Genomic DNA, 72,089 nt, shown 5'->3' on the forward strand with positions numbered 1-72,089 from the left:
GTCAGATCTCTGGGAAAGGAAAGATTTTAAAACCAAGCAAGAGTTGGGAAAAATCACAAAATGTAAAATAAATAATTTTGACTACATTAAACTAAAAAGTTTTTGTACAGACAAATCCAATGCTACCAAAATTAGAAGAGAAGCAACAAATTGGGAAAAAAATTTTTATAACAAAAACTCAAAGATCTAATTACTCAAATATATAAGGATCTAAATCAATTGTACAAAAAAATCAAGACATCTCCCAATCGATAAATGGGCAAGGGACATGAATAGGCAATTTTCAGATAAAGAAATCAAAATGATCAATAAGCACATGAGAAAGTGTTCTAAATCTCTAATAATTAGAGAAATGCAAATCAAAACAATTCTGAGATATTACCTCACAACTAGCAGATTGGCTAAAATGACAACAAGGGAGAGTAATGAATGTTGGAGGGAATGTGGCAAAATTGGGACATTAATTCATTGCTGGTGGAGTTGTGAACTAATCCAACCATTCTGAATGGCAATTTGGAACTATGCTCAAAGGGCTTTAAAAGACCATCTGCATTTTGATCCAGCCAGAGCACTGCTTGTGTTATACCCCGAAGAGATAATAAAGAAAAAGACTTGTACACAAATATGTATTGCCTTGCTCTTTATAGTGGCAAAAAAATTGGAAAATGAGATAATGTCCTTCTTTTGGGGAATGGCTGAACCAATTGTGTTATCTGTTGGTGTTGGAATACTATTGTGCTCAAAGAAATAAAGAACTGGAGGAATTCTATGTGAACTGGGATGACCTCCAGGAACTGATGCAGAGTGAAAGGAGCAGATCCAGGAGAACATTGTACACAGAGAAAGATATACTGTGGTACAATTGAACCTAATGGAACTTCTCTACTGGCAGCAATGCAAGGATCCAGACCAAGGCTGAGGGACTTATGAGAAAGAAAACTAGCCACATTCAGAGGAAGAACTGTGGGAGGAGAAACACAGAAGAAAAACAACTGCTTGAACACATGGGCTGATGGGGATATCATTGGGGATGTAGATATTAAATGATAACTCTAGTCCAACTATCAATAATAAGAAATTAGGTCTTGATCAATGATACATGTGAATCCCAGTGGAATTGTGCTTCAGCTAAGGGGGGTATTGGAGGATTTGGGGGAGAGGGAAAGAACATGAAATATGTTACTATGGGAAAATATTCAAAATTAAAATTAAAATTAAAAAAATAAAGTGTGTTATAAAATGTTGAACAAGACTTTTAAAAAAACAAATAGGTACTAAAACATGTTTTTGAGTATAAGCTAAATTATAATATTTTATCTATCACTTTTTAAAAGTCTAAGTAATATGATAATATATGAAACACTGATTTTTAATATTTACCAATTTCAATAGTGTAAATCTTCATTCACACCAAAAATTTAGTAAATTGTTCTCAGACTGGTAAGTGTTCAAGAACACTACTGGGTGCCAAAATGGAGACATTCAGAAGAGTCTCTATAATGAGGAGAATGATGTCAATAAAATGAAAATATTTTCCAGAATGAAAAGTGCTCAGATACTGAAGTAAATTTAAGAGTTATAAAGTAACAGAGAAAAAGAGTCAGAAATATGCAAAATAGGAACCTCCCTCTCAAAAAAAGATAAGTCCAAAGTTACAAGGGAAATATCACAGAAAAATCAGGAGAATAAAATAAAAATTAGTAAATCAATATCAAATTCTAATAGGACAGAAGTATTAGAGTATAGAAAATGTGAGGAGAAATTTTCAGAATAAAATGGGAATCAGTATACCTAAAATTCCAGGAAAGAGAATATAAAAAGAAACTTTCGGTGTGACTTTAAAATTTATTTTTAAAAAATTAAAGGAAGGTGTAATATATCAAAATAGAGCTCTATAAGAATTTGTAAAAGAATCAGTGGCTTAGAATTCAAGAAGTTAGGAAATATTGTGAGCCAGACTTAGAGACAGGCGATCCCAAGTTCAAATGTGGCCGTGGGCACTTCCTAGCTGTATGACCCTCAGCAAGTATTCCCTAACCCTTACTACTCTTCAGCCTTGAAACCAATACACAGTATCAGATCTGAGATGGAACATAAGGGTTTTAAAAAAAGGAAAGAAATATTAAAGAAATTATGGAATTCCTAAAAAGAATAGAAATCAAAAGGTTCAGAAGACATTATTATAGCCAAATCAAAATTCCATAGTCTTGGAAGAATATATTGATTCTAACATATTGAAGGAAAATTTCAGAAATAAAAAATTTACATAGTTTAATTCATCTGCCATACTTTGACCAAACTGTAACATTTAAAAATTTCAAGAGTCTGTCTTCTGGGTAAATGTCTCATATTGATTAATCAAGCACTAACTAATAAATAAATTGGTCTTAGAGCATAATAATATTCCATTGCAATTATATACTATAACTTAGTCATTTCCTAAATAATGAGGATCTCTTCACTTTCAAGTTCTTTGCCCTCACAGAAAGAGCTACTTTATATAGTTTTGTACATATGGATCCTTCCCATTTTTATTTTATATCTCTTTGGGATACAAATACAGTAATGCTTTTTCTGAGTAAAAGATTATGTACTGTTTTATAATCCTTTAGGTATAGATCTAAATTTCTCTCCAGAATGGCTGAATTAGTTCACAACTCCCCAAACAGTGCATTAGTGTCTCAATTTTCCCACATTCCTTCCATCTTTTCTTTTTTCCTTGTCTGTCTAAATATTCAGTCTGATAGGAATGGGGTGGTACCTCAGAGTAGTTTTAATTTGCATTCCCTTCATTAATAACAATTTTGAGTCTTTTTCTGTATGACTATAGATACTTTAAATTACTTTGTCAGAAAAAGACCTGTTCATATTTTTTTTTACCATTTATGACTTGAGGAGTGACTTTATTCCACTCCAGTTGATTTATTTCTCTATGTATTTGAGAAATGAGACCTTTAAAGAGAGCCTGATTGTAGATTTTTTCACCATTATGATTAATGTGTATTACCCTCCATTCTCCTCCCCATTATCTTTCTCTCTCCTTTCATTCTGTCCATCCTCAAAAGTGTTTTCCTTCTGACCAAGATCTCCCTCAACTTGCCCTCTTTTTTTTTTATCAATACCCCCTTCTCTTCTTCCCTTCTCCTATTAATTTCTGATAAGATAAAATAGATTTCTATACCCAATTGACTATGTATGTTCTCTCTTTGAGCCAATTCCTGCGAGAGTAAAGTTTAAAGTGCTCCTCTCCAATCTTCCCCTCCACTGTAAGAGCTCTTTCATGTCTCTTTTATGTGAGGAAATTTATATCATTCTATTTCTCCCTTCCCCTTCTCCCAATGCATTTCTCTCTCACACCCTTTCATTTTATTTTTTTAGATATCCCATTGTATTTAACTCATACCCTTACCCTCTGTCTATTTTCTAATGACTTATAATGATAAATTCTTGGGAATTGTTAGCATCATCTTCTCATGTAAGGATGTAAACAGGTTAAATCTATTGAATCTCTTTTAATGTTTCTTTCCTTTTTTCCTTTATTTCAATTTTTCTCAAGTCTGGTATTTGACAATCAAATTTTTGACTCAGCATTGGTCTTTTCAAAAAGAATGCTTGAAATTCCCCTATTTCATTAAATGCCCATCACCCCCCCCCAAAGGCTTATACTCAGTTGTGCTGGGTAAGTGATTCTTGGTTGTAGATCTAGCTCCTTTGCCATATGAAATATCATATTATAGGCCACCTTATACTTTAATTTAGATTCTGCAAAAACTTTCATTATCCTGATCATGGTTCCATGATAAAGGAATTATTTCTTTTTATCTACTTGTGATATTTTCTCCTTGGTCATAGGAATTCTGAAATATGACTATACTATTCCTGTGAATTTTCCTTTGGGGGATCTTTTTTCAGGAGGTGATTGAAGTATTCTTTCAATTTACATTTTATCATTTGGTTCTAAAACCAAAGGGCAATTTTCCTTGATAACTTTTTAAAAATATAATTTTTTATCTCTTTTTTCATCATGGCTTTCAGGTACTACAATAATTCTTCAATTATCTTTCTGGATCTATTTTCCAGGTCATTTATTTTTCCCTGTAGATATTTCAAATTTTCTTCATTTTTTTTTCATTCTTTTGACTTTGATTATTTCTTAATGTCTCATTGAGTCATTAGCTTCCATTTGCCCAATTGTAATTTGTAAAGAATTGTTTTCTTCAGTGAACCTTTGTACCTCCCTTTCCATTTGGCCAATTCTACTTTTTAAGAAGTTCTTTTCTTTAGTGAATTTTTGAACATTTTTTCTCCATTTGATCATTTCTGCATTTTTCTTTACCCTCACCTTCTGTCTTAGAACCAATACTAAGTATTGGTTCTAAGGCAGAAGAGTGGTAAGAGGGGTTAAGTAACTTGCTCAGGGCCACACAACTAGGAAGTTTCTGAGACCAGATTGAAATCTAGGACCTCCTATCTCTAGGCCTATTTCTCAATCCACTGAGCCACTCAGGTGCCCCCTCAATTCTTCTTTTTAAGGAGTCCTCTTCTGTGGATTTTTTGTACCTCTTTTACCAATTAGTTTATTCTGTATTTTTTTAAAGTTGTTTTCTTGTTTTCTTATTTTTCAACTCAATACCTTTTTTAGATTATATATCAATACAAAATTTTAATATTCACTTTCTGACATTTTATAATCTCTCCCTCCCTGCCTGCACAAAAGGCAAACAATCTCACATAGATTGTACAAATATTGTCATATTATATATTTACACATTCATCATGTTGTGAAAGAAAATACACTGCCTACACTAGAGAAAAATTAATAAAGGAAACAAAATAAAGAATGGCATATTTCAATTTGAATTCAGACTCAGTCTGTTACTTCTTTGGTGGTAGTAGATATCCTTTTTTGTCATGGATCTCTTGGAGCTTCCCTAAATCCTTGCCTTGTTGATAATAATTAAGTTATTTGCAGTTTACCACTATACATTGTTGATGTTCCCGTGTACAATCTTCTTCTGATTCTGCTCACTTCACTTTATATCACTTTATATAAGTCTTTCCAGGTTTCTTGTGATCATCTTGCTTGTCATTTCTTTGGCACAATAATATTACATTACAAGCACACACTACAACTTATTCAGTTATTCCCTAAATTGGTAGACTTCTGTTTAATTTCCAGGTCTTCTATTTTTTTCATTCTTTTGTATTTTTTTATTGTTTCCTATTGTCTCACAAAGTTGTTGGTTTCTATTCATCCAATTCTATTTTTGGAGAGTCATTTTCTTCCTTGAGATTTTCTCTTCCTTTCTTAGGGATTTAATTTCTGTGTGAAATAATGTACTTTTTTGAGGGAACTGTTTTCTTCTATATACTTGTTTTTAGGTATTGATATTTTTCTATGATTTTCATTTCTTTTTTTTTTTTAATGTTGGGAGTTGAACTCTTTCTGACTAATTCTTTTTTAGGCTTGAGATTAATTCATATTTTTCTTTGAAATTTCAGATGCAAACCCAGGACCTCTGTGATCTCTTTCTGACCAGTTGTTTGACCTCTTTACTATCAGTTACTAAGAGCTCTGGAACACTTTCCTGCTGATTCAGCCACCCCCAAGGCCTGTGCAAGCTTGCTGATGATCTAACTAGACTCAATAGTCTGTGCTCCACCCCCACTCTAGTGTTACATATACTTCTGCATTTTTCCTAAGTTATCTTGGCCTAAAAATTGTTTCTTCTCTTACCTTTCATGGATTCTGCTATTCTAGAATTTATTTTGAGGCATTATATCAAAGTTGTATGGAGGGAAATTTGGTAGAGATGAGGAATGTCCATGTCCCTTCTTTGTCATCTTCTCTGATGACTTCTAATGAGTGGACTAAGGGCTCATTTGTAAACCATCCGGTCTGACCTGGTTAGCTAGGTGGAACCATATAATCTCAATCTCTCATCTCCCTATAATAAGCGATTTCTCTGAATTTCCTAGGAACAAACGAATGAAGGACAAGTCTGAGTCTCAATTAAGAGCTTCAGAAATTGAAATAATTCTCTCTAGGCTCAGAATTACCTATATGGAAATATTTACCAACCAGGAGGAAGTGTCATGCTTAGGGAAATGAAGGCAAGCTTGAATCATGTCAAAGCCACTCTCACAGTTTCTCCCTTGATACAAAACTCCACCAGCAATTTACAGATGTCAACTCCATTGGGTATCCATCACTATGAAAAATTGTCTCAATAACACTAGAATCAGACTCGGATTAATATTAATTACAGCCACATAAGTTTTAACTCAACTAGTAAGTTTTTAACTTTACAGTCATCTTTTAGGTATAAATTATTTCCCAACTGGTGTTTCAATGATAAAATTTATCAGGTCTTAATTCTTACTCATATCTCTCCTAGAGTCTAAACTCACCTTGACATAAAATTTGTCATTAGAAATCAAGGAACTAATTGAATTTTTGATTTCCACATGTGGAGTGAATGTATGATGACTTTCTCAAAGTTGTAGAAATATATTGACCAACTGTAAATTTCCAGTCTCTCTCTCTGTCTCTGTCTCTGTCTCTCTATCTCTCTGTCTCTCTGTCTCTGTCTCTGTCTCTGTCTCTGTCTCTGTCTCTCTCTCTCTCTGTCTCTGCCTCTCTCTCTCCCTCTCTCTTCTTCTTCTCCTCCTCCTTCTCCTCCTCTTCTTCCTCCTCCTCCTCCTCTTTTTCTGTTTTTCCTATATATAATTTCAGATTATAATTTCACTGTAGATATAACTTCATAATTCACAATAAAATTGTTCTATAATGAAAAAAGGGATGAGTATTATACATGTTATTATGGCTCTTAAGCAAACAAATAGACTTAAATAGATCTCTTATGTTCTTCTTTAAAATATAGTCAAATAATACTTGATGATTATTAAAATGATCAATTACCAACAATGCTATATTATACTCTTTTACATTATATCATATCATGTTATACAATATAACATCATATTATATTATAATAATGCTACGTATTTTATTATAGATTATAATATATAATTACATTATAATCAATATCATATTATAACTAGAATAAAATATATTATCATTTTCACAAGTGATAGCCAAAAAAATTTTACCCCTATAGGAGAACATACTTCACTATTAGTAAGACTACAGTATGATTTAGTTTCAGTGCCAAAAAGATCATTAATGGCCAAGAAAAATCCTTCCATAGATGCAGAAGTAGACATTTTGTTTCACAAAGGAATTGTGTGGAGGAAATTTACTCACCTGAGATCTCACACTTGACCTCATCTCCTGCCAACCATTTGACCCAGAAGCCAGGATTATGTGAGCAAAATCACTGGGTAAATAGGTCATTTGAGTCTTCATGAGTCTTGTGGGAGTTTGCGTCACCTATGTAGGGTATGTGACTCTGACTTTGATCCAGAAAAAACTGAATTTGTCTGGGAGGGGAGAGACAGAATAAAAGGGATGATTCAGGAAGTGTTTGCTCTCTCTGTCTCTTATATCAGGCCAAGATGGCTGCTACTGGAGCTGACTGCTGGAATCAAACACGTGGTAGTTAGATTAGGCTATAAATCTCTTTATTTTTCTATCTATTTCTCATCTTTTACCTATCCAAGTGATTAAAGTGATTCTCATAAACTTTTCTAAATTCTGCGGACCAGTCTTTTAATTTTAATTCTTAGAAATCTTAGTCTAAAGTATGTAAGAATATTAACCATTAGGGAAAAATAAAGGCTGTAACATAATAAATATTATAGAGAGGTGAAAAAACTCAATTTACACCAAAAAAAATTGCTCATTCAGAAAAATGTTAGCATATACTTATAGGAGAAAAAATGATATATTTACAACAGAATACATGAATTCTAAACATTTTTTCATGGGTAAAAGAAAACAAGACAAGCAGTTTTGAAAATAAAAATGCAAGAAACAAAGAAGGCATTTGAAAAACAAACAAGTTCAAATATCTTGAAAGGCCTATGTAATTGCTCAATAGGACTATTTATTGAAATTCCTCCATTACAAATTCATTATGAATCATTGAAAGAACAAAGGGAAAACATCTATAGAGTTGGAAATCAAAAGTATGTATCATTGATTAGGTGACTGGACAGGGTGAAATTTATTTGTATTTCTAAAATTCAGGCATCATAGATGAAATTGAATACATATCTTAATTAACTTTTTACTCTAGGATGCTGAATGGGAGCTATAGTGTAGTTTTCTTTCTATACACAATAGAGAGCCCTGAACTCTCCGACTTGAGAACTTTTGAATTTGTAATTATTCATGAAGCAACTCTTTAGAAATCTACTTTTTCTTATTTAAAAGGCTAAGTTCTAGACCCAAGGTACCATTCTGTCAATCAACACATATTTATGAATCATTTAATATATGAGCTGTGTGTGCTGGCACAATATAGGTACTAAGTTCTGGGTTATAAAAAAATCAAAACATATTAGACTATTTGTAGTGAAGAGAAAGCACATATAAACCAGAACATTTTACATATAGTTGATGAAAGGTAATCTTAGAGAGGAAGTCATTACCAGCTGAGTGTAACAAAAGGCCACTTCATTTGAACTGAATATTCTTTCACGTAAATGATTCACAAAGTCATAGGTTGGAAGGAATACTATTTAAAGCTCATGGCACAGAGGTAAGAGAAGATGTATCATGTGTGAAGAAAAGCAAGAAGACTCCAATGAATCGAGCATAGAACATTTAGCAAAGAATCATATATAAAGAGATAGAAATGTGAAGGCGCTCCACATAAAAAGTTCTAAATGCTAAACAAAGACTTTATATTTGATCCTTTAGATATCAAATGATCCAATGGCATTGATTGAGCCACACTTTATGAAAGATATTTTGGCAGCTAAATAGAGGATGAACTGGAGAGGGAGAAATGTGAAAGGGAGATGAATTTGAAAGAAAGAGCTATTGAAAGTCTGAGTGAAGATTGTGAATTTGTTGGGGGCAGCTAGGTGGCTTAGTGGATTGAGAGTCCGGCCTGGAGATATGTGGTCCGGAGATATGTACTCCTGGCTTCAAATCTGACATCAAACACTTCTAGCTATGTAAGCCTCCTCCCTCCCCCTTATCTAGCCTTTATCATTCTGCCTTGGAATCAATATTGTATTGATTCTAAGATGGACAGTAAGGACTTTAAAAAGTTTGTGGATTTGAGTAGGAAGAAGGGAAATGTGAAACATAAATTGTAGAAACATCAGTTGTAATATTTGGAAACAGTTTAGGTATATGGAGTGAGAAAGGAGAAATAAAGGATATCAGTTTTGAACTTGAGAGACTAAAAGGATGATGGCGAACTCTATAGTAATAGGAAGCTTCATAACAGATGAGGGTTTGAGGAAAAAATAATTATGAGATCTCTTTGATTTTTTTTATCTCTCTTTTAGACAAATTTATCTTGAGATACCTTTGGGACATCTTGTTAGGAATGTCCAACAAGCATTTGTTGATGTGAGACTGACACTCAGGAAAGAGGCTAAATCTCTACAGATATGGGACACATCTCCATAAACTTAATGGAACTCATGAGATCAGTAAATGAGGGAGTATGGAGAGAAAAGAGAAAAGGGTCTAGTCTAGAGTTCTGGGGAATATCCATAGATATAAAATCAACAAAAAAGAATGAGAAGAGAAAGCTGAAGAACTCACAATTATCCCTTACTTTAGTAGAAGACTATAGTTCAGGAAGCAATTTCCTTACATCCCTTCTCAGAATGCATGGTGATATGCTCTCTCTCCACCACCCATCTTTCTTCAAGTCCTAATAAAAATTTCAGGTTCTACAGTAATCCTTTCTTGATCTTTATTGATTCTAGTGCTTCTATTTTGTTAATCCTTTCCTTTTTACCATGTATACAGCTTGTTTGTATATATTTATTTGTCTCTCAACTTAGATTGTGAGTTCCTCAAGAGCAAGTACTGTCTTTTTTTGCTTACCTTTCTTTTCGCTTTCTTTTACCTACACAATTTAGCATACTGCTTGGAACACAGCAAATGCTAAATAAATGATTATTTATTGACTGATTTTTTTTCCTCAAAATAACATTGCTAAAGTAGGGAAGAATGGAGAGAGAAATTTCCCTAATATATTCTGCAAATTGATCAAATAAGTTATCAGGAAATCAGAATTTCTTTAGGAATATTTTCCTTATCAAGAGCATATTCCTCAAACTGGCTGACTCAAAGGCTATAGATTGCTTTTTTGAAGGACGAGAGAGCATGATTAATTCTCTGTGAACCAAAAACTAGAAGTTATCTGGGATCTATCAGATGACTTTATCCAATGGTCAATGAAACCACTAGATCCTTAAGGAAACTACTTTATAATCTATTACTAAGTTATTTAAGAAAACTCATCAATTTGATCATGGTGCTATAACCCATCGTCTCTGTAACTATTGATTAGATTGAAAGAAGGAGCAAGTAGAGTTAAGAAAACTTATGGAGAGGTCATTACAATAGTTCTGACCAGTAATGACCAAGAAGGGAGAAAGGGACCAGAAAGCTTATGACAATAGATTCTACATATTTCTTAAAAGTTTTATCAGTAGCATCTAGTATTTCCTCTACATTCTCATTATTATAAGCTTATACTACTTTTTAAATTTCATCAAGGTATGATAGGTAAAGGAAGAAAATTTAACTAGAATAAGAAATCTAAACATCTTTAGTGAATAGTTAGTATTACCTTCTACAATTAAATTTAATGAATGCTAAAACAAACAAACAAACAAACCAAAGCCAAGAAAACCTTCATCTCTTGACTAAACGTTTTTACTACCTGGCCTCAGTGCCTAGAATACTCTTTATCCTCTTCTTTACATCTTGCCTTCCCTGACTTTCTGCAAGTTTCAGCTAAAACTGAATCTTCTTAAGTAAAGCTTTCCTTCCCTTCCTTAATCATAGTACCTTTTCTTTTAAATTATTCATGTTTTATCTTATCTATACATTGCTAGTGCCTAATTGCTTGCAAGTTGTCTCCCCCACTAGATTATTAACTCCTTCAGAGGCGGGATTTTTTGATGTTGATATTGTTGAGCTTTTTTTGGGGGGTGCCCGTATATATCTTCAGTGCTTAGTACACTGCCTGTGTTTGAAAAAAATGTTTATTGGCTAACATAAAATTTCATTAGCAAGATCACCATATTTATTTCACAATATTATTTATTCAAATTACTCAATATATATAAAATATATGAAAAGTTCTTAACTTGGATTCATCTGGGATCTAAGGGAGCAAGCTTACAAATCAGACATCCTGTTTGACAAACTCTCATAAAATTATACTAGGATTACAGCAATTGAAAAAAAAACAACACTTTCTTTTGAGCTCTCCAAAGAAGAAGCAATTATTCATGAGTATTTTGCTAGCACTGCTTCCATTTTGAAGAAGTTGGTGATGGGTTTTGCTCTGGGTAGATAATTAATGAGCTGGAAATCAGTCCTACAATTATTAGAACTTGAAAGCATGCTTTATAATGTGTTGATGCTGCAACAAACACTTTTGATATATAATTTCACTTTTAGAAAAAGCAGGAGGACAAAAACAGCTGTGTAAACAGAAGTCTGTGCTACTATGTAAATGATTTTCAAACTGCACCATTGCCAGATTCTGCTCAGGGTCTACTTTTTCATGACCCCTTCCCAGTCCCTCTAATTGATAGAATTAATATGAAATTCATCTGACTCCTTTGAATAGTAACCTCTTTCCAACTATGACTATCATCTAATTTAGTGTCATTCTGTTTCTCCTTGTGTTTCAAGAGAAAGATATATTTTGAATGATCTTTTGTGATCACTAATATTAGAAGCTATAATAAGAAAGGAAGATGAAACTACAATGGGTACTACATATTATTGTTTTTATCCGTTTCTGAGCAAGTACTCTGGTCACATGGTATAGCTTTCAGAAAGTCCTACTGAAAAAAATCTCACTCAATTTCATCTTTTTAATCTTTACTTTAAAGGAATTATTTGTTCCCATCATCATACCAGTTTGCTTTGAGAAAGTAATTATGGTTTTTCTATCCAGTTATTTCCTTTATAATAATAAATCTCTTCATTATTTTGTGACTGAATTATCAGTAAATTCTTTCTGAGGCCTTAGTGTTCAGAAGGAAAAATTCTAGATTGAGAATCAAAACACCTGAATTTATAACTAGATTCTGCCAATTACCTGTGTGACTTTGGACAAGTCATTAAACCAATTGAATCTGTTTTTTTTTAAAATATAATCATAAGAAGTTAGAATAGAACACCTTTAAAATACCTTTTGTTAGGGTTCAAAATGGGTGACCTCCAGAGGAACACACGAGACAATGCAATCAAAGCAGGAGAAAGCTTTATTGCCAGCACGCGCGTTGGGGGAACTCAGCAAAGAGAGTCCCAAGGGGTGCATTCAGAAGAGGGAATATATATGTTTCTAGGATATAGGTGCCTTTGTTTTAGGGTTAGCTAATAGCTAGACAGAGGGAGTAGGGATGCTTCCAGGAGCCACAGGATATGATTCTTAATCTTCAAGGCTTGTTCTTGTCTAGGAATCTTCAAGGCTGTTCAGTCCAGGGGCAGGGAAGGAGTTGGGGCTGTCAGCCAAGAGTTGTCCCTGGAACTGTGAGTCAGAGATAACTGCCCTGCTCGAGGCGGGCATGATGTTATCCAAACCCCCCTGCTTAATTGCCAAGTTTAGCTTTTTGGCTATAATATTCTTATAAGCTATAATATTTCTATAAGCTATAATATTTCTATAAGCTTTTTTGGCTATAACATTTTCAAATTTATGATTTAATTTTGGTATAATGGCCAAAGGAATGTGTGACATTTATCATAGAACATATATGTGTGACATGTACATGCTAAAAAAGAGAATAGAGGTCATTTAAAAAAAACTATTTAAAAATAGCGACATGGATTTGAAAAAAAAAACACTTACAGATAATGTAAATTATTAGCAGGAGTTCACAAATTCTTATTCAAATGAAAGGTCTTTCTGTTGACATTCTTTGGCTTTCAAAGATATAAAAAAATTTTTCAAGGGAAAGAGTGGTGGAGGAATAAAGGAAAGGGAGAAAAGATACATGATAAAACAGTGGAAGGGAGAGGGCCCAAAAAGGATGGGGATGAAGACTGAAACAAGCTTGGAATAAGGGAAAACATTCTAAAAAGCAAAAATTCCATGATAGAAAAGCAGATTCATAAGGACAGAAGAAAAATTAACCAAGCCAAGAAAAGATCTACAACAAAATTCCTACATATTATTTTATAAAATAAACTAAGAGCACACTATGTGAAAATATTATATATTCCACAAATCTAATGAAAAAAATAAGTGTTTCTAGTATGATTTAAAATAGAAATAAAAAAATAAAATATTTGGATGGAAATATCATAAAAATTCATAGACTTCAAAAAAATTAATGGAAACAAGAGAATATATGAGGGGATTTAAAGAGTTAGTGATTTAAGAAAATCTTTATGAAATAGAAGAATAGAAGAATGAAGTACAGAATCAACATTCCATGGATAAAATCCTATGCTTTCCTATAATTGAAGCAGTATTATAATGGTGAGAGAGGGGAATTATGATATCAATGGGAAATAACTCAAGTGAAGAAAAAAGATAGGAGTAGACCTGTAGTTATACCCCCCGCATCTAGCTTAAAGAAAACAGAAAAAAATATTTTTTTTCAATGTTTTACCAAATGTGTGTGGAGAGATATATTAGCAGTGGAGGAGAAGGATTTGAAGGAGAAGACTCAGTGATGGTGGCTTAAAAGTAGCTGTCAATCTTGAAGGGGAAAATAGAATTATAGATTTGGAGTTATAGATATTTCAGAGGCCATAAAGTCTAACTCTTTTATTAAAAGATAAATTGACTCAGTGATCGCTTTGTTACCAGTTCTGATCAGTCGGGATTTTTTTTAAACCCTTACCTTCCATCTTGGAATCAATACTGTGTATTAGCCCCAAGGCAGAAGAGTGGTAAGAGTAGGCAATGGAGGTCAAGTGACTTGCCCAGGGTCACACAGCTGGGAAGTGTCTGAGACCAGATTTGAACCTAATACCTCCTGTCTCTAGGCCTGGCTCTTAATCCACTGAGCTACCCAGCTGCCCCCTGATGAGTCAGTATTGAGGGGAGGCTTAACTCAATTTTCATTGTATTCCCTGAGATTTGGCATGTGGCTCAATCAAGCACCCCAATAATCTGAGCTGTGTGAAGTGTTATATACTTGGGGAGGAGCTGATCTGCAAGGCTCCAACTTCTGCTGATGAGAACTAATCAGAAATTGTCTATTTTAATGCAAAAGTTTTATTACAAAAATTTGTCCCACTCTGAAAACCTCTCTGGTCTCCAAGGATAAGCCTGTCAACATGTAGATACCTTGATGTATTTTTAACAAACTCCTTCAATATTCTTAGTCCTTAGTTGTCTGTTATTAATTAGAATAAAAATCCAAAGGGAAAGAATACTTCTTTCAGCACTTTCATTTTACATATAAAGGAAACTGAAGCATAGAGATAATAAGTATAATGTCCATGGTCATGTGGTTAGGGTATTGTCTGAAAAAAGATTATATTCTATTGCTTCCACCAACTGGCTGCCTACAAATGAAACAAAATAAAATAAATACATAAGGCAATGGAAGAATGAATTGAGATTAATCAGTATAGCTAAATAGAAATGACAGAATAAGAAGCTCAAATTTATTCTCTAGAATTTCTATCTTTCGTGAGGAAAGTATAAGAAAATAATTAAGTACTCATATAACCTCTAAGTGGGGAAATAAAGTTTGGGATAGATTTGAAGAGGACTAAAATAAAGATAAAGTTTAAAAAATGGCTATTTTAGAAAAAGATTCCACAAAAAGAGTTTTAAGTAAGTTGAGATACATGGTTATTGAAGAGAAAATGAAAGGGATATTGAATATAATAACTTCTTGGATTTACAAAAGCCTTCATTTTTTTCCAGAAACTTCTGATACATAATAATAATTCTTTGTAACTAACTATAAGCTAAACTTGAGAGACATGGACCTACCAATTGAATCCTGCTCTAACTGCACCAGCAGGGACTGGACTGAGAATTATCCTGTCAAGAATTTGCTGTTACACCCTGTTCCTTTGGCTACAATCTGTTCTTTTTCCCTCTTTCTCATATTTCAAACAATAAAAGCTGGTTAATGTCAGGAAGGAAGACCCTCCTCTGTCATATTTCCCTTCTATCATGAGATGCTGACCATATAAGTTTCAGGTCCTGAAATGCTGCATCATGTCCTGATATGGTACATGTTATCAAGAAGTAAACACAGGAATGCTCACCCCTCCCATTTTGGAAATAACCATCTTTTCCCAACTCAGTCAGATGAGCCCTGAGATAATGGTCATCAGTATTTCTTAATAAGAGTGTTGTCTTTTGATTTGACCTTAAGAAAAATATGGATTTTCCTAAATGAAACAACCAATCAGCTGTATAGTTGGGTAACAGTTTCTAAAAATGATCTAAAATTATGCTGTGTCTTATGTGATCTGTCATAAACCTTGTTTGGAAATAATCACTTTGTTATATAAACCATGTCTCTGCTGCCTGTATTGGTCTCTCACTGGGGTCCAACTATGTAACATGTGTAAGATTCCGGGTTTATTTGGGAGACTTGGCCCTCTTCCAATAAACTCTAAAATTCTACCTTGACTTGGAGAAATTTAGCTTTTTGACTTTGTTTACCTAAATTGTCTTTATCAGGGTGGTGGGATAAAAATTTCCACAACACTAATTTCTGTGTCATGTATCTCCTTTATCAAGAGGGAGGCTTGCTCCTGCTTCAACACAGGCCCACCGTATGAACTGGTTCTGCCTACATTGAGAGAGAAGAGAAGCTGGCAGACTGACAGATAGGCAGCTGGATGAAATTTCTGGCTCCTGACTATTTAGCCATGAAATACCTGGGTTTTGTGTAAAGGGGATATTGACAATGAGCTATGTTGTAGTTTTGACCCAGGAGAACTTTGTAGAGCACTGTAGTTGGCTGGTTCAGCAGCAGACTAAAGTTGTTGCTTTAAATTTGGAAGATGAGAGTGACCCTCCAGTTTATAAAGATGTCTTTTCTTTACTCCCTGAGAAATCTGCTTTCTTGGAAGCTGTTCAGGAACTTGCTGGAGCCTGAGGTAACAAAATCCAGCCCATTAAAGCCACCATCATCAATCAGGTGTTCCATGTTTCCTTGAAGGAGAGGAAGTTAAAGAGAGCAAGCCAAGATCTGCCTTGAGATCATACAGAGGACTGGTGCTGAACTGAAGTTATCTCTCGCCTCTCTCTCATGGACTCTAGAAAGGTGAAAGCAGTCATGAAGACTGGGAAGGCCATTGTCTCAAGGATGCAGACACAGACTTTGTCAATGGTGGTCATACTCAAAGAACAACATTACTTTATCATTGATAAGAATGGCATGAAACTACAAGACTTAGAACTCAAGACTGCAACTAAGATCCAGATTCCTCATCTAGAGAATCTCTGCAACAGATCAAGATCATTGGCACAGAGGAAGATAGCATGAAGGCTGGTGTGAAATCTTACTGATCTCAGTTGAGCCGGGCTAATGTGTGGTAGAAAAGCTTGACTTGGAGAAGATGCTTCACCTTTTCATGACAGGGTCCTTTAACAAGCTGATGCACAAGATAATGCAAGACACTGGCATGAGGATCAACCTCTTAACCACGCGGTGTGAACCATACCAAGATTATCTTCACCAGTAAGAAGGAGCAGCTGGCACAGGCAATGGCCCACATCAAGAAGATTTACAAGAAGAAAAAGAAGACTACTAACATTTAATGGATGTGCAGAAATCTCAGCAGATGTATATCATCAAGGTCAAGGGTAATTCCCTACAGGAGATTCTGGAGAGAAATAGAGTCTCAGTTGAGATCCTGTCCATGGATAGCAGATCAAAGAATGTGATTCTTCATTTCCAGTCACAGAAATTGAGGCAGGCATTCACTGAAGTCTATGCCAACAGTTTCATAGTTTCCTCTTTCTCTGATCTGTCTTGGCTTCACCATTTCATCATAACCAAGAAAACCTGGCCAAAACTCCTAACCAGATGTGAAAGGTTCACAGAGAATTCACTGAAGAAGATCAGATCACACTGGAAGTACCCATCAAGGATGTGGATGTGGCTCAAGAACAGATCAAGGTCATGGTCAAGGATCTGATTAATCGGATGGATTATGCTGAGATCAATACTGACCACAAATTTCACAGCCATTTAATTTGAAGAATGGTGCCAATAGGAATTGAATTAAAGATCAGTACAAGGTCTCTCTGAGAAAACCTCCTAATAATGAAAAAAGCAATTTGATCCAGATTGAGGGGGATCCTCAAAGCATCCAACAGGCCAAGAAAGAACTGCTAGAACTCACCTCTTGCATGAAAAAATGAACATTCCAAGGACTTAATCAGTAAGCAGAGATTTCATTGAATAATCACTGGGAAGAAAAAACAAAATCCCTGAAAGTTGTGATAAATTCCAAGAGGTTATCATCAATTTTCCAGACCCAAACTAAAAAAAGCAACATCGTACAATTCAGGCCCCAAAGGAGGGAGAGAAATGCAGTAAACATATGCAAAAGATGGTGGCAGAGCTGGTTGCAAATAGTTATTCCATTTCTATTCCAATCTTCAAACAAATCCATAAGAATATCACTGGTCTTTTTAAGCTATTACTTTCTTTTTGCATAACTTTGCAAAACTTTTTTTTTCCATTTTACTTGAACCTGTTTTATTTAATTTTTGAATTCTTTTTTGCGTTCTTTTAATACCTGGGACCAATTCCTATTTTTCTTTGAAGTTTTGTATGTGGTTGCTTGGATGTCACCATCTCTTATTGAATCTATACCTTGCTTTTTGTCTCCATAGAAATTATTGATGGTTAGGTATTTCTTTTGCTGTTTGCTCATTTTTCCAGTCTTTTTTAACCTGTGGACTGGGCCTTCTAAAAGCTGCTATTCTTTTGATGGCTTGCAGAACTCAGCATTCCAAACTATTTTGTCCTGGAGCTTAAAGGCTTCAGGATAGTGCAGGCTTGAAAGGCCCAAACTCTATGGACTTCCAGGGCTCACTATAGGACGGTGCCAAGACCTGGGACTTCTAGGTGTAGGAATAGGTTGTGGGATCCCCTGTTGTTGGTATAGGCAGGATCCTAGGATCTTGAAGTTGGCCTATGCCAAGGCTCAGAAATTGGCACAATGGGGGTGGGGGTGGCCAGCAATCCCCTGTGTGCAGTTTTGCTTCCAGTTCCCCTTTATCCCGTGAAAATCTTCTCTCTATACTCACCATTAAAGTTGTGTTCATTAGGAGAGTCCCCTTACTCTGTATTGCTATTGGGGTTTTTTCTTCCTGTTGTTCTGAGGCATTTTTTAAAGATTGTTTTGGAAGAAGCAATTTCAGCTTTTGCTGTTACTAAGCCACTACCTTGGCTCTGACCCCAAAAAGAACATATTCAGGAAAGGAGGTGCAAACATCAGAAAGATCCATTAAGGAAGCAATACCAAGATTGAGCTCCCACAGAAAATAGTAACTCTGAGACCATTGTCATCTCAGGTAAGTGAGCCAATTGTAAAGTTGATCAAAACTATATTCTAACATTCAGAAAGACCTGAGCAAAACGACAGAAGTGGAGGTATCCATTCAATCTAAGCTTCATAACTTCCTCATTGGCACCAAAGGCCAGTTGATCCTTCCATTATGGAGGAGTGTGGGAGATGTGCATTCACTTTCTCAAAGAAAGCTCAGGCATGGATACTGTGGTCAAAGGTGCTGCACCAAACATGGAGAAAGCCAAAAGAGAACTATTACACCTGGCAGAAGAAAAACAAATTAAGAAAAGCAAACTGTGTATCTCCATGCCAAACTAGAGTATCACAAATTCATCACTGGCAAAGGGGGCAGGAATATCTGCAAGATTTGGGACAACACTAGAACTAAATAATTTTTCCCCATTTTAGTAGATAAAGATCAAGAGCTGATAATTATCATTAGGATGGAAGAAGATGTCAGAGAGGCTCAGAAGGAGCTGGAGATGCTTATTAAAAACCTGCAAGATGTGGTAGGAGACTGCAATCTTGTGGACCATGAGAATCACTGCTATTTTGCCATCTGAAGAGGTTAGATCTTATAGAAGATTGCTGGGGAGTATGGGAGTATAATGGCTAACTTCCCCTGTTCTGGAACCCAGAGCTATAAAGTTATACTCCAAGGAGCCAAAGATTGTGTAAAGGCAATCAAAAAACAGATCCAGGAGATCACTGAGAACTTGGAGGCCCAAGTGACAATGGAAAGAACCATCCCCCAGAAGTACCATTGTTCCATCATGGGCCCTAAAGGTCCCCAAATCCAGCAGATCACTCATGACTAGAGTGTCCAGATTAAGTTTCCCTTTTGGGAGAACCCAGGTCCTATAGCAGAATTAGTTGTCCAAGGAAATGGGGAGGAAATTGGGGAGGGGAAGTAGGCTGACCCTGGGTCTCCAAGAAAGTGTAACATCATCATCATTTGGGGTAAAAAAGAGATTTATGAGGCTGCAAAGGAAGCTGTAACCATTGAAGAAGAGTTACTTTTTGATCTCCATCATTATATAGTTGGGCAGAAAGGAAGCGGGATCTGAAAAATGATGCATGAGTTTGAAGTGAATGCAGTCTGACATCATAACCATTACTGGCCAATGTGGAACAGAGGAAGGCTGGCCTCCTGCAGTGAGTGAGGAAGCTGCAAGCTGAGCTGAAGGACATGGCTTTGAGAAGATTTAGGCTGAATGTCACTGTAAATCCAAAATATCATCCTAAAATCATTGGGAGGAAGGGGGCAGGGATCACCTAGGTCTTTCCGGAACATGAGGTAGACATCTAATTTCCCAAAAAGGTTGATGAAAACCAGGCACAGGACAAAATTACTATCACAGGGTATGAAAAGAACATAGAAGTTGATTGTGATGCCATCATGATAATTGTGAGTGAACTGGGACGAATAGTCTCAGAGGACATTTCACTGGTCCATTGTGTCCATACTTATATCATCAGAGCCAGGGGCAAAGTCATCTGTAAAATCATGGACAAGTTCAAAGGAGACATCCTTTTCCCTTTTCCCTACTGACCCTAATTGTGTGACTGTGACTAAATTTCCTGATAACATGGATAACCACTGACCACATTCTCAACTTAGAGGATAAATATCTGGCTATTGTGGTGGACATTGAGGCTCTGCAGGCATACATGAAACAGAGGCCAAGGTAGAGTCCAAGGGTTTCGTGGTAAGGTAGGCTCCTGAATGATAGGCAACAGCGAGAAGGCTCCTTACAGGAGCAGCTCTGAAAATTTCCTAAGCTTTGGTGCTCAGGGAGCCTCTAAGACTCTTCCTTGGGACCCCAAATAATAATGAGAAAGGAGAACCACATCCAACAGCCAACCTGAAATGACCCACCACAAAATAAAGTATCTGAATCCAACCCAGTGGCTGGATTCTTTGTGAGTTCTGTGTCTACTCAATGTGCCCAGACTCCCCCATCCCCTGCCTGTTTACCCCTCAGAGGTCTTCTAGTGAAGCTGGCAGTGCTGGCTAGGTCCTGAGGGCTGGGTCCTGTCCCAGGGCCAACCTCGGTTGTTCATGATCTTTTTGAGCATCCAGTTTGCATTCAGAATCTGTTTTTTGACATCTCCTCTCTGGGACAAGCTTTACACTGTTTTTAACACTAAAAATCTAAGTGAGGTGTTTCCTAATAAAGTAACTGAGACTTTCTAAGCTTCCTGGTCTAATCAGCATGCCATTTAGAACTCTGACCTTCATTATTAAATCTTCTCAAATGTGACAGGTGTCTACTTCCTGTGTTATAAACTCAGGAAATACATTTTCTTTTTTTTAATTGTTTAATTAAGAAAATTTTTCCATGGTTACACGGTTCATGTTCTTTCCCTCCCTTCCTCCCATACCCCTCCAACAGCCAACATGCAATTCCACTGGGTTTTACATGTGGCATTTACATGTGATCAAGACCTAAGGAAATAAATTTTCTTGACTTTCTTTTTTAAAAAAGCCTTTTCTGTTGAGAAGAATACATTAAAATATGCTTTGCTACTTCCTCAGTTTCTAATGTCTTTCACTCAGTTCAATTGTGGATCTTGCAGGGTCAGACACTCAGCAAGATGGCAGGTAAACAGCAAAGAATTTTAAACCTGAAAAGAGAAAAGGGAATGTGTGGAGTGGGTTTTGGGGGGGGGGGCTAGCACCCCTAGAAATCACTCTAATGAGAAGACAGGAGACTGATAAGATGCTGACAGGAAGTGGCCTTTGTAAGAGAAAAAGCAGACAGCGGGGAACATTGCTGGGTATTGCACTGACTTACAAGAAGAATCCTTATTATATAGGAAATCTATACAATGGTGTCTTGAGTTCACTACCACTTGTCTTTGAGTCATTGGTTTCTTATCTGACATACTCCTTACCGCCTTTTTGGTTTGCAGCTCTCTTTCAATCATGGGAGTATTTCTCAAATTAACACTTTCCGCACGTTAGTCATCATTCAGGAATGTGCAAGGTCAGAGCCACAGTCTTCATAACAATTTTCTAAATAGGAGTTTTACTGGATCTTTTAGGCTCCATGCCTCCTCATTGGGCTCTTTGTATCATAATTTTCCATGGAACTTCAATTCTTAACCCTTGAAATGAAAGGTGTTTAGAGGCTTTTAAAGAAGTACTAAGGCAGGGGATTAGATGGGGAATGGGTTTATTCACTTCAGGGAAAGGATATTTAAATTGTTTGTTATGTAGAGATAAGCTTTTTCTCTCCTCCCCACTATTAATCCTAATGCTAACTATGATTGTGAATAATACACTACTGATTTTCACTCCACACAGGGAAGGTAAGGAATAAGTAGTATAAAGGAATGTATAAATACATATATACAAAACTACAAAAACAAAAATGAACACTTCAAGTAAATTCAAGGAAAAATTGAGAAACAGTTCAAGTGGGGAGTGGACCTGGAGATACACCCTGAACTAGCTTAAAAGGAAACTGAAGGAAAAGTAATTTCTTCAATGTCTCAACAAATGTGAGAGGTTGTGGAGGATAAGTGAGTAGCAGCAGAGGAGAATGATTTGAATAAAATTTAATGTAAGGAAAACTTGTCCCAGGGGTAAAATACTGAAATAAGAAGAAAAAGAGATGAAAATCAATACAGGAGAAAAGCACAATCCTAAGGATCATAACCTAAAATGTGAATGGACTAAATAATCTAATAAAATAAGAAAATGAAGGGAAATGACAGAATGGATAGGAAAATTAGTTATTTTTTAAACACAAGAATACACACACCAACTCTTTTTTTTTTTTTTAAAGAAAGACATACATAATGGAACAAAAGAAAAGGTGTAGGGTATAGTTAGCTTAACATGGCTTTTAAATGATTCTAAATGGTTCTCTGAATTATTCATACCTACCCAGTTCTTTATTGACACTAGACCAAAGGAATTTTCTTAATGTTATTTGGAATAAATGAGATGAATAAGGAATTTAAGAAACAGTGGAGGCTATCTACACCATGGTGAAAGTTGGATTTTTATCTTAGAAAGAACTTGCACACAAAATGATTGGTTTGGGTATTTTTATTTTCTTAGAGGCTTATTTGGATTATCTATCATTAATACTAAGGAAAACTATTTATCTTAGCAACAGAATTGTCCCCTCACACATTCCTTAATCACTTTAGGGAAATGAAAATTTGTTAAACTGTATGTTAACATCAGTTCTGAAGAAAGAATTTTGAAATCCTTGTCAGGTAAGCAGACATTTAAAAAAATATTAACTAGAATAAGTACTGGCCTAGAGCAATACTGCAATTATGCATTAGCACCATTGTTCTATAATGTATGGGAATCAGCTCAATTTGTATAAGAAAATTTATTAATTTTTAAATGAAGGGAGAAAATTTAGAGAAATATGTGGCTATATGAAGGAATAGAAAAGACTCAACATGAGGTATGTATATTTTTTAAATCTGTCTAGTTAAAATCAAAATATATATTTATAAGAAATAATTTTCAATTATTTGTTTGATGATATGTTTGATGATATGATAATTCTTTGAAAAAATTTAATGAGAAATGTAAGAAAATGTTTTCTTACAAAAATTTATACTTGTTGACATAAGAGTTTTCTTTGGCATGATTCTTGTCCATTGTTTAACTTTCTCTCACAATTCAAGATTCTCTCTGTTTATCTCTTTATAAAACAAGGCAGATAATATTGATTTTTTTATGGATTTCAAAGAGAAATATCAGTAAAAATCAACTCTTGTTGGTGTTCTATTTCATTTTTTTTTACTCAAGTACAAAACATTGCTTAATTATTCAGGCTTTTATTTTTCTTTTTTAATAATGAATGGTGGAGCGAAAGCCCCTGTTCATTTACAAAAATGATAACTGAACAGAAGATACTTACTTTAATATATTATACATTTCATTTTTTATTACATCGACTAACTTCAGGAACTGAAAAATACATAAATCTAGTGAATTTAGATACATTTGTTTTCCAAACATTTAGATTCTCCTGACTTTGCTGGTTCTTTGGACAAACCACAGTTCTTTCTATAAAGAATGACAATTAATTTTCACAATAATCTGATCTCTTTCTTGTCCTGACTTCCCTTGCATCCTTCAAACCCAGCAACACACTAGCTTCTACCAAAAGCCTGTAAAGATTCTCCTTTATTCTTTATTCCTTCTATTCATTGTTTTCTATGTATGTTGTACATAGCCTGCTTTTAGACAGGTGTTAGTATATTCTCTCCCACACTAGACTATGTACTCCTTGAGAGGAGGGACTGTCATCTACCTTTCTTTTTATATCTCCAATACTTAGCACAAAAGCAGGCACATAGTAGGCACTTATATATTTATTGATTGACTTACATTGTAGCTCACATTCCAATTCAGTTATTTAAATGATCACATTTAAATGATCATGCTAGGGGGCAGCTGGGTTGCTCAGTGGAGTGAGAGTCAGGCCTAGAGACAGGAGGTCCTAGGTTCAAATCCGGCCTCAGCCACTTCCCAGCTGTGTGAGCCTGGGCAAGTCACTTGACCCCCATTGCCCACCCCTACCAATCTTCCACCTATGAGACAATACATCCAAGTACAAGGGTTTAAAAAAAAAAAAAAATAAATAAATAAATAAATAAATGATCATGCTAAGTAATAGAGAGAATGGTTTGAAAGGCTTAGGCTTGGATACTCTTTTGAAGAGCACAAGTTTTTTACTACATCAATATACTACTACTATATCTCTTGCTACATGATTGGACCATCTTTTTTTTTTAAGTCATCTGTGATATTTTTTATTCTGCTTTCTATATGTATGTAAACAATGAAAATATGTTCAGACCTACCTACTGTATCATATGTTTTCCCATTGCTCTTGGTGTCATTCTCAAAATTCTATAGCTTTTTATTCTTCTGTAAATTTAATAGAACTTATCAAAATTAAAAGAAATAAATCTTGTTATATAATAACATATAGTGCTTTCCTCCATAATATTCACCATTTAGATAACTGCAAAGTAATGAACAAAGAGATGATTGGAATAGAATTTGTTCATTTTATAGTCACCATGGAGTGGATAATTTGGGAATTAAAAGCATGTAAGATCTGGGTTCAGATTCATAGTCATCCCTTCTAACTACTGCTCTAGTATTCACTCTGATTTCCCTGGTTCACGTTTCTCCCCTCCTCCACACAATTGCCCAGTTTATAGCACCAAAAGACAGTCCCTGTATTATAGTAGATGTATAATATACTTGCTGAATGAAAAGATTACAGTTTCAACACACTAAGTGTGTGACCACTGGCAAATGACTTGGCTTCTCTTATACTCAGAGATACATTTATACTCAGAGATCTCCCTAATGGATAATGATATAGAGAAAATCATATACTAATTTTATTAATATGTAAGCTCCTCAAAGGCAGAAACTTTCTTTTCACCTTTCTCTTTTTATCTCCAGCACTTAGAACTGGTTAATAAATAGATATTGGTTGATGGCTGGAAAATCACCTTGGAAAATAGTTTTTTTTTTCCTAATTTTGTTGAATCTGGATCGAAGCCATGAAGACGTGAAGGAATGAGAGGGATGGAAGAAAACTCTGAGATAATGCATTTTTACTGCTTTTATGATGAAAGCTTTAGCACGTATATGTATGTTCTATTTACACCTCACACATCAATAGATTCTCTGAGATATGCCTTTCACTCACTTCTGTAATGAGGGCTTAAGCACAGATGTGTGTTTTCATAAATGTTACAAGAAGTGTAGACCTTTGCTTGGATCCCAGAACACCAAGGCACCTTGCATGTAATGCCACTGAATCCCCCTCATTTGCCCCGTCCTCACCTTTCTTTAAACTCTCCACTGTTTGCACAGTCTTTTTCTCTAAAGTATAAAAATTCTGAACCCGGTGTTCCTCACTGAGACAGATTCCACCAACACTCTGCCTCCCAGCCATTCGACCTCTTCTCTAATATATTTCTTAATTTTCTAAGATTGGTTCCAGTCTGGCAATTGCTTAGGTGAGCACTCTCCTCTGAACCAGATAAAGATAGTCCTTGCGCAACAGAGCAAGGTTTATCATTTATTTTCATTGTTGCATTTAATGTCATTCATATTATTATTAAGGAATTGTCATTATATATAGTAACTGTTAATTAGGTATATTTAAGAAATTAGAGAAAGAATTTGTATCTAATGAAATCTAAGTGAGTAACTCAGTGCTACTGATATAAAAGAATCTAATTTTTCCATTTCCCTTTAGCTCAGTTCCCTTTTTGGGGGGTTCCTTGTTTATCAATTATTTGATTTCCTTGGAATATTCAGAATTAATCCCTATAAGAACATTTTGGTATTATCAAAACAAAGAATACCTTAACTTGAAAATAAAATTGTATCTGTGATGTGTATTGACTGGGAGAAAATTACAATCTGTGGAAATAAAATTTTATTTTGGAAAACCTCATTCAAACTGGCAATTCTATCAGGGAATGAAAGCACTTTTAAACTGCATTAATTTTCTATTAAATTCTAAGATGCTGATTGTTATTGGTCTTTGGTTCTTAGTGCAGTGCCGGGCACATAGCAGGTGCTTATTAAAATACTTGACTTTTAAAGGAGATATACTTTAAGAAGATTTTTAACATAAATGTGATTTAAATATAAATGTGATATTTAATATATATTTAAAATCCATTTGTCTTCTACATAGGTATGTATGAACATTTTGAAAAATGACTTTGACCCATTGTATTCTGAGCCCTACTGGTCAGCTGATTTTGGGATAGAACACTGTCACTCAATCTGCCCCACCTGTGCAACGTGCCATGTACTTGGAGAAGAATTGAGCAGCAAAGGCCCACTTATTAATGATGGGAGCCAATGAAAAACTTGTCCTATCTTATGACAAAAGTTATATAACAAAAAACTGAAATATATTAGCTATCAGCCTGTCAACTTGCTGCTACCTTGACATATCTCTTAATAAACTCCTTTAATACCTTATTCTAACTTCAGCCTCATTAATGAGGTTAAAAGTCCCAAAAGGGAAATTTTTTTCAACATCTGTATGTATATGCATGTTAACACATTCTACTCTGGCACCCGATTGCCTAAAAAGCAGATGGGTTATATTTCTGCTCTCCTCCAAAATTCTCTGGTACCATTATGGGTATTTCATATCTCATTTTTTTGTAAATGCTTTCAACTCTAAATAACTTTCTTACTCCAAATGTAGCATATGGAGTCCCCTGGATCCTAGTTACATTTAGCCTCTAATAGATTAGCCTTTTCAAAGAAACATTTAATTCAAAATGTATAATTTCAAATACACAAATTTAATTCCCCAACCTGAGGGAAATCTTCCTCTTCTCTTATAAGGCCTTAGTCTGCAGGGAGTGGAAGGGGACTGGGTTCATACTTTAGCTCAGTTTTTATGGAGCAGGGATATTAAACTCAAATAGAAACATTAATCCATACAAGAGGATCCAAGTCACTTATTACTTAGTTTTAAGATGAAGGGTTACCTGTATGTTCTATAAGCATGCCCTGGAGAAGCCTCTCAGGAATATTCCAAGTTAAGGGAGCTAAGCATGCCTCAAAAGGTCCCTTAGACACAGACATCACATGTGCACACCCCACACACACATACAAAGGACATTAAGTCAAATAAGAATATTTTGGAGAATTAAAAATAATAATAATGATAGCCATAGAATTGTCTATCTTAAAAAAAACTACTACCAAAATATTTATAATAAATGTTCTTTATCTATTGTCAGAAAGACAGTAATCTGGGTTCCCCCATAGCACCATGGTCCCTGAGTTCTCCAATCGGATACTGAAAGAGGTGTTAGATAATCTTTTGGCAAGAGTTGGAAGGACAACAGCCAGTTATTAGGGTTCAAAAATACTTAGGAAAGTTTTTCTTTTGAGAAAGAGGCATGACCAAGCCATACTTAATTTATTTATTATTTGTCTTTCTGTTCTTTATTTTAACACTTCTGGAAAGAGTCAATGTGGAGATTTTCTGAAATGATGTCAGTTGCATAAATGTCATTATAACAGGAGAGGTAACTATATTACTAATTGTATCAACAAGGCAAACACAAGAATCAGTTTGAAATTGTTATATTACAATTAGTTTGGGAATTCAGTAAAAACTAAAATATGTATAGTTATTTTAAGATTTTCTACACATTGGAAAGCAAAAGAATAAGAGGAAAATATTAAATCAAATTTGTTATTTGATATAAACTGGACCAAAATTAATTTATTTTAATTCAATTAATTCAATTTTAATTCAAAACATCTCTTTCTGAAATAAGTCAAATTCATGCATGATCAAATCAATGCCTCTACAATTATGTGAATACAGCATGACAGATTTAGAATGGTCTGGTTCTTCACTGAATTCTATGCAATTACTTCCCATAGATACTTTTTCATTTAATGATTTCTGTAGCAGAATTCTTTATTTCTGTTACCAATGTCAAAACTTTAAGATATGATACAATAGTTACTTCTGCATTGTTCAAAGCAAAGGATTTGGCTTCTTCTCACTTATCATATGATCACCAGTCTTTTCTTCCTCATATCTATTATTAATATTTTTATTTTGTGTTTCTTTTGTTGGAAGAGGATATGGGATAATAGATGGGATAGCACTTCCTGGTGGGAGTAAAAGTAAAGGAAACGAGCATAAGGAACATATTTAATCCATCATTAGCTTTATTTCTCATGACTATGGACCTTTGTAAGGCTTCCAGTTATTTATATATTACAGTAGCTATATTTGAAATTGATTATTTGAAATGGCTTTGTTCAGCATTTGCTTAGAGAAAACATATTTTAATTTAAAATCCCCTAACACATATTTAAAGAGAGGCACTTCTTTCAAATCATTCTCCTTTCCCATAAACTTCTCTCCTACTATATATGCATGAAGGGTACACACACACACACCCAAACAAAAAATAATAATTTGTCCATCTTATCTGAATTTATCAGTTCAAATTTAAATCACGTGAATTAAATGCTATTCAAGTTTTAAATTCTTTCAAAATTTTAAATGTAAATTAAGTCACAATTCTTATTTTTGAAAAGTACCAGGTAGTTAGAGGGCATAGCTACATGATGCACCAGAGTATTTTTAACACTTTTCTCTGTTTTATTAATAATTCTAAAACAAAAGCGTAAGGATTAGGCAAACAGAGTTAAGTCCAGGGTCACAACTTGGAAGTATATGAGGCCAGATTTAAACCTAAGTCCTCTTGATGTCAAGACTGGTATTTTAGCCACTCTGTCACCTATCTTCTCCCCACCCCCCAAGTATTTTAAAGTTATAAATATAATGTGGCTTTCGATTTATTAATTTAAGTAACTTCATATTATAAAATAACTATCTTTAATCTTCCACCTATGCTTATTTTATGTTATTTCTTTTAATCAATTTGAGAAATATTTAGAAGTCATCCTTTCTCATTAATCTCTCTGTGCCTAAACATATCCTCCAAAGTAATTAAAAATCTTTAGTCTTCTGACAGTCATCTGAAAAAAAATTATATATATATATATGTACATATATATATTACAATATGGGAATTGAGAAAAATTGAATCAAATAGGAATATTCCAGAGAATTTTAGAATAATAATAATGTTAACCATAGAACTGTCAACTTTAAAAAAAAACAACTATCAATATAAACTTTATTTATTCTCTTTCTCTCACATTTTCTCTTGAGCTACCTCTATTTATAGCTTCTCCAAAATGGTGGTTATGTCACAAAAAAAGTAAAATTAGCAACATGTCCAAAATGTGATTTCAACCCTAATAGAATCTATTATTTTAATTTTCTATAAATTAAAAATGAAAATGTCAGCATTTTGAATTTTTTCCCTTTCTTTCTTTCTACTACCTTTTTTTCCAGTTTGATTCTTAGTTTGTTTGCTATGAATCTTTAGTGTAGTTAAATTGTCTCAAAATTTGATCATTTCCTAATAGTGACTAGGACTTGGATACCTTGTGGTAATAATTCAGATTTCAAATACTCTTCAAATTACATGATTGGAAAACTGAAACAGACCCCAGGGGTCACTAACACATACCCATGTCTAATAAGTTGCCATCAGGCCTCTACTTGAAAATCTTTTAGGAAATGGGGATTTCATATCCTCTCACAGAAGCACATTCCTCTTTCGACCAATTTTTTGTTAGTAATTTTTTTTTCATCCCCTGACATCAAACCTAAATTTGTTCATTTTCAAAGTCTTCTCATGTAGGTCCAGGTCATTAGTTCCAGAATTCAAAATTGTTATGTCTAGAAAAACTGAGCTAGAAAGTGATCTGTGAGAGCAGCTAAGTGGTTTACTGGATAGAGAACCAGGTCTAGAGACTAGAGGTCCTGGATTCAAATTTAGCCTAGCTGTGTGACCATGGGCAACTCATTTAATCCTAATTGCCTACCCCTTAACATTATTTTGTCTTGAAAGTGATATTTAGTATTGATTCCAAGACAGAAGGTAAGGATTTGAAAAAAAAAAATAAGTTATAGATGCTTCCAATTATCCAAGAGCCTATTTGGAGGAGCCTCTTCCAAAGTAATCAACCAACAATATTTTTCTTCTATCTTTTCTCCCTTTTTTTGCAGTGTGAAAAACCCTTTATATTATTTTTAAAAGTTGAATTATTTTTTCAATTATTAAGCATTTCCTTACCCAGAAAAATGTACCTAATCAAGCAAAGTAAAGTCACTTATTTTTCATATCCAAAATTGGAAGTCTTCTGTCTCTGTCAGGTTAGTAACATTTTTTACCCTTTGGTCCTCTGGAACTATGATTAATTATTGAGTTGATTGGAATTGTCAAACTTTCCATAACTGTTCATAAATTAATCTGCTTGTTCTGCCTCAGTCACCACATACCTTATAAATTTTTCTGTTATTTTCTCTTCATTTTTTAATCCCAATAGTATTTTATTAAGTCCATATTCTTCAAATGTAAATTTGTCAGTGATACATAAACACATGTGATTTGAATCTGTAATCTCATAAGATAAAACTGATGATGCTACCATGATAGACCTCAAAAAATAGACATGTATAGAAATTTTTTAAATACTTGAAAATGTCTTGATGGTGTAAGATATATATATATATATATACATATATATATATATATGACTATGAAATAGACAGTGATGAGTAGGAATAGACAACTTTTATATCTTATTGTGAACATTATGTCTACACATTTTAGTATTTTCAAAAGGTCGTATGTTTATCTTTTTTGTTACTGATATTTCCTGATGTAGGAGTAGGAGCACATTTTTAATAAAAAAAATTAAAATAAAATAAAATTTACATTTATTTATTTAATAAATTACATTCGACATATTTCTGTAAATTTTTAAGTATTCATAGAACTAAATAGCATTCTTTATAATTTAATAATTGCTATCAATGAGTAATGTAAGCTAAAAACCTAAACAAATGCTCAAGAATTAAAGCAATTGTTTCATATATTTGTTTCTAAACTTCGTTATTTTTACCAAGGGCACTAATATCTTTCTAGTTACCCAGATTAGAAAGTGGAATGCTTCATTATCTAGTAGGGTGACATAGTCAAGCTTGAGCATTAAGGAAGATTACTTTAAAATCTAAATGGAGACAGGAGTGGCAAAAGAGTTGAGAAAGGAAGACCACTCAAGAAAACCCTTACACTTAAGTTAATGACAGCTACCATCAACAAGGCACAGATTCAGGACAAATACAAGAGAAGAAAAAGGAAATCCATTGCCACTGCCATAAAAGGAAGAGACAGTGTTCAAAAGCAGATTGTAACATGCCATTATTCTCTCTATTTCCTCCATATCTTTCTCTAGTGTATGCAATATGTGTCTTGCTGTTTGTATTATATGATAATTATACGAACAACCTATATCATATTACTTGTCTTCTTGGGAAGATGGAAGGGTAAGATAGAGGGGAAAAAGAATGAGACAGAGCTTTGGACATAGCTAAGGTGAGGATTTTTTTTTCTTGGATAAACATGTTTATTATAATTTATTATGAGGGACAGGTGAATTAGAAGAGTCAAGAATTGACTCCTAGTTTGTGAGCCTGGTTGGATGGTGCAGCTCCAAACAGTGATTAGGAAATTTGGAAGAGGGTGAGGTTTAAGGGAAAAAATACCAATTTTGGACATTTTGACTTTATGATAAGGCATCCAGTTAAAAATGTCCAACAGTCATTTAATGACCTGAGACTTAGAGTCTAAAGATTTGTTTGTGCTGGTGTAGAAGGAATTTACATTTTAATAAGGGTTTTATTAAATGTCCTCATCTAGAAAATGAAGGGAGAAAGCATTTGGTTAGAATGTCTTGATAAGTCTTCTAAAATGGTGAACCTGTGATACCATAATTCTTATGGAGAATTAATGGCAGGAGAGGGAGTTATGCATAAGAGAAAATACATAGCAAAATCAGTGCAGCACTAGACCGAAAAAATTAAAAACCTTCAATCCTCTTACATATTTATATAAATTTGAATCAGGTATAAAAATTTTTGGTCACTCTCCATTTCTCAAAAAAACAAAACAAAACAAGGATAAAAAAGTTTGTTTTTTGTTTTTTTGTTTGTTTAGTTTTTGTTTGTTGAGATCATAGAAGAGACATTAGGAGACCATCTAAAGCAATTTCCTCATTTTCCAGATGAGAAAACTGAGGTACAAAGAAATTAAATCACTTGTTCAAAGTCAAAAAGGTAGTGACATGGGTGGAATTGTAATGAACCTCCTCCATTTCCAATCATCTTCAAGTAAAAGCTGAAAGACCAAGATCATTTTTCATGTATGTAGCAAAGGGGATACTCGTTCAGATGCTGGTTTGACAAGTGTAGCCTAAGGCTCCTTATAACACTGAAAATCAGTGATTCTGTAATATATAATAAAATGTTTAAGGAAACTTTTGTTTCAACATAATCATAAACTACAGAGGAATGTCTTTTTTGAAATGTACAAAACATTTTTCATCACTCCATGCACTGAAAAGGTCTCGTATGTCTGAAGCTCCCAAATATTTCTTTGCAGCAAAAAGACAAACTAAAATAGGAAAAGATTTGTATTTGAATCATATTTGAAGAGTAAAGGTATTTTACCTTCCCCCCACTTTCCTTTATATTTCAGGAACTGTTTTTGACATTCTTCTAGCAATCAGAAAACTATTTTGTAGGAGAAAAAAAACTGAAACATAGAAGTATGTATTTAATTTTCACAAGTCAAATTTATTTTTCAAGGAGGAAGGGCACAACTCTGCCAACTAGATCAGATAGTTGACCCGTGCATATTTTTTAGATCAGATAAATGACCTAAGCCCATTTTTCTCTTGGAATTGAACATGTCTTTTATCACTTGGATGATTTAGAGGGGAATCAAATGTTACAATTCTTTACTAAGGATTTGTTGTTGAAGATATTATCTGTAAAGTCCTTTGGACACTATAATCTTTCAACTATTATACTATTATAAAGAATCTCTCTTCCTTTTTTTTTTTTATTTAAACCTGAACAGCTGGAGCAGCAGCAGGGGAACCATGTTCATTTGCAGCCTCAAGCATCTTATCCTGCTGTGTCATGAACATTATTTTCACATCCTCAGCTGCAAAGTACACTTGCTGGATAAACTGTGGCTTTCCAGAGGGTGCTATCTTTGAATTGGTTTTAAGGAATTCATCTCTGTCTAAAAAGCAAAGGAGAAAAAGGCTGGCAGGATTCTTCTAGCCTCTAATAGTCACAGTAAAAATTGCATTATAATAGCACAACTAAAATATCAATTTCAAAAGAGAATAGTAGACAAAAGGCCAATGACCCAACATATTGAAGTAATAGTTTGGGAATTACTTCATTTCTTTCTTCTTTTTTTTCCCCCTGGATATCATAAGTCAAAAAATGTACAATGGAATCCCATTTGGTGTCTATTTAGGAGTAAATAATGAATGTGTACCTCTATTTGTATGTGAATATTTCAATACACATGCATAAATCTGATTCTACAAAACTGAAAGATATATTCCTCCTCTCCCTCCAGACTTGGAAAGTTTCAGACACCATTCATTTCATAGAATTTTCTATGTAATAATATATTGTATATTTTTACACTGTCCATCTTTATTGAAAGTTGAAGAGAGGAGAAAAATCTCAAAGGCAATGTATAAGTTCTTTTCTGCTTCTCATCACTAGAAAAGAGATCTGAATTTATCATTAATTCAAACTAGCCAGTCATATTTCCCCTCACTTTCCTCTTCTAATGAGAAAAAGGAAATATCTGGATAACTTCCTTTTATTACTCTTAGACTACTATTCAATTCTATTTGCAGCCCTAAATATGAAATAGAATTCATTTCTAGTTCTCAGCAGTAAGGATGCATCATAGGTTTTATCCTTTTCTTTTTGTTAATATAACTAATGCAATATTTTACCGTGGCATACTAATCACTAGGAAGTGAAAATATATAGTATTTGTTGTTCAATATGGATTTATATATATATACATATATATACATATATAAGAATAACTAGAAGAAATAGAAAATCTCTTATAAATATTTCTCAAATTAGTAAGTGTTAAGTAATACTCCAAAGTGAAATGTGGAGAGGCTGTTTTGATTTTTATATTTATATATAACACACATATACATGCTACCTATGTATTATGTACTCACATATACACATGTGTATAATACACATAAAAGTATGTATACACATATTCATATATGTCTACATACATAGGAATGCTTTTTTATTTTATATCAGTCACCATTTTCCATCATTGGTCCTACTTGGATTCAATTCTGTGGAATATCTGACCTATTAAAGGGTAAGTCAATGGCCAGAAATCCTATCACTATACATATTGACTCAGTTTTTAATACTCAATACCTGACAGCTATCTTTCCCTTAGATTTGTAGCCCTTGAGGTTGGAGCAACCAACTCTCAAAGTTGTCACTTCCAGAGGGAATCAGAACTGTCTAAGTAATTCTCCATTTTCTTTTAGCAAGAGGTCTTGATTTCAACTCCATGAAACATCAAACTACAATCTGCCTCCACTACTTTTCAGTATTATTTTTGTGTGATAAATGCTCCCATTAGATAATAAATTTCTTAAGGGCAGAAATGATCTTTCTTTTTCAGAAACCATCTTTTTTTTTCCTTATTTGTATTCTCAGGATTCCCATACTGGTTGCTTAATAAATGTCGATTGACTTGACTTCAAGTCCTTTCTGAAGGTGGAGCAAAACTCCTTCGTTCTCCAGATTTAACCCTTCATTGTCCCATAAGAAAAAAAAAGTTAATTAAAAGTTAATTTAAGACATCTGAGACAATGGTCACATCTAAAAATATATGCGACTTTCTGTCCTAGTCTACTAAATTATGAAAATCATCACTGTTTTTTGTTACTCATATTTTTATTTCTTAATGATCTTTCTACTTATATTGTTTTAGAAAATGTTTATATTGCTCTTTCCATTCTGTTTATGTTATGCTTAATAATTTAAAAATCTATATTTCCATATTTCTCTAAATTCCTTATATTCTCATATCTTGCTTCACAATAATTTTTTGTTTCCTTCATGGACCATAGAAATAATTTTTTTCAGCAGCTCTTTAAATGACAAAGGCTTATTTTTTATTGCCATGATAATATAATTGTTGTGACTTGCTTCATCTGTAGTCTTTACATGTGCCTTCCTAGCAGTATGTTCTATGTTTGTGCTCACTTGCCACTGATACTTTGAAAATTTGAAGGAGAATGGGCCATGTGCCTATAAAGAAATATATTGTTGCTTGGTTAATAATAAACTATTTAAGTAAATATCTTTGCCTTCAGACAACAGTGCCATTATTAAAAACTCACCATTGAAAATAATTCTATTGCTAGGAATAATTCCACCCTAATTTTAGTAGTGCTGATCCATAAAATGCAGTTATCACTATGTATACTTCATCTGAATCCAGGACATTAATCTCTCAATCACTCAACCTGGAAATAACCTAGATGGAGGGTGGATTACTGCATATATTTGGGGATGTGTGGATGTATATTACCATAGAGGAGCTTACACTGACATTTTGTGTTTATTTATAATCTCTAGAGAAGAAAATGTCAATGAAAACTAGATGCAAAGTGCAATTTTTTAATATTAATAAAGTGATTTGAGGTTTAAGAGATTAGCAAGGGACAAAAGACAGAGCAAGAAAAGTTGCCCATGTGATTAGGATTATGGCATCAATTAACACAATCATACTAAAGAGCTTGGCTTAGAGAAGTTAAATACAGGAAACTCAATAGGATATACTTATATAAGATATGTCATATAAAGGATAGTCATATAAATGATCAACAGTTCAATGGATATGAGGGACAATGAATGAGTTGCCAAATATTATCATTAAGAATTATCTGAGATCACTTGAAGAACATTGTTCTGTACATTGAATACAGAAAAGAAAAAACTGATGGGAGTTGGGGAGATGGTAATCTTCAAATATTAAAGGGTTGGTATAAGAAAGAGGAATTAAATACATTTCACTTAACCCTGGAAGGGGTGGGGATGGTACCAACAGAAAGAAATTTTAAAGAAGTTATTTTGGTTAAGAAAAAAATAACTGCCTATTAGGTAGCAGAGTATCACATGTCTTGCCTTTTTCAGAGACTTGTGAATTCATGATTACTAGAAGAATCTAGAAAATTGGGGAAAGAATAACCATTGGGTTCCATACTCAGTAAGGAGATTACATTAACATTAAGTTTATATTTTTCCTAATTAAATTTATTGGTATAAAACTGAGATTCATGGTATTATCTTGAAACTGACTTTGGAAGAAGATTAAGTGAAGCAAGCGGGAACTCCTGAAGGATAGGAAAGGAGACTTGAGTGGGTATTGGAAGGATTCTGGTTTTAAGCCTTCTTGAGCAGAAGTTTTGGAAAACTAGTCAAATCAATTGGAATTTTTAATAAAATTTTCTATTCAAATTTTTCTATTCAAAATATTTAGTTTGGGTATTATCTCTAAATGAGTAATTTATGTGAAATATTAATAAATTAGTTTTAATTTTTAATTTCATTCTAATTGATAATTTTTTTATCTAAATCCCAGCTATTTCAACATCATGCCATTTCCTGTAAAGGTATTAACATCATATCCCTCCTACTAAGGAACCTTGGATTTTGTACCTGCCTCACTTGGGTCCCTTTATAGTGATAAGTACGTTTTTGCATTATCTCAACAAGGTCCAGAAACTCCAAGGCAATCTCCACATCACGCTTTCATGTGAGCATAATTCCCATCTTTCTTTCTATTATCCCTTTATGTATTATCTTCCACTATTGAAAGTTCCTTTATGGTAGAATCTAGCAAATTTGTATATTTGTACCCTGGAAATTAGTCTAATACATAGCAGTTAATATCTGTCTTCTGTCCTTAACGCTGCCCAGCACTGGCTATGAAGAGTCTTCCCCTCCAGGGCTGGTCTTCCCCTACAGCAAGTGGAATACTGTTCTATGAGACAAATCTTATTGCCAGAAACTCCATGTAATCCTTGAAAAGAAAGCAATATGTCCATAGTGAGCCTGGGATGGTATCTGGGGCCCTTTCCTTTCAAATAAATAAATAAAAGTAAATCATCTTTCATTATTTTTAAAAAGTCTGGGTATCTTCTATCCTAGTTTATTCTTTTGCTGGTTGTCTCTGGTTAGTTCCTGATCTTTCCTGTTCTGTATGCTGACCTGACTTCATGTTTTCCTGGACCTCTAAGCAAGAGTGACAAAATTTGCTGTAATACCTGACACTTTAATCTCAGCTTAATTGTTTAACTTGAAGAATACTAGGCGAAATGTATACCTTGAAAATGAAATTGGACATATGTACCGTTACCTTTAAAAAAAAAAAAATCAAAACCCTTTGCCTTCTTACGTGATCAAAGTAAATGTAACTGAATGTTTTTATTTTTCAAAGATTATTTTATTTCTTTTTTTTTTAATTTTAAACCCTTAACTTCTGTGTATTAACTTATAGGTGGAAGATTGGTAAGGGTAGGCAATGGGGGTCAAGTGACTTGCCCAGGGTAACACAGCTGGGAAGTGTCTGAAGCCGGATTTGAACCTAGGACCTCCCGTCTCTAGGCCTGACTCTCACTCCACTGAGTTACCCAGCTGCCCCCTTCAAAGATTATTTTAATATTTTATAGATACAGCATTACTTTGAAGAAAAAATTACAAAATAGTTTCAAGTCATAGTCTATATTTTCAACATTTCTAAAAAGCATTTGGAAGCATGATGTATAATAAATAATATTCAGGTTTTTAGGAAGAAATTCTATTGTCAGGGCAAAAATATTTTGCCTTTTCAAAGTAGAGCTTATAAGAATAATTCCTAATTCAGTTCAGTTGTTTGTCATTCCTTAAGCATCATTCTGGTGATAAATAATCAATGTATGACTCCCTGAGGGAATCCCATTATCTTCTTCCTTGGTCATCCCCTTAATTTAAGCTTTAATCAGGGTTAGATATCAGTTAGCAGATTTTTGTTTATTTGTTTGGAAGACAATTTCTTGAGTTAGCCATTCAAAATTTCCTCTCTATGAATATTTTATAAAGGCACCAGTGAGTCTGATTATAATGGGCACCAAAGAGGATGAAAGCCATGTCCTTGTTAATAAAATATAGTTTCTCTTTTAAATCCCATGAATAACATTGTATCCATGGGGAAAAAATTTAAAAAAAACCTGTCATGAAGCTAATTGCAATAAAAACTATTATTTTATATAGAAAATTTAGATTAAGACTTTAAAATTAAAATGACTTTAAAAATTACACTCATAATTTATATCTTTAGTATATTATTTTTAAAATTTTAAACATTTATTCTCATTTTGAAATTCCAGCAACCATATCTGTGTGAGAAGTATAGCAATATATAATTACTTTTTCTACCAATATACTATTTTAGCTTTGGAAAAGGGAAAATAATACTTAAAAATATTAATTATACAAAAGATTGTGGTGGTAGTTGTGTTTGTTGTATTCCACATCCCAAAATCTATAGTACAGTAAGGAGATCTGATTCTTGGTTTTCCATTAAATGTCTGTATAGCCTAGGTCAGAATGTGTAAGCTATCCAGGCTTGTTTCCTTGCTACTAAATGAGAATTCTGGTTTGGATGATCACTAAGGAAGCTACTAGCTCTTAGATCCTAGAAACTGCCTGGAACTACACTGTGATTCCAAGAGTTCACCATGATTATGTGACTGTACTATAGTGCAGATAGTAGTGAGCTAAGATTTGATTCTTTGGTATTGTTGCTTGCCAAACTGCTCTGTTCCTTTCTATTCCTTTTCATGGACATTTACTAACTGTCTGCTACATGAAAGTCAGTATGCTGGGCAATGGAGGTACAAAGATATAGGTGGTGAGATTAGTGTAGACTGGAAGGAAGAAGACATGTATAGAAACTACTATGATAAAAGAAGATTGTCATAATATCAAAATAAACCCATTCAAAGGAGATGTCTAGAAAAATTGCTTTGATGAATATATTCATTTAGCGAATATACTCAACAATATAGAAATTCTGTTTTTTTTTTCTATTTTCAGCATACGATTGAAAGTCTGTCACTTGTTTCAGAAACATAGAATGGAGCTGTGAATTTCATAGCCAGGTATATTCCAGTTTCATTTCATCAACAGAAGAAGAAGTCTGTTACCAAAGATATTAAGGTAAAAAAATAGTACCATGAAAAGATATTTAGTGGAGGGACTCTAAGCATTATAAATATTGAATAGTCAGCATATTTTTCTATCATTCACTTTACTAAAGAAAAGTAATGGGAGGAACTCAAGATGGTTAGAGAAATAATATAATAATGATGATGATGATGATGATGATGATGGTACTGTTTAGTTGTTTCACTGGCATCCAATTCTTTATTTCCCATTTGGAATTTTCTTAGTGAAGACACATTTCATTCATTCTCTCTAGTTAGTTTTACAAATGAAGAAACTGAGGCAAACAGGGCTAAGTGATTTGCTCAGGCTCACACATGACTGTCTGTGGCCAAATTTGAATTCACATAAATTAGTCTTCCTGACTCTAGGACCAGCACTCTTATCTATTGTGAAATCTTGCTGCCCAGTGGTAATGAAACACAGCATTAATTTAGTATTTTAAATCTTCTGATGCTCTTTGGATATATCTTATTTGATTCTCATGACTACCTTGAGAAGTAAGTGTTGTTATTCCCATTTAACAGATGAGTTATTAAGACTTGGAGAGACTAAGTGACTTGTTGAGGGGCATATTTCTAATAGGTGTTTGAACAGAAGTTTAAAAAAGTATTTCTCATAATAGATTCTGAGAGAAATGTGTTTATATTATAATAGAATGTATTAAAATATAATTGATTCATTCAACAATTTTTCAGGCAATTACTACATGAACTATTCTGTAGTAAGCCTTAGGGGAGATTCAAATAGAAATAACACTTGGTTCTCGCCTTCAAAGAGCTAACAATTTACTAGCAAGAGGAAAAAAAAAATATATATATATATATATACATGTGTATATATATATATATACATATATATATATAAACAGATAAAATGCAATTTAAAATTTAAGTACTTGAGAGAAGAGTAAGTTTTTTTTTTAATTTTGATGATGCTATTTTGTAACTAAGAACTATTGTAATGTTTTAGAAATAGAAGAAAGGCTTTAGGGCTTCCTCTTATATCTGACATCTTCAGTGAAGGTCAATTTCTTCATATGAAAGACTTCATTGTCAAGAATATTTACAATAAAGTGAATTATCTGAGGTCCCTGAGCAAGTCACAGACAGTCCAGGTCTAGACAGATGCTGATACTAGAGTGGCCCAAGCAGAGTGAGAGGCAGGCATCAGAGAAGCCAGGAGAAAGAAGGAGATGTTGGGCTTTCAGATGAAGAAACTGACCCTCACTGAAGATGCTGGCTATAAGAGGAAGCCTCTTGTTTCCCTTTCTAATCTTGCTTGCATTGCTTTTGTTGTGTAAAAAGTGTTTAGTGTAATCAATTTCACATCTAGTAATGTTCTCTATGTTCTATTTGGTCATAAATTTCTTCCATTATTCATAGGTCTGAAAAATAAACTAAATTATGCTATTCCCCTTTATTTGTAAATCATGAAACCATTTAGATTTTATCTTGGCATATGGCATGAAATGTTGTTCTATGTCTAGTTCCCAGTTTTCTCAACAGCTTTTGTTGAATAGTAAGTTCTTCCAAAAGCTTTGATCTTTGACTCTGTCAAATATTAGGTAATTATGGTGATTTACTACTACATGTTGAGTGCCTAATAGATTCTATTAATCCCCTGATCTATTTTTTATCCATAATGCTTTGAAGGTTGTCACATTTCCACCCTTTAAATAATTTTGAGAACTATCTGTCCAATGAGTAATTATTACTTTATCTCTCAATAAGTAGTTCAATCCAAAATGTTCATATCTCATTTAACTCAAACCGAAAGCCTTTGGTAGAATAGGTATCTATAGGTTGGAAAATAAGTCACTGAAAGTATATGCCACTTTAATATCAAAGTGAATGGGTCAAATAAGAAACAGAAGGTATTTATAATATAAAAGACAAGGGCCTCTGAGAATGTTCCATTCTCTAAAGGTTTGAACCAATAGTCCACATAGACAGAATGACAATTAGATCTTGTAAATAATCAACAATATAAAAAGTAACAATATTTTATAATTGTTGCATCCTATTATGTTATGCCATTGAACTGAGAGGACAAAGACATCTTAGAAACTCTTCTTTTTGCAAATGTCACTAATTGCTTAATATGTCCCTATGTTGGTGAAGGCAATTTGTTGATACTTGTGGTTGTTAACAGGCAATGAAGTGACTGTAATAATTGAGACACTAAACTAAATTGTCTCTGAGCTTCTAGAGAAATCCCTACAACACTGACTACTATTTTTAATGAATTTTGTCTAATGGTGGGCATTCATTATGAGGTAAATGGTGAAAATGTGGAAATATTAATTTGTACCACTTTTTTGGCTCCCAAAAAAACTTTTGATTTTAAAGCTTAAATGGTTTGATTTTAGGCTAAGGCTCAAATTGTATCTCTCTCAGACCATGAGTGGAGTCCTCTCTTCTGCTGCCTTTGGTAAGGACTGGTAGGGTGGAGACCAGCATCTTGTATTGTCTGTAAGCAAGAACCCTCTTAAATAATGAGACCAGCTGGCTCTGGCTCTCATGCAGGGCAATACTATGCCACATGGAAAATGGGCAGGTGTTCTGGAGCTCTGGAATCCAGAAGATCCACCCTTTGTCCTCATGGGAGCCTGAGTCTTCCAGTTAAAAAAGCTCTGGAAAAACAAACAAACAAAAAAAAAAAAAAACAGACATCATGTATAAATTGAAAGAGGGGACAGGAAGTCTATCTTTCCCCCCTGTAACCAGAGACTAAGGAGAGTTCACAGTCTAGTTCTGGACTTGCTCAGCTGCTCTTTGTAGCAAGGGATCAGGTGATCCTACCCTCTCATGCCCCCAGCAAGCCAGCCAAGAAGCTCATACTTCTCTCTCTCTTTCTCTGACTCAATTTTTGCTATTTAATGAATAATAATTATAAAATTAAGATGAATTCTCATTCCTTTTATATGCCTGGCACGGAGTTAGGATATGGATATAGACAAAAAAAAGAAAAAGTCTTCTGCCCTTTACAAGTTTACACTCAATCCGGAGAGACAATATTACAGAAATACATATGCCCACACCTAATCCACTCTTATATATAAACATTATAATTACAAGGTAATTTTGGCAAGGAAGCTCTAGAAAGTTAGAGGATAAATAAAATCCTTACTAAGGAAGTAGTCCTTAAGCTGAAAGAAACTAAAAGTTTTAGAAGTTTGAACAATTAGAGAATCCTTTATAGAAATTTTTCCTTCTCTTGTTTGATCAGTAGAAGTTCTTTGTTTTTTTCTCCTGAATGGCCAGAGTAGCCCTTATAAGAACTGTCTTTAAGTATAGCATCAGTCAATGATTGAAGAACATTAGAAAGGAACAAATTAGGAGATAGTAACACATCAGATGAATAAATGAAAATTAATAAGTTCTAACTATATTCCAAGAAGTGCACTAAAATGAGGGATAAATTAAAAAAATTTTTTTTGTCTTTAAAGACTATATATTCTAACAGGAAGTAATACATATAAAGGAATCAAGACCAGAGAGGGGGGTATTTTTATTCCCAGAATTTAGCTCAATGTTTGGCATAAAGTAGGTAATAAGTAAATATATAACCCATAATTGATCTCTGTGCCTCAAGTCTTCCCCTCTTTCGATCTATTTTTTTTCTTTTTAAGTTTTGAAAAGTGCTTTATTTTTAATTTTCCCCTCAAATTATACCAATAAAAGTTTTAGTAATAATTTTCTGACATACTGTGATCCAATGTTCTCTCACTCCCTCCTACCCTTTACCCCGCACCAAGATGGAGGGTAATATGTTATAAATAGTTCATGTGTTATCATACAATACATATTTCCATGTTCATCATGTGGTAGAAGACACATATCACTTATACTACAGAAAAAATTTGTGGAGGAAATAAAGTGAAGAATAGTTTTCAGGCCATTTTCTACCTAGCTATAAAAGTGATTTTCCTACAGCATAGGTCTGACCCTCCTAATCTCAGGTTCAATAAGTTTTAATGTCTTTTACCTTTAATTCTAAAATAAAGAACTTAGCCTCTAAATGGCTTTCAAAGTCTGCCTTTGACCTATTTTTCTAAGCTTTTAATACATTGCTCTTATTTTTCTACTTGATGATGCAGACAAATGGAACTTCCTGCTCTTCTTCACACATTGTAATGCATTTCTTCATATCTTTGCAAATTTTGTCCCTTAGGCTTTTAATGCATCTCTTCCTCACATGCATTTCCTACAATATTTAGTTTCTTTTGAAAGTCAAATTAAGTATCTAAAAATCATATATATATAAACATAGAGTGCAAAGCAGAATGCCAGCTCAGGCTCCACCATGGAAATAGTCCTTGAGGAGAGCTGAATCATCAGCAAAGATTTTCTTAGTTCTCAGTCACAGACAGTAAGGGAGGGTGGATAACTACTCAAAAAGAGATTACAGTGTGTCCCTCTGGTGGAAGACTTTTGTCTCATTGCCCATACACAAATTCAGATTGCAGTCTTGGGCTATGGTCTCAAGGTGAGAAGGAGCACTAGTTTATACTAGTGTTGTGGTCATAGAGGAATAGGCAATCCTCATCTCAGTTAAAAGGCAGAAAAGAGTGCTTGCGGAAGCACACAGACAAGAGCACAGTCCAGGGCAGTATTAAGCCACACCTCTTCTTATATCATATCACCTTGGAAGAATTGAAAGCAGAGAGAATCCCAAAGATAGCATTGAAGGTAGTTCCAAAAAGAACCTGAAACTTGGAACAGTGTTCTCCCCATCTCAGTTAAAGACTCCAACTTTAACAGGTTTTTTTTTTTTAATTAAAAGAAAAGAAAAAGGCTGGAAATGAGAAAACAAAAAAGTAAACATAGTATTTCAGTGACAGAAAAAAACAAAACACCAACTCAGAGAAAAAAGAAAAACAATAAAAAAGTCAAACAGCTGTATCCAAAGCCTTCAAGAAAAAAATATGAATTGGTCTCAAGCTCAAAAATAATTAATGTGAGAGCTTAAAAAGGATCTTTAAAAAATCAAATAAGGGAGGTAGAAGAAAAATGAAGAGGAAAATTAGAATGATATGGGAAAATCATGAAAAAAAAGAGTTAACTTGATAAAAGAGGCACAAAAAATCCTGAAGAAATTAATATCTTAAAGAAACAAAATTGGCCAAGGTAAAAGAGGCACATAATCCATTGAAGAAATGAATTTCTTAAAAAAAGGCAGAATTGGCCAAATGTAAAAAAAAAAGATACACAAAAATTCACTGAAAAAACTTAATTTCTTAAAAGGCAGAATTGATCATATGGGAAAAAGATATACAAAAGCTTGCTCAAGAAAATCTTTACTTAAAAATTAGAACTGGGAAAGTTGAAGCTATTGAGTTTGTGAAAAATAAAGAAACAATCAAAAAAATTAAAAGAATGAAAACATAGAAGAAGATATGAAATATCTCATTGGAAAACAACTCACCTGGAAAATAAATCTAAGAGAGATAATTTAACAATTATTGGACTACCTGATACCCATGAACAAAAAAAGAACTTAGACATTTTTCAAAAAATCTTCAAGAAAAAACTGGCCCGATCTTCTAGAACCAGAGGATAAAATTGAAATGGAAAGAATCCTTCAATCACATCCTAAAAACGTTTGCCAAAGGAAAATTCCCAGGAATATTATATTCAAACTCTAAAACTCCCAAGTCAAGGAGAAAATATTGCAAGCAGTTAAAAAAATCAAATATTGTTGAATCATAGGCAGAACAACACAAGAATCAGAAGCTTCTACATAAAAGGGTCAGAAAAATATGCTATTCCAGAGAGCAAAGGAGCTCTGACTTCAACCAAGAATCACCTAGCAAAACTGAGTGTAAATCTTTGGGGAGAAAAGGGTATCCAATGAAATAAAGGACTTTCAAACATTTCTGGTGAAAAGATCATTGCTGAATGGCAAATTTGACTCTCAAATATGATTCAACAGAAGCATAAAAAGGTAAAGAAAGAGGGGGCAGCTGGGTAGCTCAGTGGATTGAGAGTCAGGCCTAGAGATGGGAGGTCCTAGGTTCAAATCTGACTTCAGACACTTCCCAGCTGTGTGACCCTGGGCAAGTCACTTGACCCCCATTGCCTACCCTTACCACTCTTCTGCCTTGGAGCCAATACACAGTATTGACTTCAAGACAGAAGGTAATGGTTTAAAAAAAAAAAAAAAGGTAAAGAAAGAGCAATCAAGACATTAAATAAGGCGAAACTATTTAAATACCAACAGGAGAAGAGGATTACTATAATTTCTAAGAAGTACCATTATTAAGAAAATTAGAAGAAATATACATAGACAAAGGGCAAGAGTGTGAATTGAATAGGATGGGATGCTTTATAAAAGAAAAATTAAGTCATAAGAAAAAAAATACACAAATAATCCTTTGTCATTACCCATGCCAGAAACTTCTCATGGCATTTAGAAAGCAGATTCTATTGTTGGAATGGATGGTCAAGATAAAATAGAACTCTGTGGGAGATAAATTACAACTACTCACGTTGTTATGCTTTAAACTTAATTAGGATTCTTTACACTAATTCATTAGATTTAGTCATAAGTAAGAAAAACCAAGGTTAATTACCAAAATCCATTATAAAATGCATCCATGCCCTCCAAATGATCTGTCTTTCCAGGTATAATCACACAAGATAAATTAAGAAAACTTTAAGATGGAATTGCAGACTATTATGAATATTTTAATTTCATATTAGGAACATGTAAAAAAAGGATAAGTGGCTTTTTTTTTTGCCTTTTGAGCAAATATATTAATGTCAATGGACTTTTTGGATGGTTGGAAGGATATTCTTTCTCTGATTAAAATTAGAAGTGCTTTTATTGGCACTTATATTATGTATCATTTTATGCATAATTATAAAGTCTTCCATATACTGGCACAAATGGTGGGCTAAAGAATTAAAAAGATGCTCAATAAGTTTTGTAGATTTTATATTTATATATATATATATATACATATATATATACATATATATATACCCAAAAGATACCTAATATGATACCACATATATATACACATCTCCTAATAGATAAATAACATTATTTAAATGGGTACTTATTATGATAACATATTATGCAAAACAAACTCCCACACTGTGTCTAACACATCTCATTGTGTACTTCTAGTCCATTACATAAATATATGAATATATGTACAGTTATATACATACACACATACAAACACTTGCATATATATAATAGTATGTTTTATATATACATATATATATAAAACACAAACATGTAAAGATAGGAGGATGAAGAATATGAAAACCATTTGTCGTCATGATATCATGTGCTTTTAGTTTGCCATTTATGTCATATGTATATTTCTAAGATTAAGCTATGCTGTTATATTTATAATTTTCTAATAGTTTGGTTTATAATGCTCTTTAATTGCTTGTAATATCCAATTTATTTGACAAGCCATAGATGCAACGGATTGGGTAGACAAACATGTGTTCAACATTAAGGGGTAATTACCTACATTCTATTAATATTGTAATTTTAATTTGTAAATGTTAAATTTGCTCAATGAGAAAATGTCATCTGTATATTGCAAACCCTCTCCCCTACCCTTTTAATTAATTGGAGCCCAGCGCAAGGGATTCACTTGACATTTCATAAAACAAGCATTACAAAAGGATCAACTTCATGTTTCCATATGCCTTAAGAGGACTATTATGAACTTAGATCCATAATAAAATGGCAAATTCACTCAGCTAGATGCTACTTGAGGGAAGAGAGTGTTCCATTTTTGTCCTTAAATAATCAGTTCTAAAAAACACACACACACACACGCAACCATACACATACGTACATGCAAAAATCTCAGTTCTTAGTGCAGGGCTTGGCACAAAGTATATTCTTACAAATGCTTGTTGATCAAGTGGTGGGTATTTTGTAACAATACTCTTTCAGATTCCATAAGGTTTCACTTTACTGTATTATAGGTTCAGAGATACTTTTGTTGCTCAAATGCTTTCATTTTCCCACTTTAACAAAAAGATAAACTTTATTTTTCACGTTAATTTACTAGATCTAGATGGAATGATAGTGGTTGTCCCTAATAAATGTCAATTCTTCAAGGAACTAACTCTAATGATATGATCATTTAGGAAATCGGCACTGGTATGAATTGATTCTTTCTTCCCTCAGAATCTTTAGTTTCACCACTTACAAATGAAAACAATGAAACATCTATCACTTTCTCAATAAAACATGAGTGTGTATGTGTGGGTATACAAAATACTATTTTTGCAACAATTGAGAGAGGTAGTTTTAATACAAATTATTTATTCCATTTTAGGTGAGGAAACTGAAAAGATTTGGGTGAAGGTACTTGCCTAAATTGGCCTAAATGCTAAGTGTCTAAGTGAGCGTAATTCTCCTGCCTTCATATCAGCTCTGAAGTCTTGTTCTGTTTTAAAGAAAAGATGACAGCCTAGATATCTTTATCAATATGTTGTACAATATAATAGTGGAAACCATCATTGATATCATTGATTCGCTGCTACTGAAGAAAGAGATTATTGTAAAAGAGAAAAGAATCAGTGGAAAGAAAACTGGGAAAGGAATTAGAAGACCTAATTTCTAGCTTCAGCTTATCTTTTATGTGTTTAATGTTGGGAAATATAATTAATCTATCTAAGTTTCAGTTTTCTCATCTGTAAAATGATCTCTAAATCTAAGTTGTAGCATTATAAGATTTGAAATATCTTTCATTTAGCACAGGTGATCATTTATATGCTTCATTAAACAACTGCAGTGTTTTGAAGTACTCTCTGCATTTGACCCTCTGAATGTAATATACAAGATCCCAAATTTTAAACAAATAAACAACAAAAAAACCCACCTCATCTGAAAACCTGAATATTTTGATGAATTTTTAGTTTAATTTTTCAAAATTTTCTTTCTGCACTACTTCATTCTTGAAATAAAAGGCCAAACATCAAGGTGACCTTTTATGATCTGAACAAACACTGATATATAGATTTCCATGTGGTATGCATTTCTTGTTATTTTTGAGTTCTTTGTAGTACACTTCAGTAAATGTTACCTTTGCTTTAAGAATAGGAGCTATATTAGAGGATGCTCCTTTAATTTCATGAAATGTAGTTTATTATTGATTTTGTTTAGTGGTTTTATTTGTGTTTGATTCTACATTAATTCAGGTTTTCTTTTTAGATTTTCTTGGCCAAGGTAATGGAGTAGTTTTTCATTTCCTTCTCTATCCCAAAGTAGGAAACTGAGGCACATAGGGTTAAGTGACATGGCCAGAGTTGCAGTACTAGTAAGTGTCTGAGGCTATATTTGAACTCAGGAAATGAGTGTTCCTGGCTACAGAACCAGTACTGTACTGTCTGTGCCACCTAGCTGCCCCTATCTCTGGCTCAAATTTAATCTTGGACCATTTTTCAATTAATTCAGTACACATATATTAAGTACCATATATATATATATATATATATATATTATGTGTGTGTGTGTGTGTGTGTGTGTGTGTGTGTGTGCGCGTTTGTGTGCATACATGGCAATATACTACTACCTGGAAGCAAAAAGATAAAAACAAAAGAGCCAAAGCCCTCAATAATTATATTTAAGCACATGAACTTTTAAAAATACAAACATTTTGATAACAAAGAAGGAACAAAAAGATTATATATGAAACTAAATTTTTCTTGTGTATAGTTACTTAAAACTATATATATACCTTTTTTTTAGTTAAAAAAAAACAGTTCAAATTGAAATGAGTAGTTCTAATACTCTTCTACTTGTGTTTCTCTTTCTGACCTTCATTCTCATTTTTTTTCAAATTTTAAAATGAATCATCCCTCTTTTTTTCCTTAAATTTAGTACACTACTCCAGGGCTCCCAATTACCTAGTCAAAAAAAAAAAAAAAGAAAAAAGAAAGAAAGAAAAAATGATTCTCCTTTGCAATAAATAAGTATAGTCATGCAAAACGAATTTGAACATTGTGTCTAAAAATGTATTGCTCATAAAGACTTCTGGACCATCACTAGTCTGTCAGGTGGTGTGAAGAATGATGCATCATTAGTTTTTGGAAGCCTTCATTGGTCATTATCCTTCCTAATCATTGTTCTGAAGTATTTTATGACTGTTTTTCTTTACAACTCATATTCGTTTTTTTAAGTCCATTTTTGTCTTTTTAAAATACCATGGTCATTTCCTCTTAATCCCTATCCTAATAAATAACTCTGAACCAAGAAAAAAGATTTAAGTCACATCAACAGATAGAGGAATATCAACATTACCACATCTGACAACATATACCATATTCTCTAGTCCTTCAGCTCTCTTGAGAAATAAAAATGGTATGTTTTATCATCAGTTCTCTAAGGCAAAGATAGATAAATATAATCAAATAAAAAGATCTATTGTCCATTAAATTGCTAACATTTGCATTAATCTAGTCATAGGGTTTATTGTCCTCAAGGTACTATTTCTTCCTATTGTATCTCTTCATTTAAGTCTTCTCTTGTTTCTATGAATATCAAAAAAATTCAACTAAACCACAATACTAATATTAAAACTATCAGTTAAAGAACAAACATAAGTTGAGTACTTAATCTATATCAGTGATATACTAAACTGGAAGGAAACAAAAAGAAAGGCAAAAACACTGTCTGTGCCTTTAAAAAGCTTATATTCCAATAGAGAAGACAACATATTGTGAGCATATGAGATATATAAAAATTAAATTGAATATATCCTCAGAGGTAACATGTTGGGCAGAGTTGTAATGGATGGGGAAAAGAGATGCACAGAGTGAGAAAATTCTTCTTTAAAAGTTGGAACTTTACGTATTAAAGACATCTATTGTAGTTAAGATATGCATATACGAAGATGGAGAGAATTTAGGTCTGGGGTGATAGACAGTACAAAGGCATAGAGTCTTCATATGTATTGGTATTTGTGAGAAAAAGCAAGTGTACATCAATCAGAAAGTACATGGAGGGGAATAAAGTTTAAGAAGACTGAAAATGTAGTATAAGAGATCAAATTATGAAGACTTCTAAATATCAGGCGACATTATATTTGAATTTTAGAGAGTTAAGGAATACTAAGATTTATTGGATTTGGAGGATGAGGGTGACATGGATGGATTTTAAGATATCAATGTGATTTCTATTGGTTTGATTATTGATATGGTCAATTATATGGATGGTTTTCATAATATTAAACCATCCTTGCATTCCTCTCAAAAATTCCACCTGGTCATAGTGCATAATTCTTGTGATAACATGCTGTAGTCTTTTGGTTAGTATTTTATTTGAGATTTTTGCATTTATGTTCATTAAGGAGATTGGTCTTGTAGTTTTCTTTCTCTTTTTTTGGTCTGCCTGGTTTTGGAATCAGTATCATATTTGTGTCATAAAAAGAATTTGGTAAGACTCCTTTGCTTATTTTGTCAAATAGTTTGTATAGTATTGGGATTAGTTGTTCTTTAAATGTCTGGTAGAGACTTCCGGTTAAGATGGCGGCAGAGTAAGGAGCAGCTGCTCGATCTCTCCTGACTGAAGCATACAGAACCCCTCAAGGGGAAATAAAAACGAGTCCAGAGGAACGAAGGAACCCCACAACAGGGCGCAGCATTGAAGGTACGCAGAATCGGGGCATTTCCACGCTATAAAGGGGTGAAACAGCTCTCACTAAAATGCAAGAGGAAGAAGCCCCTCCCCTGCCCCCACCCCCCACACCTCGCACAACGCCAACACACAAGTGGGAAAACAGGACTGGGACAACCAGATAATCACTGGCAGCCCCGGGGCTTGTACCTGTGTGCTGCAAGACAAGGGACCCCAGGTGGCTGGGGGCACGCACGGACTTTCCCCAAGCATCCACCTGGGTGAAGGCACTGCCTCCGGCTGGGACAAAGGCCTCTAAAACACAGCCTTTCCCAAGCACTGAAGGCATCGCCTCAGGTGCGAATAAGGATCTCCAGCCCAGCAGCTTTCACTACCTTCTGCAGGGGTGAAAACAGTGCCCTAAGAGCATCTGTGCAGGCAAAGGCAGTGCCCTAGGCTTGAATAACGATCTCCAGCCCAGGCTTGGACCTCCAGTGAGGACCCCGTGCAGACTGCAGCAAGGCAGTGGAAGCAGCCCCAAAGACTGCTGAAGGAACCTCGGGCAGAGGGGCAGACCTGGAACTACCAGGAGGCCTGACCCCGAGGACAAAGAGACCTGAGCCCCCTGGAGCTTGCAAGGCGCAGGCAGACCCTGAGTGCAAAGACAAAGCTGAAAAGGGGCGGGGCTAACAATGGCCAGCAATAAGGAAGTCCAGAAGAAAAAGACCATCAAGAGAAACTCTGGAACACTGGACAACTTCTACACAGATAAAATCCAGACACCAGAGGAGGGAAAACAAAAATCCAAACCTCACCAAAAAAATGAAAGCTGGTCACAAGCTATGGAAGAGTTTAAAAACGAAATGCTGAGGAAGATGGAAGAAATCTGGCAAGAAAATAACAGTTTAAAAGGCAGAATTTCACAATTGGAAAGTGAGACAAGACAATTGAAGACCAAAAATGACCACATTGAAAAGGAAAACCAAAACATTAAAGCCGAAAACCAAAACATTAGAGCCGAAAACCAAAACATTAAAGCCGAAAACCAAAACATTAAAGCCGAAAACCAGTCCTTAAAGGCTAGAATCGAACATTTAGAAACCAATGATCTCTCAAGACAACAAGAACAAATAAAACAAAGTCAAAAGACTGATAAAATAGAAGGAAACATGAAATATCTCAATGAGAGAGTGACAGACCAAGAAAACCTGTCTAGAAAATTTGAGAATCATTGGTCTTCCAGAAAAAACAGAAATTAATAGAAACTTGGACTCCATACTTAAAGAAATTATTCAGCAAAATTGCCCTGAAGTTCTACAACAAGAGGGCAATATAGACATTGAAAGGATCCATAGAACACCCTCTACACTGGACCCAGAAAAGTCAACACCCAGAAATATAATAGCGAAATTGAAGAGCTTTCGAGTCAAAGAAAAAATCTTACAAGAAGCCAGAAAGAGACAATTCAAATATCAAGGAGCACCAATAAGGATCACACAGGATCTGGCAGCCTCCACGCTAAAAGACCACAAGGCATGGAATACAATATTCAGAAAGGCAAGAGAGCTGGGCCTTCAGCCACGAATCAACTACCCAGAGAACCTAACCATATACTTTCAGGGGAAAGTATGGGCATTCAACAAAATTGAAGAATTCCAAGTTTTTGCACAAAAGAGACCAGGACTAAATGGAAAATTTGACACTCAACCACAAATATCAAGAGAAAGATGAAAAGGTAAATAAGAAACAGAGGGAAAAGAAAGAAAACTCATAGTCTTTTAAGCTTGACTCTTTAAGGGCATAAATAAGATCTAATTATCTGTATTACTAGGTGGAGAAATGCTATGTATAATTCTCTGTAGTGAACTCTATACACTATTATAATATTCACTATTATAGCAACCAGAAGAATAATTCATAGGGAGAGGACAGGATACTAAATGGTCTAAGAAGACATGGGGGGTGGGAAAGAGGGGGAGGAATAGTAGGGGACACCAAGAAATTTCGAGTAAATAAGAAAAATAAGATATACTATTACACACAAAGAGGGTGTGGGAAGGGGAGGGGATGAATAATATCATAAGAAGGAGAAGAAGAGAGCATAATCAAACCTTACTCTCAGTGTAATCAACCCAGAGAAGGAAGAGTAGCCTTATTATCCATCCGGATAAAAAACTCTATCTAACCCTACTGAGAAAGTCAGAAGGGATAAACCAAAGGGAGCAGGGGAGTGGGGAGGCCAAAAAAGGGAGGGGAGAAGAAGGGGGAGGGAACTCATTTGGTCTTTAAAAAAAAACAAAAAGAGGGGAACAACAAGGGAGGGGGAAGAAAGGGAAGTCAATCAAGGGAGGGGATAAGGGATACTGGCTCAAAGCAAACCACTGGTGTAAAAGAAAATAGTGTAATAAGAAGGAGTGGGTCTAGGGGAGGATACAAAAATGTCAGTGAATACACAACTGACAATTGTAACTCTGAATGTGAACGGGATGAACTCACTCATAAAACGGAAGGAAATGGCAGAGTGGATCAGAAACCAATCAACATAGAATCATGGCAAACAAATGCAAAAGAGCAGATATAATAAATGTAACCTTCTCAGATCATAATGCGATAAAAATAATAATCAGTAAGGGCACCTGGACAGGCAAGTCAAAAACCAATTGGAAATTAAACATTATGATTCTCCAAAACCAAATTGTCAAAGAAACATATCATAGAAACAATCAACAATTTCATTGAAGAGAATGACAATGATGAGACATCCTACAAAACTCTGTGGGATGCAGCCAAGGCAGTACTCAGGGGGAAATTTATATCCTTGAGTGCATATATTAACAAATTAAGGAGGGCAGAGATAAATGAATTGGGCATGCAACTCAAAAAATTAGAAGGCGAACAAATAAAAAAACCCAGATGAAAACTAAATTAGAAATACTAAAAATTAAGCGAGAAAGTAATAAAATTGAAAGTAAAAGAACTATTTAATTAATAATAACGCTAGAAGCTGGTATTTTGAAAAAACAGATAAAATAGACAAAGTACTAGTCAATCTAATAAGAAAAAGGAAAGAAGAAAACCAAATTGACAGTATTAGAGATGAAAAGGGAGACCTCACCTATAATGAAGGGGAAATTAAGGCAATCATTAAGAACTATTTCACCCAATTATATGGCAACAAATATAATAATTTAGGAGATATGGATGAATATTTAAAAAAATATAAATTGCCTAGATTAACAGCAGAAGAAATAGAATACCTAAATAATCCCATATCAGAAATAGAAATTGAACAAGCCATCAAAGAACTCCCTAAGAAAAAATCTCCAGGACCTGATGGATTCACAAGTGAATTCTATCAGACATTCAAAGAGCAACTAATCCCAATACTATACAAATTATTTGATATGATAAGCAAAGAAGGAGTCCTACCAAATTCCTTCTATGACACAAATATGGTACTGATTCCAAAGCCAGGTAGACCAAAAACAGAGAAAGAAAACTATAGACTAATCTCCCTAATGAACATAGATGCAAAAATCTTAAATAGAATATTAGCAAAGAGACTCCAGCAAGTAATTAAGAAGGTTATCCACCATGATCAGGTTGGATTCATACCAGGAATGCAAGGATGGTTCAACATTAGGAAAACCATCCACATAATTGACCATATCAACAGTCTCACAAACAAAAACCACATGATTATCTCAATAGATGCTGAAAAAGCCTTTGACAAAATAGAGCATCCATTCCTATTGAAAACACTGAAAAGTATAGGAATAGAAGGACCTTTCCTAAAAATAATAAACAATATATACCTAAAACCATCAACAAGCATTATATGCAATGGGGATAAATTAGAAGCCTTCCCAATAAGATCAGGAGTGAAACAAGGATGCCCATTATCACCTCTATTATTCAACATAGTACTAGAAACACTAGCAATAGCAATTAGAGAAGAAAAAGAAATTGAAGGTATCAAAATAGGCAATGAGGAGACTAAGCTATCACTCTTTGCAGATGATATGATGGTATATTTAAAAAATCCTAGAGAATCAACTAAGAGTCTGGTAGAAATAATCAACAACTTTAGCAAAGTGGCAGGATACAAAATAAATGCACATAAATCATCAGCATTTCTATACATTTCCAACACATTAGAACAGCAAGAGGTAGAAAGAGAAACACCATTTAAAATCACTCTAGACAATATAAAATACTTGGGAATCAATCTAACAAAATAAACACAGCTATTATACGAAAACAACTACAAAACACTTTCCAAACAAAATAAAACTGGACCTCAACAATTGGAAAGCCATTAACTGTTCATGGGTAGGACAAGCTAACATAATAAAAATGAACATCCTACCCAAATTAATTTACCTATTTAATGCCATACCTATCAAATTACCAAAAAACTTCTTTACTGAATTAGGAAAAACTACAACAAATTTCATTTGGAATAACAAAAGATCAAGAATATCAAAGGAAATAATGAAAAAAAATGTGAAGGAAGGGGGCCTAGCAGTACCAGATATCAAACTATACTATAAAGCAGCAGACATTAAATCAATATGGTACTGGCTAAGAGATAGAAGGGAGGATCAGTGGAATAGACTCGGAGTTAATGATATCAGCAAGACAGTGTATGATAAACCCAAAGAGCCCAACTTTTGGGACATGAATAAACTATTAGACAAAAACTGCTGGGAAATTTGGAAAACAATATGGGAGAGATTAGGTTTAGATCAACATCTCACACCCTACACCAAGATAAATTCAGAATGGGTGAAAGACTTGAATATAAAGAGGGAAACTATAAATAAGTTAAGTGAACACAGAATAGTATACTTGTCAGATCTCTGGGAGAGGAAAGATTTTAAAACCAAGCAAGAGTTAGAGAAAATTACAAAATGTAAATTAAATGGTTTTGATTATATTAAACTAAAAAGCTTTTGTACAAACAAAAACAATGTAGTCAAAATCAGAAGGGAAACAACAAATTGGGAAAAAATCTTTATAACGAAAAACTCTGACAGGGGTCTAATCACTGAAATATACAAGGAGTTAAAGCAATTGTATAAAAAATCAAGGCATTCCCCAATTGATAAATGGGCAAGAGACATGAATAGGCAATTTTCAGGTAATGAAATCAAAAGTATCAAAAAGCACATGAGAAAGTGTTCTAAATCTCTAATAATTAGAGAAATGCAAATCAAAACAACTCTGAGGTATCACCTCACACCTAGCAGATTGGCTAAAATGAAAGAAGGGGAGAATAATGAATGTTGGAGGGGATGTAGCAAAATCGTGACATTGATGCATTGCTGGTGGGGTTGTGAAATAATCCGGCCATTCTGGCTGGCAATTTGGAACTATGCCCAAAGGGCTATAAAAGACTGCCTGCCCTTTGATCCAGCCATACCATTGCTGGGTTTGTACCCCAAAGAGATCATAGATAAACAGACTTGTACGAAAATATTTATAGCTGGGCTTTTTGTAGTGGCAAAAAACTGGAAAATGAGGGTATGTCCTTCAATTGGGGAATGGCTGAACAAACTGTGGTATATGCGGCTGATGAAATACTATTGTGCTAAAAGGAATAATAAACTGGAGGAATTCCATGCAAATTGGAGAGACCTCCAGGAAGTGATGCAGAGCGAAAGGAGCAGAGCCAGAAGAACATTGTACACAGAGACTGATATACTATGGTAAAATCTAATGTAATGGGCTCCTGTACCAGCAGCACTGCAATGACACAAGACAGCTCTGAGGGATTTATGGTAAAGATGCTACCCACATTCAGAGGAAGGATTGCAGGAGAGGAAACATATAAGATAAACAATTGCTTGAATGCAGGGGCTGAGGCAGACATGAATGGGAAATAGACCCTGAACAAGGACACATGGTACAACCAGTGGAAATGTGCGTTGGCCATGGGTGGGGGGAGAGCGGGGGGTGAAGGGGAAAGTAGAGGCATAAAGTATGTAAACAGATTAAAAATGAATATTAATAAATGTCTAATAAAAAAAATGTTTGGTAGAATTCACTTGTGAATGCATCTGGCATTGGCGAATTTTTCTTAGACAGTTCCATGATGACTTGTTCAGTTTCTTTTTCTGAGATGGGATTATTTAATAGATGGATTTTAACAGAAACTAGACTGTCAATGGATCAAGAAATAAACTGACATTTATGCATAGATTGAGTAGTTGAGTGGTAGATGTACTGGAGTAAGGTAATATGTAAGGCAGGGAGACTGATTAAAAAACTATGCAACAATCCAAGTGAAAAATAATGAATATTATGATAGGATAGTTGCTATGAGAGTGGAGAGGTATATATTTATGTGAGCCATATTGTGAAGGAGTTGATGAAATGATTTTACAATAGCTTCGTTATATGAGGTGAGTGAGGGTGAGGAGTCAAATATGATGCCAAGGTTATAAAGTGGGGTGATTGGAAGGATGATGGTGCCTTTGGCAATAGTGGGAAAATTGTGAAGCAGGGTGTGTTTAAAGGGAAGTATGAGAAACTCTGGACATCCTGAGTTTCAAATGACTATCAGACACTTGTTTTAACAAGACAGAAAAGTAAATAGTGTGTGAGACTATAACTCAAGAGAAAGAGTAGGGCTGGATATAAAGATTGAAATAATCTGCATAGAGAAGATAATTAAATCCATGAGACCTAATGAGATTACCAAATGTAATAACATAAAGGAGATAAAAAGAGTTTACAGGATGTATGGTAGACATCAATAGTTGGTGTGCATGAAAAGAGTGCACATATAGTAAAGGAGATTGAGGAGTGATTAGAACAATAGAAAGGAAGGGACCTAGGAAAGAGACATTTTAAGGTCAGTTTTAAGTGTCAGATCAAGGAGATTGTATTTAATCCTAGAAGAAATAGGAAATTGTTAAACAAAGAGATGTAAGCTGGATTACATAATGCTAAAAAATGTCTTTGTCTTAAGAAAACAGAGGCAATGGGTACATTCAGGAACAATGAGTTTTGGCAATAATGGGGAGGGAGTAAGAACATAGAAAAAAGAGCTTAAGTGGTTAGAAACATTATATATGATTCAGGCAAGAGATGTTAATGGGGGCATCTGGATAGAGAGCCAGGCCTAGAGATAGGAGGTACAGTGTTTAAATCTGGCCTCAGGCATTTACTAGCTGTGTGACCCTTGGCAAGTCATTGAAATTTCTTAAATCTTATTGCTCTTCTGCCTTGGAAACAATGCTTATAACAATTTTTTATACAGAAGTTAAGGGTTGTTTTTTTTTTTTTTTAAAGATACTAAGGAAGAAAATCACAGACAAGGAAATACTAGAAAATGTTATATAAGAAATACCCAAAAAACTGGGGGAAAAATATTTATATCATGTGTTTGACAAAGGTCTCATTTCTTAGATACAAAAAGGATGAAGCCAAATCTATAAAAACACAAAGCATTTCCCAACTGGCAATGGCCAGAGGATATGAACAGGCAATTCTCAGATGAAGAAATTAAAACAATCTTTAGTCATGTAAAAAAATGCTTCAGATTTATATTAATTAAAGAAATGCAAGTTAAAATAATTCTGAGGTACCACCCCTCTTCACCAGACTGGCTAACATGACAAAAATGGAAAATGATGAATGTTCAGGAATATAAAAAAATAGAGACACTAATACACTATTCATATAGCCGTGGACTGATATGACCATTCTGCATAGCAATCTGTAACCCTGCCCAAAAAGCCATCAAATGGTACTTACCCTTTGATCCAGCAATACCACTACTACATCTGTATACCAAAGAGATTAAAAATAGGGGAACTTATACAAGAATATTTATAGCATCTCTTTTTTGTAGTGGCAAGGAATTGGAAACTGAAGGATGTCCATCAATTTGGGGAATGGCTGAACAAGTTGTGGCATATAATTGTAATGGATTACTTTTGTCCCATAAGAAATGGAAAGCAAAAAGGTCACCAAAAAAAATCTGGAAAGATTTAAGGGATTCATGGTGAAAAAGAATATCAACTACCATAGAAGGAACTGTGTTTGAATACAAACTGAAATATACAATTCTTCACTAAATTCCTCCATGAATTTTTCTTTAGAGTAATATATGTCTTGTTTCACAACTTGATAAAAATAGGAGTGTGCATGTTATATTGTATGATAATATATGTACAATCTATATAATATTACCTGCCTTCTTAAGGAGGGGAGAGGGGTGAAAAGGAGGGAGGGAACATGGATGGCAAAATGTCAGACTCTGAAAATTGTATTGACATATAATCTGAAAAAATAAAAATTAATAATTAAAAATAAAGAAAATTCTAAATTTATAAGTTGAAGAAAAGAAGTAGCAGCTCTGCTAAATAAGAAACAAGGAACTAATCATCCATTTGATTATTTTTGTGAAGTTTAAATCTCTAAACAATTGCTGCTGTTGTTGAGATAGGTGTTTTCATTATTCCCACATAATTATCAAATGGAAATTGTAGATATATTAGGTGTGATGAAGTATCACATTGTATTTTAAGCTCTATTTGTTTCTGAACCTAAAAGAAAATAAAGAAACATATATAGAGAAACAAATAAGTATACATATAATACGTTTTGACCAAACTAAAGCCATTTCTTATTGGATATAATTTGAATCTGAACTAGTTGAGATAAAATCCCTTATTTATATATTCTATCTGAAGTTATCATATTGACTCATGTATATTCTGCATAAATTTCAGCAAGATAGAAGGATTGTGATATTACATAGAAATGGCTTCAAACCCTTCAATCTGCTCTGTGTATAAATGAAATTAACTCTAGCCCATTCATAGTCAAAAATCTACTTACTCTAGGCATCTAGAGTATATCATCCCCACCTCCCTTAGTGGGGAGGGGAGATGAGTTACCCACCCGTGACAGTAAGTATCAAATCAAGAACAAGGGACTGCCCTTTGGGCAGTCCAAATCAGTGTAGAGGCAGCCATTGGTCCACTTCAATTAGAGGTGGCCCACAGGAAATGATGAGAGACACTATCTCTTTAAAAAGGTGGGTTATAACCCAGTTCAGGAGTTGAGGAGTGGAAGGAGTTCAGGAGTTCCAGCTTTGGACTTGGTGCTGAAGGTGCTCAGCTGAGACCTCGGAAAGCTTCTACTCTGAATTGTCACGTGGGTAAGTTAGGCTGACTTCCTTGGCCTACCTTGGCGTTTCCAAACTCTGCCTTAAGTAGGCTTATAGCCTCTCTGATTTCTAAAGTCTTGTGGCTTGTAACCTAGTTTAATTAGCCTTTTAACCTTCTCTCTCTGTCCAGGCCTCTCCAGAACTGAACCACCCTCTCCCTCTCTCTAATTACTAACATTTACCTTCCTAATTGTAAATAAACTACCTTAAACTGGATGCTGACTTGGGTCTATTTTAATTATGGAATCAATCTGAATTGTTGATTCCTGGAGGCCACACTTTAAATATATATTTATAAAATACCTAAAAATCTCCCTCTTACATCTGTAAGCATAAAATCTGTTCTGATTTCAGGATAGAGGCACATTCATATGATAAGATAGTAATATTATGAACTAATAAATTAATGATAAATAAATTCAACCTTCAGATGATATGTCTATTTCTCCTCCCAGCCAAAATAATGGGCTGTATAAATCATTTCAATTATCCATGAGCCACCTTTAAGAGTGAAAAAAAAAAACACAACAAAACTTTCAAAAACCATAAGGGAATTAAATCATTCTTTCCACAGAAACTCCTACAATACAAATATAACAAATGCAAACTATGATTCAGATATAAAGATAGTCTCTTCATTTCCCATATAAATATTGTTGAATATTCTTTTCCTATCTTAAATAACTGATTCTATGCCTGATTTAAAAAGAGAAATAGCCAAGGCCAGATTCCTATATGTTTTTGCGATGGGGGAAAGATGTGCTGCCTTTGAGAAAGATGTATCTTGCCATGGAAATCAAGGAATATAGATTCATGGCATGTAATTGAATATATACAAGGCTCAAGTTTGCCAATACTCAAAGACTTGGAATACCCAAGTATTCTAAGACACGTAAGCTAGGAAAATGACAATTTAGGAGAACTGAATTTTCCATCTTTTCCAGCCAAAAAATAAACCATATCAATCATTCCATCTCCCAAAGCACAAACAGAGTTGATCTGTGCAAACTTATAATAGCTCCAAAATAAAATGGGAGAACTAAGTCCAACTTACTGGGAGAAATCAGTGTCAACCAAATATAATAGCTGAAAACAAGTCTTAAGAACTTGGTCTTGTGTAAGCTATTAGAGGATATTTCCTCTCATATATGCTTCTTATTTACTAATAATTATTTTAACATAATTTATAGGATATCATAAAAGCACAGTTAGAATGTCAGATCTGAAGAATAAAAATGAAAAGAAATAAAGTAAGCATAATAAACTGAATTATTTATTTGGGACTGATTCTCATCATCCATATGAACATATATATCATTTATAATGTGATAATAAAAAAGAATCATTCCCATTTGAATTCACTTTGAATATATTAACTAGTTGACAAATATGACTTTTCTAAGTATTATAATGATTGATGTAAAGAAATTTTGTAGATGAAGCACTATTTATTACTTGAAGATGTCACACTGATAGCATCAATTTCAAAGGATAATTTCTGCCATAGCTAATCTTTCCAAACTTTGTAATGGTTACATATCACCCATGTGACAAGATTATTTTTATACTTTAATATAATTGTTCCAATAAAAGCTTAATTGTAATTTAATTGGACACATATGAACTGTTAACTGCCAACTGCAGACCTCTCTTGAAGCATTTAATTTAAAAGGCTACTGATTTTTCTGATTCTAAACAAATAAAACCTTAAATGAGCACAACACCATTTTATAAATCGTTTAAACTCTTTTATGCATGAATAACACATATGGCATTATAACTGCCACAGAGTCAATTTGCCAGTGTAAATTGATATGCCCATTTTATGTTTATGTTACACTTCTCATGTGACTGAAAATAAACATCTTAAAAATAAAAGTAACAATATTTTGTTGTATTCTATCATTTATCTTATTCACAAACATTTCCTGACTTTACTCTCAGAACATTTCTTTGACATATAAATGAAATAGACATGTTTATGTTCATGTTATGGAAAAGAAACATGAAACAAGGTCTAGATCTTGAATAAATTCTCATTTTAAATATTTCTGAAAATATAGGCAATAATTCCCATATAATTAGACTATCGTTTTAATAGCATATCATTGCTTACACATGAAAATGAGAGACATATTTTGTGGCTTTAGATATTGTTATTGCTTAAGCAATCACTTTAAAATTTTCATCAGAATTTATATATGAATCACAATAAAATGTCTCATTACTTTATAGTTACAGATTGCTTTGCTCTTAGACAATAACTTAATAGTGTTACTTGGCAAACTTGCCTCTAAGTGACTTTCAGTAACTCACAAAAATTAACTTCAATTCTGAAAGATAAAAAGATATGTCATGATTGGGGATATTTAGAAGTAATACAAACTCTAAAACAATTTCAAAGACTTCCAATTAGAATCATCATTGAAATATATTTATTACCTCACAACTTCTTCAACTACTTCAAAGGAAAAAAAAAAACATTTATTTTGTCAACCTGGACTAAACAGGACTACCAAAATAGTAACAGGCAAAGGAATTGCAATTTGAGGTCACCACACAACACAGGAGCGCATGAGTGTAACTAAATGAGCAGAAAGAACATGGGTTAAATAATGCATTTCAATAGGGAAGTTCTCAAGAGGACCAGCAATCTGGAAGGTTAAGTCATTCTGCAAAATTACCAGACCTTGGGACATGATGATATCTGGTGAAAAGAGTATGCTTCAGGTGCAGTGATAAGGAGTTTCCAAAGATATCTCATGACCTGCTCCAACCATGGGATCAGTGAGGTTAAGGTCAGAAAGTTCTTTCTAAGTGATGTTGGAGTCCTGGATTCCAGAAGGGTATCCTTTGTCAAGAATGACAAGTCCAACAATTAGCTTAAAAATAAAAATTTATTAATTTGAATATAAATATTCAATGGAAGAATCAAGGAAGACAGAGGGTTCCAGAGGAGATGGAGTTGGGAATATTTATACCCTCTTGACAACAGGATCTACAGGTCTAAAGATGGGATGATGATAGTGTGTTACTGGATCTCTAGGACCTGAGATGGGTTATATGGTTATATCCTATGCATCAAAGTCAAAAGGGGGTGAACTGTTCAGTTTAGGAGATAATCAGATATTTGGGTTATAAAATAGATGCTTCTCAGAAGCAGAAAACTGGGAGGTGCCTCTCTGTGCTCATCAAGAATGAGGAGAGAAGCCAGAGATGATAATGCTCTCAGCTCAAAGTTACCTTTCCTCAGCAGTGCAGGAATGGAAGGAAAAATGAGTTTCTTATGTACTCTCTGACCTGGAATATTTTCTGGGGTTTTGAGGTGTTTTAGGGGAAGCTCGTACCCCCATATCATAATGACTGTAGTCAACATCTTAAATATGTAAATTTATTTTTTTAAAAAGAAAGCAAAATCCATAGTACTTTTTTCTTCTTTATAACTCAAAAATTCTAGTTCTTAACAACAAAAAGAAACTCAACATTAGTCATACTAATGGTACTAAGCTACTACGTGGATAACCCAAATAACCTGAACTTGACATACAATCGAAAAGCTATATTTTTTAATTTCAAAGGAAGACTAAAGTAAAAAAAAAATCTATCTATTTGATTCTCAAAACTCTGGAAGATACGTACTATTAACTTGATTTTACAGGTTAGAAAACTAGTAAATAGGGATCAGATGACTTGCCCTGGCTCTTAGAACTAGAAAGTGGCTGAAGCTGGATTTAAAATCAGGTCTTCCTCACTCTAGAGCTTTATTCACGGCTGCACCTCTAAGCTTTGGTACAAATGAACCCTTGTTTGCTTCTGGCTAACTCAGTACTGAAAGAATCTGACACTCTGAGAGGATAAAACATTCCTCTTTACAGCAGAGCAAGATGAGCTAATAACTATTTTTATGAGTAATTTTAAAGGTGTCACCTCCCCTTGATGTCTCTCTTCTCTTTTAGTCTAAGGTCTTGTCAGGATTGTTTTAAGATACTTCCTGAAAGGGAATGTGGAGGGATAGCTTGCCACACCAGACTTCCCATCTGATAAAACAGGAAAAAGTATGTTAAACACATATCCTTGCCAAGCAAAACGGAACCTAGATTTTTGACTATCCCTTATGTTTTTGTTCTTTCCTTATTTTACATAACTTTTTTTTCTGTCTTGTTATGGACTTTGTGAGTTTGAAATGTCTGAAGATCCTAAGTCTTCCCTCCCTCCCCCCCAAATACTTGAATGGCAGCAAGGGTCAAATAACTTTTCCTTGCATTTCAAGAAGATGATCATCACCAGAAAGACTGGTCTGAAGTTTGGTCTATTTTATCACAACATGAGGCCCATGAGTTGTCTGAACAGTTCATTTCAACAGTGAAATATAGAATGTTTTACATTTGAATGAGGCCTTAAATCAATCTTTCCAATAGCTCATAGTAATAATCTCTTAAGTAGTCCCGCTTAATATAGCTCTTTCAATCCATTTTGTCAACCCACTATCTTTCCAAGTGTCTGACTCCACTGGACCTGGAGTAGAATTGTGTGAGAGAAAGACCTAGAAACTGAGGAAGAAGCAAAGGATTTTTTTTTTTTGTACTTTTCTCATCAGAACAAGCATGCCTGAGGGACCCCTTCTCCTAAGAAGAGGAGCTCATTAGATACAGAACTAGCCACTTTTTTAATTGTTTGAAAGATGAGGAAGAGGAAAAAAAAAAACGGAAAACAAGGTTATTGCTTGAAGGACAAAGTTTAATAGCAGATTCTTGTCATCAAGCCCTGGGAGTGACTTCTGAGGTCTTGAAGAGATAGGCTGATGAATTATCTTATCTAGAAATCTTGAGAGCTCTTCCCTGTGAGATAATGATCATCTTATCATGAAAAGTTCCCAGGATTATTCTCAGTGCAGGCTCTATTGGTGCAGGTAGGGAAGGATTCAGTTGGTAAATCCCCATTTCTCAACTTTAGGATTATTGTTAATATTAGAAACCCCTGGAAAAATGGAAACTTAACAACTAATTATTATAGTCTATTCAAGTTGCTAAACTGAGTTAGAGGAGATCATAAACCCCTGCTGACTGGGTAAGTTGTAGGTTAATATTATCCCATCTTAATTGAGTCTTCCTGCAACAAGACAAACATTCTTTATTGTTTTTCACTCCTTTCAAGTCTGACTTCATTACCCCTTTTGAATTTTTTTGGCACAGATACTGCAGTGGTTTGCCATTTCCTTCTCTAGCTCATTTTACAAATAAGGAAACCGAGGCAAACAGATCGAAGTGACTTTCCCAAGGTTACTTAGCTAGTAAATGTCTGAGGCTGGATTTGAACTAAGGACTTCCCAACTCTAGATGTGGCATTCTCTCCACTGAGTCATCCAGCTGTATCCCTAATGGGTTTGTTTCCCCAAACTTCACAGAGGTTGTTTTAAACTTTCTCTTCTTTCATTGAGTCTCCTATGATCCCTCCAACATCCTCTCAGCTTGCCTCATGTTTCACACACAAAAAATAATAATAATAAGATCATTCTTTGACTTCTTGGCCTTCTTTCCTCCTCATTTCACACCACTGGATCTACTTTCTACTTTCTACTTTCTCCTCATTCACTCTGCTCTTAGATAAAAAGGTAAACTTTTTGTCCTTAGCCAGTTAGGTGATATACTGGATAGAGCAATGGTCATAGAATCTGGAAGACTCATCTTGATGTGCTCAAATCTGGCCTCAGATACTTAGTAGCTATGTGACCCTGGGCAAATCACATGAACTCATTTGCCTCATTTCCTCATCTATAAAGTGAACCAGAGAAGGAAATGGAAAGCCACTCTAGTATTTTTACCCAAAAACATCTCCCAAAAATGAAGTCACAAAGCCAGATATGACTGAAACTAAACAACAATCCATATCTTTACCAAGGCCAATTCCTCTACATTCTCCATTGATAACGACACCTCCCAAATTCTCCAGCAATTTGTCCCCACTGTCCTCCTCAATCTCCAATTGTCAATCCCTTTCTTAGCTACTGGTTCCTTCTCTGCTGCCCATTCTTTAAAAACTCTCAATTGGTCTGATTATCTTTGCAAACCATTGTCCTATATCTCTGCAGCTCTGTCACGGTTATATTCCTTGAAAAAATAATCTGCAGTTTTTGACTCCAATTTCTCACCTCTCACTTGATTATAAACCTGTCACTTGGTGTCTAAACTCATCATTCAAATGAAGCTACCCTTTCCAAAATTATCAGTGATATTCTAATTGTCAAATTTATTTTTTTCTCTTTCTTAACTTTTTTTTTCCATTATCTTATTCCAGGGCTAATAATTCTCTTTCTGTCTGCTCCTTCTCTATATTCTTTGCTGGTTCTTTCTTTTGATTTTCTTTAATTATAAGTGACCTGCAAGGCTATGTTATATAACCTCTTCTATTTCTCCTTCATACCAACATGATCACACTGACTCCTGTGGGGCACAATGATCATTTCTATTTTGAATATTCCCTGATGGCTTTATTCCAGAATTAATTTCAGTATCAAGCTACATCACATATCACTATTTCTCTTCTCACAGTCTTGGATTAGATGTCTTATAAGCATCTCACCCTCAACAAGTATAAAAGAAAACATTTTTTTCTCAAAATATTTCCTTTTTTCTAACTTTCCCATTACTAATGAAGGTAGGACCTTCTTCTGATAATGCAGTGTCCCAAGACTCCCCACTGTCACATATCCATTCCTTTGCCAAATCTTATTAGTTCTACCTTCACTTCATTTATTATATATTCCTTCTCTGAACTCATGCATAAGCCTTCCTTAGTACAGATCCTCATCATCTTTTATCTACACTACTAAAATAACCTTCTAATTGCTCCCTAGCTTCAAATCTCTATTATTCACTATCTATTCAGTGATCATAATGATTTTTCTAAGGTTTGAAACTGATTCTTTTCCTCCATACTAAAGGCTCAGTGAGCTACAGGGTCTCCCAATTACCTAGAAGGAACAAAAATAAACTCTGGTATTAGGAACTTTTCATAATCTGGTCCCGTCCAAATTTTTCAATCTTCTTAAACTTTATATGCCTTGATACACCGCAATCCAGTGATAATGTCCTAGTTACTGTTGCTTAAACACAATATTTCATTTCCTTTTTTTATGACTTTGGGCTGACTGTCTTTCATTCCTAGAATTCCCTCCTTCCTTTCCTTCACCTCTTAACTTCCTTAGCTTCCATTAAAACTTAATTCAAATCCTAATAGGGAGCTTTTTTAGTCTCCTAGGTGTTGGTGACTTTCTTTCTCATGTAATTTTGCATCTCAGAGATAAAACAATGCAGGTATATGTGTATGTATACATACATATATGTGTGTATATATAAAGACTAAAAAGTTATTTGTTATATCCTCCATTAAAAGTGATATCTTTGAGAGGAAAAGCAGTCTTTTAAAATGTATATTCATAGCTTTTAGCACAGTTCTTCTTACACAGTAAACACTTAAAAATGTTATATTCTGTTCAGGGGACTGAGAATGAGTATAGTTGACTGGCTTTACATTTGCTACAAAGAAAATGAGGAGCCCTAGACAGGATTATGGGGAGAGGCAGATGCTTTACAATGGACACAAAAAGGGAAAGATCTAGCCAAGGGCTGGGCTACCTTGGGGGAAGGACTTTGGCCTAAGGGGAGAAACCTTTGGGACAAAAGTGTACTTAATACCTGATGGGATGTACTAGCTCCACCTAAACTACTTTAAGGTCTATTGTTAATATGAAACTTGTGAAGTTGAGCTTTCCCTGAGGGAGAAGCTTTCATGTGACAAAGTCAACATTGAAGTCTTTAACTTTCCAGCCTAACTGAACTTCTAGGGGCTTTCAGATTCCATGTGGCTATAAGTTTGGGGTTTCAGATTTTACATTGCCTCATATACTGTACTTACTAAATGTGTAACCCTGGTCAAATTAGTCAACTTCAGTCTATCTTAATTTTATCACTTGTAAAAGACTTATAATAATATCATCTTCTGGTGTCATCAGGCTCAAATGAGACCCTACTTTAAAAGTGTTTACACAGTGCTAGCTATAATAAGTTCATGTTTCTTTTCTCTGACTCCATGGTGACACTGGTAAAAATTAATTTCAGTTCTTACCTTTTCTTTTACAGGTTGAGTGTCCTATTTCCAGGTCTCTCTGGTTGATGAGAAGAACTTTAATTTGAATTTATCTTAATAACTCATATTTTTCACAATATGAATTAGAATATTTATTTGAGAGTGCTTTCTAAGCTGCTAGCCCCAGTTGGTGCTGCTTGGCTCAGGACAATGATTAACCCAATTGCTAAAATGGCTCTGACTCTTGCCACAAGACCAGTAGTAATATGAAAGTATGAAAAGATATTAAAGGAACTTATATTTTTAGCACATACTTTTAAAATAGACTCTAGATTTTACCCTTAGAAATCACCTTGTATACCAGAATAAATATAGCATCTATGGTCATTCTTTTGTTATAGTATTATTGAATGAATCATTTGCAGATCATGTTTTCCCAACAGTTCTGATATTCCTACCATTAATCTGTTAATCAATTTAATTTCAGAGGTGTGTATGGCTAAAATAATGAAGTCTAAATTTTAGTTGTTTTATTGAACAAATCAGATCAATTGATGAGCTAGGATATTGACTGCATGGCAATCAGTTCGTATCTAACTCCAAAATAACCAATTTGCAATGACATGTAAACCTAAGAAAAATATCTTTCTTCCCTAACTTTCTTTGTGAACAAGTCATCTAAGATCAGAAAGCCACAGCAAACATTTCCCTTGAATGTCCCATCATCATCATCAATAATTGACATTCTTCTACTGGAACTGACAATCTTGCTTTTGATGAATGAGGCTAAATGTAATGTACTTCATCCTTGCAAATATTCTATAGCCTATAAAGTTCCAACAAGATTGTATTACTTTTCTATTATTTTAGCCAAGCAAGAATAGGTAAAAGAATCTTTCCAATTGCTACAATATTATGAATCTGCAGACAAACAAATGTACTTCCAAGTGCAAAATAAAAACCTTTACATCTTATAAACCCTCAGAATTTTGAAATTCCATCAGAAACTGACTCTGAAAATGTATCTCTTCTAGGTCCATGGGTGTAACTTAATAGAAATGTATTCTTGAAACCAATTTCCCCAAGTGGAATTAATAAGTAAATTGGAAAAAAAAAAAAAAGACTGCAGGGAACACACTAACATTCAATCCACTTTGTGCCTGCTTGTGTGATCTATGTAGCAAAGATGACTGAGAGCAATATCTTTAGCTATCCAATAAGGCCTTCCTTATGTCTCCAGCTCTTGTCTTTGTATCCCTCTGACTACCTTAGTGCATTGAATATAGTAGTGATCTAATAAATATTTTAAATTGAATTGAGCTGAATTTCAGCTGTGGTATAGTCTATCTTGACAGATGTAAATATTAGGTAAATATTAGCTATAAAGATTTTTATGACTGCTATATACATTATGTGAAAGGGAATTTTTTTTTTATTTTAACTTAATCAAGTACTTGGAGTAATCCACCCTTAATCAGTCAGGAACTTGTGAATCCTTTTGATAAGAGTTCACACCCTCAGAGGAAGGGAGGTAGATCCTACTGACACTGTCCCTTGGGAAGCACTAGGCAAATTGAGAGACTTTGGTTCCTGAGATGTGATAGACCAGTCCACAGTGAAAGGAAGGCAGAACCAGAGAAAGACAGGAAGTAATGTGGAGAAAACACTGTATAAAAGCCAGCAGAGAGCATTCTGGGACTATTTCTTCTGCTTCTGTGGGGCTGGTGGCTGTTGCTGAGGGCGGACCTCTGAGTTGTGTAACATGGAGATGGCAGGGTGGAATTCCTGCAAGAAATGTTACAGTTGGTATCTCTGCATTAGATTCTTCTGCGTGGCACTTCTGCATTGGAGGACTTCTGCTTTGGAGGCTGAGACTCTCCTGCTCCTCTGGCCAGAAAATAAAACTTTGTTGGGGAGTGAGCTAGATTTCTCTGGATCAGACTTAGAGCGATAGACTAGACAATTCCCTTAACACCTTCCTACATTTCCCACTTTACTATCTCTACCCTGCTGTAATAAAGCTACTAAAGCTGCTAACAGTTTAATGACTTAAGAGTTAATTTTATAAATGGAGACCACAATTTTTTAAAAATTCTTATATTTGTCAAACTCATTTTTAATTATTACAATTATATACTTCATTTACTAATTTGATCTTCCCAACAACCTTGTGAGGTAATGCAGATATTATTTTGTTTTAAACCACTAAACAAAACCAAGCACTGAAAATTCTTTTTACCAGGGAAAAATATCTGACATTCTTGTAACACTGTGTTACAAACTAGTTTACAATATCTTGTATGGACCTTGCAATGATTTTATGTAGTCATTATTTTGTGTTATTATTTCTTACATTTTAAAAATGTGTAAATTGAGGAAAAGTGGTATGAAGTCTGTGGTTACACCATCAAAGTGTTAGGATTGATATTTAAATCCATGTGTTTTATGAATTTAAGTCCATCAGTCATTACCTCATATCATGCTGCTTCTATTTTAGACTCTTAGAGATGTTAGCAAATTGAAGTTCTCCTCAGAAAAGCACTTAGAACAGTGTACTGATAGAACACAATACTGCTAGGAGGAATTTGTGGGAACTTAAGTATAATTTTTATAATGAATCAAGTCCAGCTAAGTCAATCAGTCAAGTGGCGTTAAGGAAGTGCCTACTATATAACCAGCCGTGGGGATGTTAGCATTAAGGATATAAAGAAAGGGCCAGTTTCTACCACCAAGAATTTCAAAATCTAATGGGATCAGGAGAAAAACACAAACAACTATAAATAATCAAGTTATATTTGAGATAATTTGAAGATGATCTCAGAAGGAAAGTACTGAACTTTAAGGATAATGAGGAAAAATTTCTTCATAAAACTGGACTTGAAGGAAACCAAGGATGCTAGAAAGTGGAGATGAGGAAGAAAATTCCATGCAATGGGGAGAGCTGGTGAAAATTTTAGGGATAAATTTGACTTCAGACACTTCTTAGCTGTGTAACCCTGGGATCCCAATTGCTTACTCTTCTGCTTTAGAACTGATACTTAGTGTTGATTCTAAGACAGAAGGTAAGGGCTTAAAAAAAATAAATGTAGAGAGTAGTACACCAATTAGATTTGGCCTTGTGAGATTAAGTGATATTAAGCCTCTGCTGGGAGAGAATAATGGAACTATCTATGAGAAACTGACATTAAATTTGTCCCCTGAGAGAAGAACTACTTTTACAACAAAGACAAATTTTTGTGATAGCTGTTTCTTTGGTTATGTATTCTGAATTTTCTGAGATGGTTCACTTCACCTCTTTTTTTGAGAGTATAAGTAATCATCCATGGTTTTTAAAACATTTTTACATGTCAATGCAATTTCTTTCCTATTTTTTATTCTAAAATTTTCAGAACCAAATAAAACAAGTATTTCCATAGACAAAGAAAGATTGTACATAAACGAAATCACAAATCTGTCCTAACCCTTCTATACCCATAAGATCCAGGAGATGGCCATGTTCATACAAATTAAGTCTTTCATGTTTTAACCTTTCAGGTAAATCTCTGGAAATAACATTCACAATTTATTCTTCCAGTGTTTATTCTAAAGTTCACCTCATTTCATTGTTCATTATCTCATGTAGTTCTTTCCAAGTTGTTTTTTTTTTAATTAGCCTGCACATCACTTCTTATGAGGCAATAGTATTCCATTACAATGATCCTGCTTAGTCATTCTTCAATTTATGGACATTCCTTCAATTTTTCAATTATTTTCCACCACTAAAAGAACTGCTATAAATATTTTGGAATATATGGGTTCTTTTCCTTTTCCCCAGATC

General features: G+C 34.2%; 1 pseudogene; it reads left to right on the plus strand.

Annotated features, from left to right (window-relative positions):
- Positions 1–16,005: 16,005 nt before the first annotated feature.
- Positions 16,006–20,456, plus strand: LOC123239653 (annotated as a pseudogene).
- The last annotated feature ends 51,633 nt before the right edge of the window (positions 20,457–72,089 follow it).

The sequence above is a fragment of the Gracilinanus agilis genome, chromosome 3, assembly GCF_016433145.1.
Source record: "Gracilinanus agilis isolate LMUSP501 chromosome 3, AgileGrace, whole genome shotgun sequence".
In the NCBI taxonomy this organism is placed as follows: Eukaryota; Metazoa; Chordata; class Mammalia; order Didelphimorphia; family Didelphidae; genus Gracilinanus; species Gracilinanus agilis.